Source organism: Temnothorax nylanderi, unplaced genomic scaffold (genome assembly GCF_030848795.1).
Source record: "Temnothorax nylanderi isolate EJ_2023f unplaced genomic scaffold, tnyl_v1.0 TNYL_tig0549_pilon, whole genome shotgun sequence".
Classification (NCBI taxonomy): domain Eukaryota; kingdom Metazoa; phylum Arthropoda; class Insecta; order Hymenoptera; family Formicidae; genus Temnothorax; species Temnothorax nylanderi.
This window is the reverse complement of record NW_027249611.1, coordinates 47,833-117,243: the sequence shown is the minus strand read 5'-3', so window position 1 is coordinate 117,243 and position 69,411 is coordinate 47,833. Positions and strand designations below refer to the sequence as shown.

At 44.2% G+C, this 69,411-nt stretch overlaps 5 protein-coding genes and 1 long non-coding RNA gene across 6 annotated transcripts; 4 read left to right on the top strand and 2 right to left on the bottom strand.

Moving 5' to 3' along the window:
* Nucleotides 1-8,939: 8,939 nt before the first annotated feature.
* Nucleotides 8,940-11,798, bottom strand: LOC139783846 (uncharacterized). The gene is made up of 2 exons (XR_011721390.1): nucleotides 9,829-11,798; nucleotides 8,940-9,183 (listed from the first exon to the last, which is right to left on the bottom strand). It is a non-coding gene; the product is annotated as an uncharacterized lncRNA (long non-coding RNA).
* Nucleotides 11,799-14,587: 2,789 nt separating this feature from the next.
* On the bottom strand, nucleotides 14,588-18,994 carry LOC139783845 (E3 SUMO-protein ligase ZBED1-like). The gene is made up of 5 exons (XM_071723001.1): nucleotides 18,963-18,994; nucleotides 18,770-18,879; nucleotides 18,181-18,649; nucleotides 17,225-18,138; nucleotides 14,588-14,628 (listed from the first exon to the last, which is right to left on the bottom strand). The coding sequence occupies exons 1-5, from the start codon at nucleotides 18,992-18,994 to the stop codon at nucleotides 14,588-14,590; spliced, it is 1,566 nt and encodes a 521-aa protein (XP_071579102.1).
* A 10,258-nt stretch (nucleotides 18,995-29,252) lies between these two features.
* Nucleotides 29,253-31,442, top strand: LOC139783844 (uncharacterized). The gene has a single exon (XM_071723000.1). It carries the CDS (start codon nucleotides 29,253-29,255, stop codon nucleotides 31,440-31,442), a length of 2,190 nt encoding a protein of 729 aa, XP_071579101.1.
* Nucleotides 31,443-38,543: 7,101 nt separating this feature from the next.
* On the top strand, nucleotides 38,544-39,149 carry LOC139783843 (uncharacterized). The gene has a single exon (XM_071722999.1). The coding sequence runs from the start codon at nucleotides 38,544-38,546 to the stop codon at nucleotides 39,147-39,149; it is 606 nt and encodes a 201-aa protein (XP_071579100.1).
* A 2,621-nt stretch (nucleotides 39,150-41,770) lies between these two features.
* On the top strand, nucleotides 41,771-43,438 carry LOC139783842 (neutrophil collagenase-like). The gene is made up of 2 exons (XM_071722998.1): nucleotides 41,771-42,563; nucleotides 42,864-43,438. The coding sequence occupies exons 1-2, from the start codon at nucleotides 41,771-41,773 to the stop codon at nucleotides 43,436-43,438; spliced, it is 1,368 nt and encodes a 455-aa protein (XP_071579099.1).
* A 7,895-nt stretch (nucleotides 43,439-51,333) lies between these two features.
* On the top strand, nucleotides 51,334-52,304 carry LOC139783841 (uncharacterized). Its single transcript, XM_071722997.1, has 2 exons — nucleotides 51,334-51,339; nucleotides 51,501-52,304. The coding sequence occupies exons 1-2, from the start codon at nucleotides 51,334-51,336 to the stop codon at nucleotides 52,092-52,094; spliced, it is 600 nt and encodes a 199-aa protein (XP_071579098.1). The 3' UTR covers nucleotides 52,095-52,304.
* The last annotated feature ends 17,107 nt before the right edge of the window (nucleotides 52,305-69,411 follow it).

Below are 69,411 nucleotides of genomic sequence, written 5' to 3'. Positions count from 1 at the left end.
AGACTCCACCAATCGAATCTTGTCAAAGATTAATTTACTTTACCGCCTCCTTAAGGCTTCCTGGTCCCTGAGCCGAGAAATCCTCGTTGACGGTGGAGACGCCGACGTACCGTCGCGGTAGAAATAGAACTCTCTCCAATGGAGAATTCTGTCCTCTGTGACATGTTGACAACCTATTTTGTCGTGCGTGGAATTTCCTTATTATTCGCTCTATACTTGTGCTATAACGGTGTACGTATTCGTGAAACTCGTAAAATTGACCGAGGAGTAAGATTTGCAAGGAATACATATGCGGGAGGAACATTTTCCATTTCTTTCGATAGTCGTCAACTTGTTTCCCCCGTATGTTTAGGATTCGTTTTATGGTTGTTTGTTTATTGTCGAGGGAAAAGAATAGTCCCCCGGTCAATTTTAGAAGTGTTTGAAACGATCTATAGTGATTTTTTATTGAAATGTCTTTTGTATTTGAGAATGCCACGCACGACAAAAATAGAGGTCATTCTCGTCTCGATAGCAAAAAATTCAATATGGCCGCGGTGACTACTCAGAAGTCTTATTTTATATAAAAAGCGACTTTGCGCATTTGGAGTCACTTCCGATCCAGCACAAAGCAGTTTTATTTCAAATCCGTTGTCATCGCACCGACCAGTTTTACTTATACATCAAGGGCATTTTCTGTTTGCGTCGTGAACCGAACAAACGCGAGTCGACTCTGTGCGCACTAAGCGCCACAACCAACCACCATCACCAACGACTCGCCGGAACTTACGACCAGTGCCAAGAATATACATATACAGGGCGTAAACTAGGGGGGGCTAGAGGGGGGCTCAGCCCCCCCTTGGGCTACATCGAGCCCCCCCCCCCTGGGCCACGAGCGACTTTTACGCGCGACAGAGTACTCTCTCTCTATCTCACGCGGCGTCTGTCTCTCGCCGCGCGCGAGCGAGAGAGAGAGAGAGAGAGAGGAGAGAGAGAGAGAGAGAGAGAGGAGTACTCTGTCGCGCGACAAAAATCGCTCGTACCTTTTCGCGATCCAGTATCAAATGTCGATAAGTCCGCGCTAGTCGATCGCTGCCGGCTGATGGCGCCTTTTCTTATCTTAGAAAAAAAATCATTAACGACCAGTATATATGCCGGTATTAAGGTGACGTGAGCGAAATAAGGTTATAGGCAGCCTATCATAATATTCATAATATGCAATTATCAATTATGCATTATGCAGGACATAAGGAGTTTCTTTAATAAGAATAATAAAAAGAGCAATACAGTACAGAGACAGAGCAGTACTGAAATATCTCAGTCACCAAAGCAAGCGTTAAAAGAAATACCATCCGATATCTCTAAGTAAGTTACTATCGAATTTAATGAATTAATGATTTTATGTTGTATACAATGTGCACGTAGTACCTGGTAGTACTAATATATTAATTATCGCTAATAAGTAGGTTTAAAATACTGAAATATAATAATTAATTTCTTCGTCCTTATAGCACTAATGTTAATGTACGTACCTACAGTAAGCTGTTGAGATTTCGCGCAAACTCACTTTTTGTTAGGATTGTCAGTTTTAATGCGAAAATGTAAGTTAGTAAATCTAAAGGATTACTGACTTCGTAAATCATAAATCGTATAAGTCAGTAATTTTAAATTTTCAGTACATCAATGTCAGTCATGTGTATTGCCCATTGAAATGTATTTCCCTATTTCCTATATTAACTAGCCATCACCTATTTGTCCTGTTTTATATTAGATGCCCTGGCGATCCTCTTTCTCAGCCTCGATTAACAGAATATCCCAAGTCTTCATCGAGATCATTTCAACAGTCATGCTACAGTAAATACGACTGGATCGAATATTCTAAGGAAAATGATGCAGCCTACTGTTACCCATGCAGACATTTTCCATCTGGCAACACGAAAACGGAGAACATATCGCTAACGAAAAATGGATTTAGGAACTGGAAAAAAATGATTGAAAAATGTGATGCTCATCAAGACAGCTTCAACCATCAGAAGTCAATTGAAGCTGGGTTAGTTTTATGATTGCTGAAAAAAGAGGGTCTGTTGTAGAACAAGTTGTTTCCCATAAAGTGACGATAACTGCTGAACATCGAGAATACGTAAAATATCTTGCAAAAATAGCACTGTTCTGTGCAAGGCAAAATGTAGGACTGCGAGGCCATGATGAAAGTGATGACTCGCCGAACCGAGGTAACTTTTTGGAATTACTTGATTTGATTGCAACATTGTCGTCAGAATTTGCAAGACTGAGAGAAAAAACATCAAACTCAGCACAGTATACTTCTCCTCCATACCAAAACGCATTACTGGAAGCAGCAGCAAAGGTAGCAAGAGAGACTTTAGTCAAGGAAGTTAAAAGATCTGGCAACTTCTCTATTATATCAGATGGAACGACAGATATAAGATTAAAAGAACAAATGACTCTTTGTTTGAGGTTTGTCGACACTGCAGGTGTGATTCAAGAACGCTATCTTGATATTATCGATATACACAAATATGATGCTAGATCCATCACTACTGGCATTCTGTCAATGCTTCAACGACATGGCTTGGATAAAACCAAATGTGTAGCACAGTGCTACGACACCACAAATGTTATGAGCGGAGAATATGGGGGTGTACAGAACTTTATGAGAGAAGAATGTGGAAATTCCTGTCCATATGTCCACTGCTACGCCCACCGGTTACAACTGGTGCTGTCTCCAACAATTAAAGATGTGCCAATTGCTTCTGATTTCTTAGACTTAGTTTCAAGTACTGTCAAACACATCGATCGTCTAAGATTAGACATGATCTGTATGTGGATATTCAAAAGGAAAACCCTGACATGAAGGTTTTAGAGCTTCCAAGAGTTTGTGTTCACAAGTGGGAATACAACCACACGGCAATATCTATTACTTCTACCAACGGTTAGGGTGTGTTCTACACGTTTTGCAGCATTCTTCACGGCAAAATAATACTATTGAAGAAAGAGCTGTTGCTTCCGGGTTGCTGAAATTATGGCAGAAATTTTCTTCTATCCTGTGCCTGGTAATTTTGACGAACTCTTTTTAATGACATCTGTCCTGTCTAAACTGTTGCAGAGCAAAAGAATTGATTTATGCGAGGCAATCACTTAACCGAATCCTTGATCAAGAAATTGGATGAGCGTCGCACTCATGATTCGTATTTCACAGCTGTATATCAGAGAGCATTGACAATCGCTACGGAGCACAATATTGAAGAAGACGCACCACGACAACAAAAAAGAAAGAGAACTGACAGTGTGCTACTAAAAGACTCTTACGTATGCAGTACTATAGGTAGACGTGCTTTGTCCGATCAGAACGACGATGGCGACGATGCTTCCGACTTTCAGAAATACCTTCGCATTAATGTTTTTAACGTTGTTTATGACAGATTTATCACAGAGTTGTCATCTAGGCTTTTAGTAAACAGTGAACTATTTGCTGCGATTGCTGCTTGCAACCCCAAATCTCCCAGTTTTTGAATGCAGAAAGACTGTTTGTTTTGGGGGAGAAATTTGGTATTGATTGCTCAACTCTCACAGCAGAAATTGTTGTTGCAGAAGGTTATTTGAAAGAAAAGTCTCAAATGAATACCCTCACCGATGTCTTAAAAGAACTGAAGAAACTTGAAGATGGATTTATTTGCCTTTGCAGACTATTACACTAGCAGCAACTATTCCCATAACCAATGCCTCTTGTGAAAGATCCTTCTCAGTCCTGAAAATGGTTAAACGTACACCCGTTCCACAATGTCCGAAGAGAGGTTGGGTCATCTAATGTTTTTAAGTATCGATAGAAAGCACGTTGATTTAGACGCTGTTGTGGATGAGTTTGCAAGTATGCACATTAAAATAAACCCGACAAAAACGAGTACAACGAGAAGGTTGTCTTGACAAGAGATATCCCGTGAATACAGCTGCACACGTATATAAGTTGCACATACATTGTTGACTAGCTGAGCTTTTTATGTTAAAATTATATATATATATACACATATATATATATGCATATTTTAAATTACGGTACAAATAATAATAATATGTGCAATAATAATATATAATACGAAAAAAATTGTATGCTTTAATTTGGTTATACCAAAAACGCTAGCGCATTTTTTTTTGCTTGCTTGGCCGTTGATGCCAGCCCCCCTCTCTTAAAAATCAGCCCCCCTTGTGAGAAGAGTGAGGTTACGCCCCTGTACATATATATATATATATATATATATATTTTGTTCCAGCAACGTGTCTTACTTTTACTAGTTGGAACCTTAACTAGTCTTGCCTTCACTGCCTGAACTTTCATATTGCTTTGCCTTTGCTTATTGGACTGAAAACTTGTCTTGCTATTTATTATGCTTGGGAACATTGTGTTGGATACGCCTTTGTTTCAATTTGAATATCTTATGTCACATTTCTATTCAATCACCTTAAAACCCCCGTGTAAAAATTTTCATGTGAATTCGATATAATTTAAAAAATCGTCCACCATATTGGATCCGCCATTTTGAATTTGAAAATCTAATGTCAGATTCGTGTTCAGCGACACCAAAAACCCCCGAGTAACGAGTTTCAAGCGAATTAAGCAATTTTATGTACATTGTCCGCCATATTGGATCAGCCATCTTGAATTTTTTATTTTGCCACTTTGCATTTAAAAGTAGATATAATTACCTAAATTTTAAGCCATATTAGAACTCTTTACGTCAAAACCAACTTTGGGGGCGGGCCTCTCTCGTTGAGAAAGAATGCCCCATATATATATATATATATATATATAATATATATATATATATATATATATATTAGGAAAGTCTCCTATATTATGAGACAGGATCCTAATATGAGATATTTTAGCTAAAAGGCCCTATATAGGCTCCATCTGTTAATCCACCATGAATAAACCCCCTATCTCACAATAAAAGACTTTCTTTTATATATGCTGTCTCTTTTCAAAAAAGATATTGGTAAACCTTCGGAAAACCCACCTATATGAAATAATGAATAAAAATACCCAATTCTTACGTATTTTTGTTCTCTGAACATGAATATGAAACTTAAAAATGGCGCTCGAGACAAAAAACATCGAAAATCGCAACAACAAAAAAACAGAAAAACGCGGGTTAGTCTTCGGAAAACCCATCTATATGAAATAATGGGTAAAATACCCAATTCCTATGTATTTTTTGCCCTCTGAACATGAATATGAACTTAAAAATGGCAATCGAACTCGCAAGTTGAAGAGAAACTATAAAGGAGTATATTGTGAAGGAGAACACACTTCTCACTGATTTCGTTGAACTTAGGCTTAATCAACACGTTTTTGCACAAAACGACCGAATCTGGCAGAAAAAAGTGTTGTTCTGCCCCGCGAAGCAAGATATTAACAGTTAAAGTTGACGATTATCCCGTTATAAAAACCTGTCATACGATGGGATGTAGCAACTGGTAGCGACCACGAATATGCCTCGCATGCTCCATGGCCGCAGGCGCATACAAAAGTGCGCGAATTTGAATAAAATTTGTCTTACTAAATAGATGAGTCTACAATATACTAAAAATAATCGATACAGAAAAGATTAGCAAGACCCCTACGCAAGACAGGATGTTCCATTCACTTGACGTGTAGGATCTATATGTTGCAGCCACATGCGGTAATGTAGCACTTTATAAAGTGTTTTAGACATTGGACACATGCTGTAATTTAATCTTCAAATTAAAAATTACCACACGCGCACACACACACACGCGCGCGCGCATGTGTGTGTGTTGTGTGTGTGTGTGTGTGTGTGCGTGTGCGTGTGGTAATTTTTAATTTGAAGATTAAATTACAGCATGTGTACATTTACTGCCTCCACGCATACATATTTTCCACGCGAAACGAGGTGCCACATGGGTTTACAACTTTCCACGCGTGGAAAGCCCATGTACTTTCCCACATAGACATTAATATTTAATAGATATCTATTAAATATCCCCAATGTATATCCATGATATCCACGAGATATTTAATAGATATCCATTAAATATCCAGATGTCCGCCACACGAGATCTAATAAATATCCATTAAATAAATGGATATTTATATAAATAATTTTATATAAAATACTGCACGTCTCGTGGATATTGATTAGATATTTGCGTGGATATTTATTTAATGTTTTTTATTTTTATATATGTCCATTATATACAAATAGAACCCCATAAAGCACATAAACGTTGAATCAACATCTCAAAAATATTATTTCTCTAGATTAAAAGAGGAGCCGGGTCCGAAGACCCGCGGATGTCGCGATTTTGCTTCGCCAGGGACCTGCTTATATTCGCTTCCAACAGAAATTTACTTACGAATTGGTCTTACCATTATGCGCCGCTTAGCGGCGTCGTTACGAACTAGTAAATATCTGTGGTAGACATGTGGTAGATACTTGGTGATATGGATATGTGGATGGCACGTGGATATTTAATGGATATCCCTGGTGGCTATTTGAGAGATATGGGTATGTGGATAACGTGTGGATATTATATTATACTATAATATAAAACCCGACTGTTTGTCTGCCTGTTTGTTGTATGTCTGTCCGCAAACTACTTATTCGTTAATGAACCGAATTTCAAAGAATTGTATATGACATTCGTTAATGGACCGAATTTCAGAGCATTGTATATGAAGTAGGGGTAGAATTTTCCGGGGATTGCCATGATATGTATAATTTTTCGTTACCGATCTTTTTGGAAACCGGTTCAGAAATTTTTCCAATTTTTCGGGAAATAATTGACCGAATCTTAAAGAATTATATATAAAATAGGGGTAGAAAAAGAACTAAAGAATGTAATAGAATTAGAAAAATGGCTAATAATAAAGGGGTTTCCGATTTCTGTTTAAAAAAATGTACGTAATTGCTCCAATTTCCGCAAATTTTGAGATATTAAGCTAAATTTTTTTTATGGATAATTTTTATGGATAATTTTTCGTTGCCGATTTTTTGGAAACCGGTTTCAAAATTTTTCAAATTTTTCGAGAAATAATAAGTATTAATGGACCGATTTTCTTGAAACCAGTGCCAAAATTTTTTTAATTTTTGGAGGATAAGTTTAATTTTTCATTAATGGATAATTTTTTAGATGGTGAAAGCGCGCGAAGCGCGAGCAAAAAAAAAGAATAAATGAATTGATATTAGAACAGAAAGGCAGTAAATGTATAACTAAACCCGGTAGAATTTTTAAACAAAATAGAAAAAAGGAGGAACAGAAAAAAAATAAAATGAAAGAGAGTCAATAATGGCGGGTCAGCGGAAGGTGAAAACGCGCGAGGCGCGAGCAAAAATAAAATTTAAAGGCTTTAATATAGGGGATTACATTTTTGAAATATTTGACAAATATTATCTATTATTTATTATTTATTAAAAAAGAATTCGAAGATGTAGGTTACAGCTATATACCCAGATAGCACGCATGTCTAAAAAATGTCTAAAAGATGTCGTAAAAATGTCTTTTAGACACGTGTGTCTAAAAGATGTCTAAAAGATGTCTTTACGACGTCTTTTAGACATACGTGCTGGGTACGTATTAGTCCAAGTCTACAATAGGTGTTTTAAGCCCTAAGCCCTAAGAAATTGTTCAAGTCACAGTTATAATTTGAGGAGAATAATTGACTGTGATTGGTCAATTTCTTAGGCTTAGGGCTTAAAACACCTATTGTAGACTGGAACTTATACGTAGTATGTACGTACGTAATACAATATAGTGTAAAATATCGAATAGTAATTAAAATTGAAATAACTATATATTAGCAAATTTCTAATTAATATCAAGTAATTAGATAGGACTCTCGATAATTAACAATAAAAAGTAAATCTGGCCAAATAACGCGCGTTATTTGTGCGTGATAAATCAAAATTCGTCCGGACGAAGATGTAAGAAGAATTAATAAATAAATTTTGATTTTTTACGCACAAATAACCGCGTTGACTCTCGGCCAGATTTAATTTGTATTGTTCTAATTAATAATTCATTTATAATAAAATATCTCCGCGATAATTCAACAGAATGGATATGTGGATAACACGTGGATATCTAATGGATATCCCTGGTGGCTATTTGAGAGATATGGATATGTGGATGACACGTGGATATTTAATGGATATCCCTGGTGGCTATTTGAGATACAGCTCTCGAATACACGTGTATCAGACTACACGTGTAATCCGTGTATTTAAATTTTCCGTGTTTTAAAACCGTGTACATCAATTTAAGAAAACTTTTATTCACGTGTATCCGTGTACGTGTACACGCGTACACGTGTATCTGTGTATGTGATACGTGTACACGTGTATGTGATACGTGTATACGTGTATCCGTGTATGTGATACGTGTACACGTGTATGTTTCGTATACGCAGAGAGAAGAATGAGAGACGACACGGCCCGGTTTTAGGTGATCCGCGAACGCGATACGCCCTCTGGGAACGACGTAAAACGTGCACATGAACTACGTAGCCAATATCGACGTTTAGGCCGCGGGGTAACCCATACGTGCACGATTTAGGTTGCGTTCCGTGCTAATGTCGGTAACGCAAAGTTATAGATTTTTCGTTACGTGAGCGAGCGAGAAGGTATAAGAGTGAGCGAGATAACAATAAGAGCGAGCGAGACAGTAATTGGAGTGAGCGAGATGAGAATAACACATGCAGAAGGCTCGGGGGTGGGGATCTGATCGAGGATCGAGCATCGAGTCTTCTCCTTGCGCGCCGTTGTTCTTATCTCGCTCACTCCTGTTACTGTCCTACTCGCTCTTATTGACGACTCGCTTGCTCTTATACCTTCTCGCTCGCTCACGTATACTAAAGGGAATTTTATATATAGATTAGGATTAGGATTATGTCTGAAAGGTTTAGAATGACAAATATGTATATGTTTGTATTACATCATATAAAATATATTATAATAAAAAAATATACATAAAAATTTATGAATAAAAAAAATAATTAATATTTCTTCCTCGTCCTCTTCCTCTTCCATCTTGTCCTCTTCCTCTTCCACTTTGTCCTCTTCCTCTCTCACCTCGTCCTCGTCCTCGTCCTCGTCCTCGTCCTCGCCCTCTCCTACCTCTTTGAGAGGCAGCTATTGCCTTGGCAATTATCGTCCCTAATTGTTCGCTCTGAAACATTAACAATAAAAAAAATAATGAAACAGCATGTTCATGATATTCATGATATGAGTATAACAAATATAACTTTATAATTATAACTGCACTGAGTTATACACAAAAAAAATAATTTAACTCAACAAAATGTATAATAAATTTAACATTTGTTGAGCCAAATAATTTCTTTTTTCAGTGCACAGATATAAGTATTTATCTAAGTAATGCTCGATTTCTTCACCTCTAGATGAGTTCTCGATAACTTTATCCAACAGATATCTTTCAGAATTGGTTTTCTTATTGATCGATTCTGGGATATAGGTGTGTTGGATAAAGTCATCGAGAGGTGAAGAAATTGGATATAAATAAAGGACTTAATTTTTTAAATTACAGGTGCTTTCCAGCAACGACACTGTGTAACACAGAGTATTATATTTCATTTTTTAACAACAAACAACAAAGATGAAACGATTCAGGCTACGTTCAGAAACATTACCCGGGTACACTAGGATATACTTTCCTCTCTTTCTGACTCACTGAGATAGAAAGGGAGGCAAGTATATCCGAGTGTACCCGGGTGACGTTTCTGAACGCACCCTCACTGTGTTTCACAGTGTCGTTTCTGTAAAGCACCTATGTAATTAAAAATTTAACACTTACATTTAATTGAAAAACGTCTGTTGCTGCTGGCGTTGCTGCTGTCATCAACGCCGTAGACGCGGTCGTCGTCGTTGCCGTCGGCGCCGTGGTCGTCGTCGTTGCCGTCGACGCCGCGGTCGTCGTCGTTGCCGTCGGCGCCGTGGTCGTCGTCGTTGCCGTCGACGCCGCGGTCGTCGTCGTTGCCGTCGGCGCCGTGGTCGTCGTCGTTGCCGTCGACGCCGCGGTCGTCGTCGTTGCCGTCGGCGCCGTGGTCGTCGTCCTTGCCGTCGACGCCGCGGTCGTCGTCGTCGTCGGCGCCGTGGTCGTCGTCCTTGCCGTCGACGCCGCGGTCGTCGTCGTCGACGCCGCGCTTGGCGTCGACGCCGCCGTCGTTGTCGACATCGTCGTCTTCTTCGGCGTCTTGGAAATATAACTGAAAAAGAAAAATTATTGAAAATTAATACATATTAATTAGAGCTTATTACAGTAATGATGTAATACATAATTATTTACTTACGGCTTCATAAAATGCGGACCTGCGGAGACGATATTGGCACATAGGACGTGGCGAACAATATGACGAACTGCGACTCACTTGTTGATGTCGCGGTCACGACGCTGCCGCGGCGCCACTCCTCCCTCTTACCCCCTTCTGAGGGAGCTATGCGATTCGCTTAAAAACGCTTTCTTTATTGTTTTGAAAAGATTCTCTCTCTTTTTAACGAAGCGATAGACAACAGTGAAGTCTTTCCATTCGAAGCATTTGCTAGAGCTGGTACTATTTGCTGCGATCAGTATATTTTATTCGTACACTAGTCGAAATATTAAATTGATTTTTCATTATCTAAGACGCTGTCTCGAGTGAATTCAGTTGACATTAATTGTTCACACAACAATTAATAGATTATCGGCTAGGTTACGTTAATTTTGTGCATATTTTGTGCGCAATAAATTAAGTTTATTTTTATTTTTTAATATTTTATTCTTTGAAGCGTACGTATTAATATTTTGTTTCCCTTTTTCGCTTCATTTTACTTTTTATTTTTTTATTTTTTTATTTTTCTACATCTTAAAACGTGTAGTAATTTTAATACAGAAAAGTACAGAATAAGTTATTTCTTATTAAGGACTCTTTTACGAGTACGAGCATAAATTAATTAATTGCAAAATGAGTGATCAGTATATAGAAAGTGTATATGAAAAATGTGCGTTTAAAAATTGTCGCAATGGTGTTTTTTCCACGGGGTCGCATTTATTTCGATTTCCATCAAGTACAGATGCAAGACACAAATTATGGATACGTAATAGTGGTAAGTTTTTTACATATATATATTTTTACATTTTCTTGTATTAGACGTACATGCATACATAAATATACGTAATACATACATACGTACGTACATACATATACATATACATACACACACATATATATATATAGATATTGACAAAATTATAGACATCCTAATTTTCATCGAAATTTTACTCAATTCTAAATTAGCGTAACTCCGCGAAAAATGGTCATATTGAAAAAAATTTTCTATTTTAAAAGGTAAAGTCTGTATTTGAAGGAACATATGACAGAAATTGAATTTATCCTTTCCTCATTCCAGTATCTTTTCTAAAGCAAGAACGTATTTAATCTCCCAAAAAATGCAATTTTTGATGCTCTCTACGGGGTGAAATAAATTTTTTGCGCAATTGCCATCATAACTATCGTCAACTTTGAACTTTTCCCTGTAAATAAAAAAAAATAAAGTCCGTACGATTTATTTTCGCGGCGTTACGCTTATTTGAAATTGTGTAACATTTCGATAAAAATTAGAATGCCTAATAATTTTTTCAATGACTGTATATGTACATATGTTTATATATTTTTTATTGATATATTTGGAAAAATAAATCAACATATCCAATGTGTGACAATGGCTGTATTACTGCTTTTGAGAAAAGGTTTCTTATTTAATTATGTAATTATTTAATGCAGTTACTACTGGCAGAGAGAAGAATTCTCTCTGCTACTGGTCACAACCATCTTATATGTCTGACGTATCTTTATGGCGCATCACTGCAAGTAGTATAGTTCAGTTACTGTGCGTCATGCCGCAATGGCATTAATAACTTACTTTTAATTTTATTTACTGTCGTGTTTATAATTAACTTAATATGTTTCGGTATTTTCAAAAAACGAATATAATACATTGCATTTGCAAGTAAAAATAAGAAATGTTTGCGTTGAAAAAATGTTATAAATGTAGAAACGCACATAAAGTTGCGGTAGTGAAAAATCTTTAAAATGCTAATACTAATTGCTAGTTTACATGGTTTCCAATACCGCGGAACTTTGTGCGTATTTGTATATCTCTTATAGTAGGTTCTCTCCTCTGAAGAATTAAATATTCCGAAAGATTTCTTAAGAGAAAATTTACTAGTAATATTTTGCATTTATTCTATTTCAGGAAATACTCGTTTGGAAAAGTGGTCTGCCAGTTCTATCCGTCGTGCCGGTTTGTGCGCAGATCACTTCAGTGAAAATTCTTTTAAGGGAGAAGGTAAGAAAAAATTAAAACGCGGCGCAGTTCCTCTTTCTTTCAGGAATATAACTTTACCTGAAGAAAGCAATGATGGAGACAATGATATGACAATGATGGACACAAACATGATGGAGAGCATGCCTATACCAGTAAATGAAACAGAAACAAGAGAAAATAATGAAAACGCTACAAGGCCAACAACATCAGCGAATGTTGAAAAAGATAAGGAACTTACAGAAAAGGAAAAAAAAGATAAGGACAGTAATGCACAAATAATAATTAAATCTTTAACAAATGAAAATATGCGTCTACGCCAGACAGTAAAAACGTTAAAATTACGTTTACAAAGATGCAATCGACGAATGCCTGTAAAACGTACAAATAAGAAAAGCCAAAATAAAATCATACAAGAAGTGATGGCAAAGAAAAAATTGCATCCCGTTGCAAAAACAATGATAAATTTGCAATTACATACGCCAAACGCGCCATATACAGAAGAAGAAAAAAATATTTCAAAGCAACTGTATTATTATTCAGCTTCTGCACTGCGTGGTTTACGAAAGGCAGGCTGCAATTTTCCTGCGGAAAGAACTATTCAAAGATGGAACGAAGAATATAATATGATACCAGGATTTTGCGATTTATATTTCGTAAATTGGAGGAGAAAATTTCCAAGATACCTGTAGAAGAAAGAGTATGTGCTTTGAAGTGGGATGAAATGTCCATAAAATCGTTTCAAGAATATTCACCCTATTTAGATCAAATAGAAGGACTTAAAGACCTAGGGCCTTTAGGAAGAACACATGAGGATGCAAAACACGTATTTGTATTTTGTTTGGACAGCATAAACGCACGTCATCCATGGCGTCAACCATTAGCATATTTTCTTCCTGGTACAGGTATGAAAGCCGAAGAAATAATATCATTATTAAAAGAATGTTTAGATAAACTGATTAAAACGGGTGCTGATGTGCAACTCGTTACATGCGATCAAGGTTCAAGTAATCAGAGTGCTTATGTAAAACTTGGCGTAAACTCGGATAAACCATTTTTTATTCATAATGGAAAAAAATATTACGCACTGTTTGATTTTCCACATTTAGTAAAAAGATTGGCGAGCTATCTGAGGAAACACAAGTATTTGTATCGCGATGGAAAAGTAATCGCATCATTCGATGATTTCGAAATTACATGGACCATTGATAATGCCAATAAGGGAGGTTCCAATTTATTGTCTCATATCACAAAAGCACATATTCGCCCCAATTCTTTTGAAACAATGAATGTGAAAAGAGCCTTTCAATTATTCAGTCATACGTTTGCATCCGCAATAAAAACTGCTGGTAATGCTAAATTATTACGGACAAATACGTGGGATGCAACGGCTGATTTTACAGAAAATCTGAATAAAGTAATAGATGCTTGCAATTCTTACAGTCTAAAAGTTACACATGGCGGAAAACGACCATTGTCTCCCAAAAATCCTGACGTTGAATTGTTATTAACAGACTTTCTGAAATGTTGCTCAACATGGTCTACATCGCTGGACAAAGTATCAAAAATTCCTTGTTTAAAAGGCTTTATTTTAACTGTACAAGGTATACTTGAAGTATATAAAGAACTCACAAGGCGATATGAAAAATTTGAACTTGCAACAGGATTATGTAACCAAGACTCGGTTGAACATTTATTCTCTAAATTAAGACAACGCGGAGGATTTAATCCCAACCCCACAGCAAGAATGATCCGACTTTCTCTGAGACATATAATATCTACGGGATATATTCCAACAACTGATAAAGGTAATGTTCAATGCCTTGAAGCTGAGTCTCTTATTAACTCACCGAGTCATCTTGTTAAAACGTTAGAAAATTCATTGAATGCAAATCATACTGTCATACAATGTGACGGTAGTTCTGAAGATGAAACATTTATGGAAGATTTGCAACTTCTTGCAGAATACGATAATGTGGAAAATGCAGAAAATGTTGAGGCACTAAATATATATGATCAAAATGCTGTTGCTTTTTTTGCTGGATATATAGCGCGACGAAGCGTAGGAAAAACGAAGTGCGATAATTGTCGGCATTGCATGATGAAAACGCCAATGGAAAACGCAACTGAAAATGAGATGTACATAGAATTTCAAGAATATCCAAATGCAGACGAAGATGCTCCTGCAGTAACGAAATTGGTACGACCGACAGATCTTTTTACAGAAGTGGTCCAAACGCAATTAATGACATTCAATCGTGTATGGCTGCATTATTGGCCATCAAAGCAAATTCTAGAAAAGATAACGAATGAATGTATAAATGCAACAAATGAAAAACACTGTGAATGGCTAGACAAAAATAATGCGTGCTACAATCATCGACTGCAAGCGTTGCGATTTATGACGAAGGTAAAATTGTACTCTCGCACGAGATATAACAATCGTGCTATAAAAAAAGGCAATACCCGCAGAAAAATGAGTAATTTGTTAAACAAATAAGAAATAATTACAAGATTGTAGCAAGATAGAATAAAAAAAAACTGCAATACATAAGCGTAAAAAAATAAGCAATAAAATAACATAGAACGCAGAATCATTTTAAAATATAATGTAAATAATGCTTTTTACATATTAATTTTGTACACAATATGAAATACAATACTTTTTTAAATCTATTATTGTTTTATTGCATCTTATCGTTCCGTCATTATGGACAGAAATACTTTCTACATTGTATCATGACATTGCATCCATTATGTCTCAATAGAGGCATATATGTTTGCAAGTTATGTTACTTTGCAACGAGTATGAATTTCCAGTAATGAGAAAAATAAGCATAAATTTTTCAATTTCATATAGAAGACCGCAATCACAATTGAAATAATTGCATAAATCGTAGACTAGCAGGTCTTGTCACGGAATATATAAAAAGTTGTAATATGTGATCATGCTACGAAATTGTAAAATCATGCATTTTCTTGTTATCAATGATGCGTAATAAGATGCAAATTATAATAAAGATTTAAAAAAGTACATTTAGATTTATTATATGCTGCTATTAACATAAGCATATTAAGTATTGCGCACGTTATTCTACAACTATAATAACTAAACTATTAAAAGTATTACTATACTAAAAGTACTACTAAAACTAAAAAGTAACGTACACACGTACTATACGCATATCAATGATTTTCATAAATCATTCGCAATAACAAACGTCGTAAAATATAAATATGAGAAAAAAAGACGTCAAAAATACAACTGATATTTTTATTAAAGGAAACCTACATTTATGTATATTTCCCCGTGATAAAACCTGTTAGTCGAAGATTTATGCAATTATTTCAACTGTGACTGTGGTCTTTACGTCATGCTCATTAACAGCAACACAAAGTATTGAAATAAAACTTCTAAGTTTAAATCTTTTTTCTGCGTTTTCTGATAAATTTTTTTAAAAATGCGTTCTATGTTTAAATTGCACATCAGCTAAATATAAATAGTTTATATAGCATAGCCTTAAAAAATTAGTTATTTCCAAATAATATACATATATATATTTTTTTTTCAAAGATATTAATGTATTGACTATTTATATTGTTAGAAATCTTAATATTGTAGAATGAAGAGGAGGGGTTTTTAGTGGGTGCAAGCCCCACACTACCCCGCCGGACGGCCGACGCGGGTGTGCGTCAGGCATTTTCCCCTCCCTAATAAAAAAAAAAAAAAAAAAAAAACGCGTGTACATACATCGTCGCGTTAGATGCAACATATATATTGAAACAGTATAATATATAAGTGTCACAGTAGTACTATAAGTAATAATAAGTAACAGTTATAGCGAGTTGCATTGAATAAAATTATTCTCGATTCGTTGTCGTAAATCGTTTATTATAATATATTTTATATGATGTAATACAAACATATACATATTTGTCATTCTAAACCTTTCAGACATAATCCTAATCCTAATCTATATATAAAATTCCCTTTAGTATACGTGAGCGAGCGAGAAGGTATAAGAGCAAGCGAGTCGTCAATAAGAGCGAGTAGGACAGTAACAGGAGTGAGCGAGATAAGAACAACGGCGCGCAAGGAGAAGACTCGATGCTCGATCCTCGATCAGATCCCCACCCCCGAGCCTTCTGCATGTGTTATTCTCATCTCGCTCACTCCAATTACTGTCTCGCTCGCTCTTATTGTTATCTCGCTCACTCTTATACCTTCTCGCTCGCTCACGTAACGAAAAATCTATAACTTTGCGTTACCGACATTAGCACGGAACGCAACCTAAATCGTGCACGTATGGGTTACCCCGCAGCCCAAACGTCGATATTGGCTACGTAGTTCATGTGCACGTTTTACGTCGTTCCCAGAGGGCGTATCGCGTTCGCGGATCACCTAAAACCGGGCCGTGTCGTCTCTCATTCTTCTCTCTGGTGATACGTGTACACGTGTATGTGATACGTGTATACGTGTACCCGTGTATGTGATACGTATACACGTGTATGTTCACATAAATGAAGATGAAATATGTGTATGTAGTATGTACACGGGTTAAAACACAATAAAGCTAAATACATAGCAATTGTTATTGTTATTTATTTACTGGCGAAACAAAAACACTTTATTGTCTAAATACATAGGTTACACGCAACATCTATTGTCAATGTATAAGTGTGTGTGAATAAATACATTTATTATAATAAGCGACATATATATTACGGAAAAATAATGTTTATTAATATTTGTTTTTCTTAACTTATCATAAATTTCGAAAATGTAGAAAATTGTATCTATGAAAGTAGACTTCTATTTGGGTATAAAAAAACTAACATATTTACATTTTCTAGCAGTAAAGAACTTCTTTTTGAAGTAATTATATTACCAGCCGTTGAGAAACATCGCTCTGAGCTTGCAGAAGATGCCGGTATACTCAAATATCTTCTGGCAAGATATGAAATAGCAGGAAGTTTATCCTTCCGAATATTCCACCACTCAAATGGATCCAAATCAAATCTTAGTTGCGGTTCAGACAGATAACGTTGCCATTGCGTATCAATGTCATTATTATTGATTTCTTGCTGATAAAGGAACTCCAAAGCACTATTTTTTGTGGTAACTTTGGAGCACGTGTCTTCGACAGGAGATACTTCCTGTAGCATGTATTTCACGTGACCTCTAATCTCTAATCTCGCCTCAAAAGGTTCATGATCCAAGTCTTTAAATCTTGGATCCATCATTGAAGCAATCTGTCTCGCTGTAATGTTGTTGGAGGTCCATGTTAAGGCGAAACGTTGTGTGATTTTATTTGCGATTATTTCCTTGGCGTTCTTTATCATTACATCATCCTCATCGCGAATTTGCATGTGGTTCTGAAGTGTCTTTTGTAGGACAGGACGAACCATGGATACAGGAGAACTGTTGTCGCCACATAAAACCGTAGTTGCCAATTGCAGAGGTTTTAACAATGTCAAAAGCGCCTCTATGAGTGTCCATTCTCTCTCGCTTATTTCTAAGCTTTCGGCTACCGAAGCTGTGGTACTACGACGATCTGTCAATACATTCATGACAGGGATTCGGTTCTGAAGAAGTCGCTCGAGCATAAAGTATGACGAGTTCCATCTTGTCTTGCAACTCTGTAAAAGACTCATCGTAGGTAGACCGAGCTGCTCTTGTTTATCTTGAAGCGCGTATTTTGCCACATTTGAGTGTTTAAAGTGTGAAACAATTTTGCTGGATTTCACAAGCAGTTTTTCAATATCACCTCCAACGAGCGCTTTGTTAACCGCTAGCTGGAGACTATGAGCAGCACAAGTGAGACCAAACTTTTCTTAAATTTGCTGGAGTAAGTGAGTAGCGTTTATAATATTTGTGGCATTATCGGTGACTACTGCCATGACTTTCTCATTAATGTTCCATTTAACGAATAATTCCTCCATTCGACTGGCCAAATTTGCTGCTGTGTGACGCTCCTCCATTTCGTATACTCCAAGAGTGAAGCATTTAGGAGTCCAATTCTCATCCAACATGTGAGCGATTAGAGTGACATAAGAATGCTGTGTTAAAGAAGACCAGCAATCAGTAGTGCATGAAACAGCAACAGCATCTTTCAGCGCGACTTTAATTTTCTCTTCAACATTATCCTTTAATAGATTCAACCTTTTTTTTAGGGCTTCATCTTTACATGGAGAATAGCCTGGGTCCACTGCGGTCATAAATTGCCGGAACCCCTCGCTGGAGCAAAAAGAGATCGGCATTTGGTTGATTGCAATCATTTTAGCCAATGCTTGGTGTATGAGTTCCTTTCGCTCTGCATTGCAAACAATGTTGGTTTGTAATGTTTGTATGTTGCGCTGCTTCCGTCGGCGTTTCGGAATTGATTGAAAAGACGAACTTGATTGGCGTTTCGGAATTGATTGAGAAGACGAACTTGATGGGAAGAGATCAGCTATCTGATCTTGTTCAATGTCTGTATTGTCTCTAATATTATTTTGTTGTTCTTCAACGCTTGTGTTTTCTTCATGATCTGATGGATCGTGCCTGTAATTTATTTTAATATAAAAAGCATTTGTCATTTAGAGTAAATTTATTTATTTATCAAATCATTGGAGAAAGCCATTTACGGTCTGACTGGATCTTGGTAGCCTAATAACATTTTTGTGTGAATTATTGTATAAATTTTCCAACATAATAACTGCGCGCCGAACATTTTGTCAGTCTTAAAACACAGCTTTTGTTGGAGCAGTAATTTCACATGTTTAAATCGATAATCAATTTAACTTGTGATGCTAACAAGCATCACGCCCGTCACGGTATGAGGGAAGCAATAAATTCTTTACAGTGTTTTAATAATGATGCTTATTAGCATCGTAAGTTAAATCGATTATATCGATTTAAATATGTGAATTTACTGCTTCAACAGAAGCTGTGTTTTAAGACTGACAAAAATATTCGGCGCGCAGTTATTGTGTCGGAAAATGTATACAATAATTCACACAGAAATATTATTAGGCTACCAAGATCCAGTCAGACCGTAAATGGCTTTCTCCAATGATTTGATTGTATATCTTAACGGTTTTGTTCACTTATTAATATTATTTATTTATGTTCAATTAAATTTATTTATATTCAATTAAAGTTACTTGCATGCGCAAGTCATATTTATATAAATGTTTCTTTATTAAGTAGCAAAATAATTTTTCGTTTGCGGTATAAAATAATAATAAATATTTAAGAAGAAACTAACTGTGTGTGTATGTGTGTGTTGTTCTCTAGATGCTGTGTTGCTTTCCTTGTAAACACCATGAATTGTCATTAAATGTCTTCCCAAAGATCCGGTAGTACCGCCAGTGCAGGAGAATTCATTGTCGTCTGTGTCATCGCATAATTCACAATATGCCTTATCACCTTTACGGGTAGCGTACTGCCAAACCCAACTTTTGCGAAGCTTCATGCTGCTTGTCCAATAATTACATGAATTGTGATCTCATCCAACAGACAGAGTTTGTCTCCACGCGATTGAAGATACAAAGGAACAAATAACAGTTATTTTGAAGGTGCTGCCAGAAAATGTCGATGTTAGTTTTTTTATACCAAAATAGAAGTTGACAATAGATGTTGCGTGTAACCTATGTATTTAGCTTTATTGTGTTTCAAGGTTTCAACCCGTGTATTTATTTTCATTTATATGTATACATACACGTGTATACGTATCACATACACGGGTACACGTGTATACGTGTCACATACACGGATACACGTGTACACGTGTCACATACACGGATACACGTGTACACGTGTACACGTACACGAATATTCGTGTACATGTGTCACGTGCATAAGTACACGTGAATAAAGGTTTCTTAAATCCGTGTACACGGGTCACGTGTACACGTGAATATTGAAACACGCGGACAATCGAGAGCTCTAATTTGAGAGATATGGATATGTGGATGACACGTGGATATTTAATGGATATCCCTGGTGGCTATTTGAGAGATATGGATATTTTTACATCCCACACAGCACACTTTATCTGATGGACGTCCTACAGACATCATTTTGGAATATCTCAATAACCGCAGGACATCCCAAAATGGTCTCAGATATCCGGTGGATATCCAGCAGATGCACAAGTGTCTGGCTATTTAGTATCGTGCAGACATCTTAGATGACGTCCACAGGATATCTGAGGCAGACCGAAAAATGTCGCAAGATATTAATTATATAGCACTCGCGATATTATATGGATATTCTATATACAATGAGCCAGAAATTATGGTTTAACCAGAAAGGGGATAATTGTACAATCATGGACAGAAATATTATTCCTCTTTTTTGATAAATTTCGGAATGCATTCGTCTTGTCCAATAAAAGAATTCTCCCATTGAAAAATAAATTATAAAATTAAACAAACACATTCCAAAATTTATAACAAAAAATTAACCTTTCTATCCACGATGTACATGAAAAAATAAATATATTTATGGGGCATTCCACGCCAATTCGCGAGGGGTCAAACTTCGACCTTTTTATTTTTGATGGCGGCTCGTTTTTTAGCAGATCTTTACGAGTACAATACCCATGTAAGAGCGTTGCTATAATAAATGTAGCGTTTCCGAAATAGAGCCTGCGCAAAATGAAGACTGCAAGATTTTCATTTTGCAAGGGGACCTAAGTCGTCTACAGACGATTCCGAGTCTCGACATCGAACTCGCAAAACTCATGTTCGACCGTTAGACGCCCGCGCCGTGCCATCGTAAGCGGTGAGATCCCGACGACGGGCAGAGGCGCCGTACGGCAAACCGGGCTCGTGCGACGACCGGCCCGCGAGGACCGGCCGCCTAGTAGTGTGTCACATTGTTTTGAGCCTTTCGACTCACGAGACTCCTAGAGATATCATTACCACCTTTGATTAGAGAAGATACGGCCTTAGAGGCGTTCAGGCATAATCCCACGGATGGTAGCTTCGCACCACCGGCCGCTCGACCGAGTGCGTGAACCAAATGTCCGAACCTGCGGTTCCTCTCGTACTGAGCAGGATTACTATCGCAATGACTGGTCATCAGTAGGGTAAAATTAACCTGTCTCACGACGGTCTAAAATACGCTATTTCGATCATATTTTTTAAAAAAATTACTCGTAATTTTTATAATAATATTGTTAAACAACTAGAGTAAAAAAACACAAAAGAATATCTTAAAAACCCCATTTTCTATTTTTTTGAAATTTATAAGGAATATTCTGGGGAGTATTAAAAAAATTTTAAGACCGGTCCGAAGTTGCGCAGAAAATTTGGGAATTTTTATAAATTTTTTTGTAAGGCAGACAGAGGTACCGTGGCTTCGCACGGACTTGCGCGCGGCCTCGAGCGGACTCGAGCTTCAACACAGTACAACCAGTAAGTCAACGTGACTAATTATTTTGCTTTGCGCCGATCCGTACTGCGCATCGACATGTTGTTGGGCGCGCTATGGTCCCGGTTTTATTCACATTCTTACTAGGAAGGGCCTATAGGTATAAATACACGTACAAAATCACTTAGCGTCTCTTTACATCATTGATTTCACAGAGTTTTCCATTATTTGACCTAAAACGTACGAAAATCTACTGTGGCGTCACACCGACTTTGCACTACTACACATACAAAAATCCTCTGATTGGCGCGCCCAACAACATGTGGTCCTAGGAAGAAATCTCTCCGAAAATATCCTCCCCGGAAATGAGCTCCCGGGAAAATCTCCCCGGAAAAAATCTCCCCATCCAAAAATCTCCCCGGAAAAAATCTCCCCATCCAAAAACACAGTAATACTGTATTTTAAATTGTGTGGCATCATTTGTGGCGCTTCACTACCGTTAAACTAGACACATAGTGTGCCTTGCAAAGTACATGCATGGGCTTTCCACGCGTAGAAAGTCGTAAACCCATCTGGCACCTCGTTTTACATGGAAAGTGTATGCGTGGAGGTAGTAGGTTCCATCCCCCCTAAAAAAATAGGTTTGCAAGGCAAAGCGAGGTTTATTCCACACTAATGCGGAATACTTTAACGGTAGTGGAGCCAAGTCAGAAAAAAAATGATTAAACGTTTTATAGTAGAGATAGATGTAAAGTATTGTATGGAAAAGTACATGCCTGGTTGCAGCGAGTTCCGCCCCCCCTGCGGAAGGTTCCACAAAAAAAAACTAACCTAACCCTTAACCCCTTAACCCAACCCATTTGTTGCGTGGGTGGACCACCCACACACGTGTGTGTGTGTGTGTGTGTGTGTGTGTGTGTGTGTGTGTGTGTGTGTGTGTGTGTGTGTGTGCGTGTACGTGTGCGTGAGCGTGTGCGTGTGCGTGTGCGTGTGCGTGTGCGTGCGCGTGTGCGTGTGCGTGTGCGTGTGTATTTGCGTGTGTGTGGTTAAGTGCTATCGCGCGCGTTAAGCCCCTTGCACAATAGGCGATAGCGATAGCAATAGTGACAGCGACAAGGTTGCCGACAAAGCTGTACAGACGGCGTCATTAATGCTTTCTTAGCTGTGTTCTGGGGATTTCTATAGTGCACGTTACATGTACTATGTCTTCAGGTGAAAGGCATTAATGACGCCGTCTGTACCTTTGTCGGCAACTTTGTCGCTGTCGCTATCGCCTATTGTGCAAGGGGCTTTAGATTCTGCGTTAGAGTTATTGCGCGTGTTGTAATTTCGCGTTATTACTCGTATTATATTCAGCGTTGTGTTTAGAGTCCCGCGTCTCTCGCGAGCGTCTTATACCTTGGCGACAGAACCCTTTCGCGGTTTTGGACGTCGAGTCCTTGCGCGCCGAGCGTGGCGCAGCACTACTTTGATGATATTTCATGTTCAATATTACTTCGTATTCGATCATATTTTCTGTTTCTTGTACTATTATATGTAATCCTAGTTTACGTTCCATATTACGTCCTATTTACTTTGTTATTTCGCGCTTACTTCTACATTGTGTTTATTTAGATTCCGAAATTAATGTTCTCTCACGTTACATTATCTAATTCTGTTAATTCAGTCTCTTTAATACAATTTAATGTCTGATCTCTGCTATTTCATAATCCGACTCAGTTTAATTTCTGACTTCCGCTATTCAATAATTCTCTTTACCATTCGATCTCATAGTATTTCCAAGTTATAATAAAGACTGTTACTGACTAGTATTAAACATTTGTATGTTGCTTAACCGTCACCCAGCCGAATTTTAGAGCTGCCCGACATCCACCTCGCCCTTAGCCGTTAGGTCGAGCTGGCCGATCTCTCGCACGACCGACTAAATTAGCTATCGGTTTAGCGTATGGATTTCGCGATTTTGAGTAACTTAGTGGACGCGAGTATTACGCGTCTGGCGCCCAACTTTTTGGTTTAGAGTGTAATTGTCGGGCCGTGCGAGGGACCAGTTGGAGAGGCCTGTCATCCTTCTCTCCTCACCTCCCCTTTTGATCCATCTTGCGCCTCGTGCGCTATTCACAAATAAAAAGACGTGACAGTGCATTGTCTATATATATAATATTACTAATTATTTTATTATATAAATTTATTTGTCGACGTCAGATCGACATTGATTCGACGTTGAGTCAACTATAATTAGTCAATAAGTTCGTCGATCAACAGTGATTCGACGTCGAAAACGTCGATCAATTCGATTTAACCAGCTGTCAACCTCTTCGACGTCAAATTAACGTTAAATCGACGTCACCTTTCTGACTGGATAGGGATTGCTATTTAAAAATTTTAATTTGACTTTTATTTCAAAATGTCGGGTCATCCGATAGATGGCATCCGATAGGATTCGTTTCTCGTATTTAAAATTTGAACAATGGTATAAAAACAGTATATAAATCATATAAATGACGGAACTGCACAACTTGTATCAGTTGTATCAGTCGCGCCTATGTGTACTGTCTATACACATATACTAATAAATTACTTCCCTTAGCACTGACACAAACTTGTAAATTTTTCAAACTTTGTTTGTTCATAACTTTTAAATAAGCAATGACCGCCGATTAAGTTATAAGGAAAAGTTACTCAGGATCACGTCCTTGACAACATATGTTAAGGTCATTGAAATTGGTGAGGTCACCCTCTTTCTGTATAATTACCTAATTTTATTTAAAAATTTTGTGACTTAATTATATAGAGGAAAGTCCCCTATTATGAGATAAACTCCTAATATGCGATAGCGGGGTTTTTGCTAAACTAATAGGTTCTATTTGTTGGTTCCACCATGAACTTATTGCCCTTGGTGTAAAACCTATTTAGTAGAAAATTCATTGTTCGATCGTGCATGCACTCGTTACGAATATCGAAATTGTGAATTTGGATGTTGTCAAGTTCCATAAAGGTAAGACTTTGAACCTTGTTTATTATTATATAATAAATAAATATTTGACAATGAGTTTTGTATGCAGCGATAGAGTAAGGTCGTATTAATAGGAAAATACAGGATATGTTGAGTTGCTTAATTTAGATTTGGTGATCGCGAAACCGCAAGGCGTGGGGTCCGCAATATGAGATATTCAGGGTGACGATCGTTGCTAGAGTATGAAGGAATGTACAGTAATTATTGTACAGTAATAAAAAGTGGGAAAATACTATGTTAAAGTTAAGGGAAGGTTCATACGAATTTATAAAAGTGTGCTGATGGTGATCGCATGCTCATGCTGGGCGCACACTGGCTGCGCTGGAAATATTGAGTATAAGTGGGTTTGCGATTATTGCAAATAAGCTTCTCCATTACATTTGTATTTCAGAGACATTAAATGAAGTTTTCTAATTGCAATACCGATGTATTTTGCACATTATTAGCGATTTCTCAAGGTATCTCATATTAGGAGTACACTTTTTCGATTTTGCATGAAGTTCATTTTTTACATTTTTCTAATTTTCAGAAAAATTAATATTTAAATTAGATTTTACATTTCAGCATCTTAAAGCTTATTAAATTCCCTTTAAAATGACCTACTACTTTTTTTCATTCTGCCCATAGACTTCCGATAATCACACAAAATAGATGTGGTGTCTCCATTGTTAGGATGGGATCGGATGGATGAGTGGAGAGATGATAATATCCATGATAAAGCTTATATTTCAGCGTACACCAGTTCAGCGATGTTTACAAAGCGTAACGGACACACAACGAAAAAGCAGAGAGTGAGTGATGTAGATGTCGCGATGCCGTATTAGGGAGGACGGCGATTGGTAGTACTAATACGCGGACTTTTGAGAAATCGTACACTATAACATCCATAATAGGGGACTTTAGTAGACCAATAACAGTATCCAGGGCGGTCGGGTGCAACCGAGGGGAAGCGGGGGGGGCCGCGCGCACGCAGGGGAACGCCATAAGAGATGGGCGAGGGGGACGAGGGGGGGCATGGGGTGGAGATGGGTGAGGGGGGTGAAGGGCGGACAGGTGCAAGGGGAAACAGGGGGGGTGAGGTGGACAGGTGTGAGGGAAAATTTCCCCTGTAACCGGACAAACATTCCCCTGGAACTGGACAAAGGTGTATCGCTGTCCAATCAGATCGCGGTACGAAGACTCGAGGCTGTCCAATCAGATGCGAGTATTTTGTGGGAACACCTGTCCCTAGGCGGGTGATGGGGAATTTCGCACCGCAGTGTTGCCACCTTGCAATAACCTGAAAGACGTAAATTCCCTAGGCGGGTGATGGGGAATTTCGCGCCGCAGGGTTGCCACCGGGGGTTGGGGGGATCGTCGCTCCGAGAGGGCGATCGAATCGGCGTTATCGACCACGTTATCGGCCGCGAGCGGAAATCCGCCCCGATTCGCGCGTCATCGCGAATAATGTTATCATCGCGCGCGTTCGAACTCGTTCGAGGTCGCTCTTGTCAGTTCCTCCTTTTGTTTTTTTCGCAGGATGCGGCAAGCGGATGTCCCCTTCCCGGAAGGGTGTATCCTGTAGGTACATCCTCCGTTGAGATAATGAACGAGTATAAATTGAATTGGCGCGACAGCGTAAAGCGCATCGGAATGGGATAAGTTAATGTGGTTTTTTTCTTTTAACGTGGTATGAGCGGCGAGTACGTAGAACTTTGCAAACCGGCGTGGGTGAAAATCAGAAATGCTACATTTCCGAAACCGCTCGTGAAAATCAGCGAACCGCTCGCGAGGAATGGAGATCCGTTCGCGAGGGAGTGGGATCCGCGGCGCATCGATGTAGCGAGATATCTGATCCGTCGCGAAATCGGAATCGCCGATCTCCGATCACATCGGAAGTTTCTCGATCGCTATATATTTTGTGAAACAAATCGGTGTCCGCGAAACCGATCTCCGATCCCAGCCCCCTCGGAGCGCCCTGGGTGGTTACAGTGCACTTCCGACCCCCTCGCCGCCCACTTCATATGTAGATCGTGAAACAAATCGGCGTCCGCGAAAACCATAAATGCTACATGGGGTGAAGTCACCGTTATTTTTTGACGCGGTATGCGCCGCGAGGAAGTGAAAAAACTTGAAAAAAGTGTGTGCGCGGGAATCAGCAAACCGCTCGGGAGGAGATTGACGAAAGACTTGGATCCGTGTAGCGTCGACGTAACCGGATATGTGATCGGTCGCGAAATCGGAATCGCCGATCGCCGATCGTACCGGACGTTTCTCGAGACAAACGTGGCGTATCACCTGCGAGGACGGTGTTACAACGTAATATTGGGCGCGAATACCGTAGATCGATTTGAGGGAGCGCGTATAAGAGTTCCACCGAAGAGTGGACCTATGAGTGTCTGTTACGAGACGGAGGGTATGCGAGATTTGGCGTTTTGCGCTAGCGGTATTTATTTTCTCCTGCAACATTATTGGAGGAGTGGGGTGAAAAGAACATATCTGTGCACTCGCGAATGAACGATCGCCGTTATCCCTCGCCCGAGGAATCTGATGACGAACCTCACTGCTACGAGCCCATGCCCATGTTCTCGTCCGATTCGGACGACGAATCGGCGAGACTCGAAACGTCGTTATCGTCAAACGTATGCGCGTCGGTGGCGAAGGAGGACTCGCGATGGAATCTAGCGACTCATCATCTGCGAAGGGAGATCGGAGCGCGAACTGCGCGCGAGCGAGCGTGGATAGAGACGACAATGGCAAACTCCGTTAGGGCGAACGATTATATGCGTTACGTACCGCTCGAGTATTATCTTTACTATCAGACGGTGGACGGAGGAGAGAAGATACGTAGGATTCAGACCTACAAGTCTCGTCGTCTTTTCGATTGAGTGAAATTCAGTGTTCCCGAGGGTGAAAGGCCCTTCTGGATAGGATGCAGGAAGAGTGCGACGAGTTGCTCGCCGCGGACGTCCGCGACGCGGACGGGTACCGCGCGTGGGGACGACGATGCGACGAGTGTCTCCGGCTCTTGCGGGAGAGTTGTCGAGTCAGACAATCTGGGGGGCGAGGAAACACGGGAGCCGTGAACGCTCTGGTGGCTCGATTAGCGCGATTGGAAGGTTCGAGGGAAGACCTGCGTCGACGATTCGAACGCGTCGTAGGTGCCGGTTTGGACGGCGATAGCAGCGGCGTTAGCGGAAGATTTTCGTGGGTCGAAATCGATACGGCGTTCCAAAGTCGCGTACTCACCGGCGCTGTGACGAACTCTACGTACATCGAACCAGCGCGATTTCTCGAGGATGCGAAGGGCACCGTGCTCGAAAAAGTGCAGGATAATTTGAACAGATACGTGTGTCTGAAGGTCAATACCATATTCAATGGAGAATTCGTAGCGGACGTTAAGACCGATGTGAAGAGTATCGCTACGCGGAACGAACAGCTCCTCCAAGGGTCCGATCTGGGCGAGTGGTACGAAAAGCACGTGCGCGACGCAATTCTAGCGGCGTTGGACGAATTTCAGGAACGCGATAGCGGATGGGCGTTGTCGCGAATACTCAACCTAACGGTGAATGTGAACAAGTGTAATCCCATGCGCGTGGGATGTTGGATGAAGATACCGCTAGGTATAAGACTTAAACAGGCGGTGGTCAACGTGCTGTCGGAGAACGACACGTGTTTCGCGCGTGCGGTGGTCGCGGCTCTGTATCCCGCCAAGCACAACGCCGAACGATGCGGCTCGTATCCCGATTACGCGACGGTGCTGAATCTCGACGGGATCAAGTTTCCCATAGATCTGAAACAGATCGGAAAGTTCGAACGTCAAAACGACGTATCGATCAACGTATTTACAACTCGGGAAGGAATCGAAAAAAAAAATAAGTTTGGACGGGGCGCCGACCGCAACGCGATCGTGCCTCTGCGGTTAACCGACGATAAGAGGGATAGACACGTAAATCTCCTGTATCTGCGCGATACGCTACGCGGCGTCAACAGGGGCCATTTCGACTGGATAAAGAATCTGTCGCGATTGGTGAATTCACAATTGACCGCAAAACGGTGCGCGAAGCACGTTTGCGATCAGTAAGTAAAGCAACCTGAGGAATAAGGAAACGACGCGGTGTTATTTTATATACGCATAGTAATCGCACGCACGTTACTTCGCAGATGTCTACACTATTTCTATACGCGCGAAAAGTTGGCCGGTCACAGCGTCGACTGCGGCCGAATGAACGACTGCGCCATCGTTCTTCCGAACGAGGACGATAAGTGGCTGTCGTTCGACAATCACTACAGAAAGGAGCGACTCCCCTTCGTGGTGTACGCGGATCTGGAGTGTCTTCTCGAACCGCGGGAGAGGGAGAATGCCGAAGGAGGCGCGAGAACGAGTAGATAACCTTATCAGCGTCACGTACCGTTCAGCCTGGGCTACTATCTGTGCTGCACCTACGACGATACCGTATCCACGTACAGATATCGTCGCGGCGACGACTGCGTTTCGTGGTTCGTGAACGAGCTTCGCGTTCTCGCACGTCACGCAAAGATTAAATTCTCCACCAATATATCGATGGTAGAACTTACGGAGGACGAGAAACTCGAATTTTGGCGCGCGACGCATTGTCACGTGTGTCGGAAAGCGTTCCAACCGGAGGACAAGCGCGTGCGAGATCACTGTCATCTAAACGGACGGTACAGAGGTCCGGCGCATTCTCGTTGCAATCTGAATTACAGAAACGTGTACGTGATTCCCGTGTTCTTCCACAATCTGTCGGGTTACGACGCGCACTTTATCATCGAGAAAATCACGAACGATTTCGAGGGTGGGGTCGATCTCCTGCCGCTTACGAAGGAAAATTACATATCTTTCTCGAAGACCGTTAAGGAGACGCAAACGGACAGGATGTATAATCGATTCGTGAAGCTTCGATTCGTAGACTCGTACAAATTTTTAGCCGCGAGTCTCGAAACCCTGGCGTCCTATCTGGACAAGGACAAGCTGAGAATAACGCGATCGGAGAACGCGGATTTGAACACGGAGGATCTCGATCTGCTCACTCGCAAGGGAGTATTTCCGTACGAGTACGTCGACAGCGAGGACAAACTGCGGGAGACCGAGCTTCCGCCGCGCGAGGTCTTTTACAACTCCCTGACCGACGAGACCGCGAGCGAGAGCGATTACGAGCACGCGACGAGGGTCTGGCGACGTTTTCGCGTGCGGGATCTCGGCGAGTACAGCGATCTGTATCTCAAGACCGACGTGCTTCTTCTGGCGGATATCTTTGAAAATTTTCGGGACACGTGTTTAGCGAGTTATGGGCTGGATTCCGCGTATTATTATACATTGCCGGGGTACACGTGGGACGCCATGTTGAGGTACACCGGCGTGCGTTTCGAGCTGCTCACCGACATCGACATGGCGATGTTCGTGAAACGCGGAATACGCGGCGGCCTCAGTCAATGTTCGCTCAGGTACGCGCGAGCCAACAACAGGCACGTACCGACGTACGACTCGTCCCAGCCCACTACGTATCTCATGTATTACGACGTGAACAATCTGTACGGCTGGGCTATGGGCGAATCGCTGCCGTACGCGAATTTCCAGTGGCTCGACGACCCCGAGAATTTCGACGTGACGACCGTGCCGACGGACAGCGAGGTCGGTTACATTCTGGAGGTGGATCTCGAGTATCCGCCGGAACTGCACGACGCCCACGCGGACCTGCCGCTGTGCCCGACGCGCGATAAACCGCCCGGTAAGCGGCAGGAGAAACTGCTCGCTACTCTCTACGACAAATCGCGCTACGTGACGCACTATCGAAACCTGCAGCAATGTCTGCGACTCGGTTTGCGTCTGACGCGCGTTCGTCGAGTGCTGCGATTCGCCCAGTCACCGTGGCTTCGCGGCTACATCGAGCTGAACACGACGTTCAGGACGCGCGCGAGCAACGAGTTCGAACGGAACATGTACAAACTGATGAACAATGCCGTCTTCGGCAAAACGATGGAGAACGTGCGCGCTCACGTGGACGTGCGTCTCGTGACGCGATGGGACGGGAAATACGGCGCGGAGGCGTTGATCGGCAGGCCGAACTTTCACAGCAGAAGCGTCTTCTCGGAGAATCTGGTCGCGATCGAGCTGCGGAAGCTCGAGGTAAAATTTAACAAGCCGGTCTACGTGGGTATGTGTATTCTCGAGATATCCAAGACGCGTCTCTACGAGTTTCACTACGACTACATGGCGCCGCTCTATCGCGACCGGTGTCGAATTCTGTACACTGATACCGATAGTCTGATCTATTCGCTGGAGTGCGAAGACGCGTACGAGCGTATGAGACGCGACATAGACAGGTTCGACACGAGCGATTACGCGGAGAATAACGCGCACGGTATGCCGCGCGTCAACAAGAAGGTGTCCGGTCTAATGAAGGACGAGAACAACGGTGCGATCATGACGGAGTTCATAGGCCTCAGAGCGAAGATGTACACCTACAGGGTACTCGGACGCGACGACACCAAAAGAATAAAGGGTGTTAAAAGAAACGTAGTCGCAAAGAAGATCACGTTCGAGGATTACGTGGCGTGCTTGCGGGACGCGCGCGAGCTGAGGACGCGCCAGTCGTGCATACGCTCGACGTTGCACGAGGTTCACACCGTGTCGGAGCAAAAACTAGCTCTCAGTCCGCACGACGATAAGCGATACGTGACGTTGGACAGCGAGGAAACGCTTCCGTGGGGACATTACGGAATACAGTTGTAAAAAAAGAAACAATATCATACGCTTTCTAAAATTGTTTTATCGTAGAAAAATCAATAGCACGTAAGAAACAAACCAATGAATGTGTAAATTTTTTATTAACAATAAAGTACACGTTGCGCGTATTTACGAATGTCTAATTATTTCTGTTACAATACAGACGCCTTATCTATCCAGGAATTGTGCGAACTGTCCATCCCCAACCACTTCACGTACGCTCGATTGCCGCTCTTACGCAGGACTTTTTCCACGAGATAGACGTCGGGATTGGAGAGGCGCAGCAACTCGTGTTCGTAGAATCCTCCGGCTATCGCTTCTCCGCGAACGTCTTTCAGCAGATACGTAACAGGATTGGTCCTTTGTACTTTGGCTACGCGAAATATCTCGGTGGTCCAATTGGGAGTGTAGCCCTTTTCGAAGATCGTTTTGAATTTGCTCACGCGCACCAGATCGTCGACTCGAAATCGCGCCGGCGCGGCGGCGCGGCGATCTTCGCGCGACTGTACACCGTGCGCAGCAGTTTTTCGGCGACGGTGGGCGTCACGTCCGCCGGACGCATTCCGATCGTTCTGTGTCTGCGACGATTGTAATTCGACAAGAGGCGCGGCAGCGAGTCTATCCATCTGTACGATTCCTGGAGCGTGAAGAGCTTCCACATGTCGTTTTTCAACGTGCGATTGAATCTCTCCACCACCGACGCTTTCATCACCGAATACGTGGAGTAGTGATTCACCTTGCGCGCGTCGAAGATTTTGCGCGCGTCGGCGTTGTAGAATTCCTTTCCTTTGTCCGATTGCGGATTCCTAGGGTGTCGCGCGTCCTCGCGAAAGATCTTTCCGAGAGCCGTCGCGACCTCCTTTCCGCTCTTAGTCTTGTGAGCGGGATCGCCCAGGCGTACTTACTCAGCACATCGATGACCGTCAGAATGTAATTGTGACCCGCGTTTTCGCGCGAATAGGGACGCATCTCGACCACGTCGGCCTGCCACAGGTCGTCGTAACCGCGCACCACGAGGAAAGTTTTTTCGCGCCGGCGCGTGCAATTCCTCCACGAGTCTCCGTTTTTCCACGCTCATTGCTCAAGAAGGTTCAATATACTCAGAATTCTGGCGATCTGGATTTCGTGCTTATCCACGGTATTCTTCACAGTTACGAACTGGCTTCTAAATTCTCTTATCAGATCTTTGAAGTTTTTTCTGAGCTCCGCGATCGCTCCCTCGACGTAGCCCATGTTCGTCGCGTCGGTGCCGACCTCCGGCGCAGCCACGCGTTGTATCTTGCGCTCCGACGCGTCGTAGAAATCTTCGCGCAAGAGAAGCGCGTCGTTTCGAAACGTCGCGATTTCGTCTCTCAAACCCTGGTTCGCGTTTGTCACGATGACGCCCGTGAACTCTCGATCGACGGTGTTCTTCTTTTCGATCTCTTCGATCACGGCGCTCTTGAACCGTTCGATCGCGTCCTCCACGTAACTCCTGTTCGTCGCGTCGGTGCCGAACTCCGGCGCGGCCACGCGTCGTATCTTGCGCTCCGACGCGTCGTAGGAATCCTCGTTCAAACGGAGCGCGTCGTTCTTCAGCGTCGCGATTCCGCCTCTCAATTCTTCCGTCACGTCGTTCTTCTTGATCTCTTCGATCACGACGCTCTTGAGCCGCCCAATCGCGCCCTCTACGTAGCTCTTGTTTGTCGCGTCGGTGTCGACCTCCGGCGCGGCTACCCCTCGTATCTTGCGCTCCCTCGCGTGGTAAGAGCCCTGACTCAAGCGGAGCGCGTCGTTCCTCAGCGTCGCGTCGTTCTTCTTGATCTCTTCGATCACGACGCTCTTGAGCCGCCCGATCGCGCCCTCTACGTAGCTCTTGTTCGTCGCGTCGGTGCCGACCTCCGGCGCGGCTACCCGCCGTATCTTGCGATCCCGCGCGTCGTAAGAGTTTCGATTCGAGAGAAGCGCGTCGTTCCTCACCGCCGCTATCTCGCCTGTCAATTCTTCGGTCGCGCTTTTCTTCGATCTTCCGATCGCGTCCTCGACGTAGCTCTTGTTTGTCGCGTCGGTGTCGATCTCCGGCGCGGCTACCCGCCGTATCTTGCGCTCCCTCGCGTCGTAGAAACCCTCGCTCATAAAGAGCGCGTTGTTGCGCGTGTAGTTACGCAGGGATTCGATCGAGGAGCGTAATCGCACCGTGGACGCACCGTCGATTCCGTCACCGTTGCTCCGATTTGTCAGAGACATGCCGAATTTGTTCACGGACATCGCGCGCGGGGGGGGGGGGGCGCTGGAGAGCGCGCGATACGTACTGCCGTCGCGATCGACGCGACCGATCAATTTACGACGAAACCGGCCTCGCGAAGTTCCTCGATTATCGACAAAATTTCGTTGTCGTGAGCGTTGTTGCCAGCCCGACGAGAAGCGTCTAGCAGTCGAAGTCGATCGACCAGCTCGTTGGGATCGTCCCAGTGAACGTAATCGATCGCGTTGTCGGTCAGTCGCATGGCCGACGGTAGTCCGGCGCCCTTTGTAGTCCCAACTGTGTGAGACGGGTGTACGAGCGGCGCTATTATTTTTGTGTACTTGTGTCCCCTGTTACCCTTGAAAGGCATGCCGGCGCTGCGACCACGTTTGTGAGCGCTGGTGGCGAAAAGTATACTCCTGTACGTTCGTTTGTCCTTCTCCGTGTAGATGCGAGCGTTGGGAATTCGCATGAAGATCAACTCGTACAGACCGCGCGTGCCCTTGTACCGTACACCGTCGATGATCACGGAGTCATCCCGGGCCACGTCAAATCGCTTGTTACCCAGCATCGTGCCGTGCTCGCCGAGATACACTCCGTAGACGTGGTCGATCTCCTTTTTACTGTCGCCGCTCAGAAGAGCGCCCACGTACTCCCGCCCTAACGGTCCTAGTTGGCTATTCAGAGCGTCGCGACCTTCCGCCGTGCTCAAAGACTCCCTGACGGACGTCTCTAGCGCGGGGGGTGGAGTCGTAGTCTCCGAGACGATCTCGTGTTCTCTGGGTAAAAACCGGACCAAATCGGCGTGGATCGGCGTGGAGCTCGCGATAGTCGTCGTCGCGGGAGCCGAACTCAACCGTGCTGGACGCGACTCTCCTTTTTTTCCCGCGGTCGTCGTTGTCCTTATTGGCGTGAATACGTCGTCGACGTCGTCGTCCTCCCCGTAATCGCGCTCCAGGTCGGCGCCTGCATTGTCGTCGTCATCACCGTAGTCACTATCCTTCTTCGCTCTCTTCGTCGTTTTCATCTTTCTCGCGAGCGTAAAGCTGCCGTCGTCGTCGTCGTCAATCTTGCCCGGTCATTTACCCCTGCGGTCCACGTCATCGGCGAGCCGTTTCAGAGGTTTGACGATGGGCTCGTACCTCTTTTCCAGAGCGATCTCGCTCTCCATTTTTCCGACCCTGAGAGCGGCGTACTTCCTGCGAATCGAGGCGCGCGTTTTGGCTATCTCTCGCGCGGTCCTCTCTTCCGCGATCGCGCTCATACTCGCGTCGTTCGGCGAAGAGCACTGATCGGCTCTACAGCACGGCGAAGTCGTGGAACCCCCGTCTGTACCGTCCGCCTCGCAACGCGCTGTCCTTGTCTATCACGGCGAAACCGTAGGTGCGTCGCCAACACTCGCGACAGAAGGCGCGAAACTCGTCGTACGACATGTCGATGTTCACGTGATCGTCGTACACGTGCCGCAGATTGGTGCCGTCCTGCCTGAACAGGATCAACAGATTTGCGTTATCGCGCACGAGATGTTTCGGTATTTTGGCGTACGTCTGACAGAGATAGAAGCAATCGATATTCGAATGTCGACCCATAGAAAAGTACTCCCTCATTCTGTCCTGCTTGTCGCAGGCCACGTCGTCGAAGACGAAGACCGAGTCGGGAAGCGCCTCGTCGGGCGGAACGACGTCGCGATTGTCGGAGAACGCGCGATAGCTGATCTCCTCCATAGGCTCGAACAATCGTTCGAGATATCGATACTTCGGTTGTTGCAGAGATTTCGAGTACACGTATACGTTCTCGAAACGAAGACCGTGCGCTTGTTCCAGCAGACTCACCAGAACGTTCGTCTTACCGCAGTTAGAGGGACCGCAGATGATGCAACGTACGACGTTCGGCAAGAGAGGACCGTGTCTGCGCGATTCTCCGTTTCCTCCCTCGGTCGCGCCCGACCTTGCCTGCGTTTTGCGATCCACATTCGAGACTCCTATCGTCACCGACTGTCGCACGAATCGCATTGCGCCCTCTCTCTTTCGCTCTCTCTCTCGGTCTTTTCCGCAAGCGGCGAGCTCGCCGAACGACACGTCGCCGATCGACTGCTCGCCGAGAGGGCGCGCGAGCGCGTCACCGCGAAGGACTCGACGGTCAGTGAAAGACTCGCCGCGGCGGCCGTATGGGCGGCTATGAAAGCGAAGACGAAACTGGGCATGGGTATGGAAAGGAAAAAAGGAAGAAAGAGGAAAGGAACGGGGAGAAACGCGAAGACGAGGAGGAAGAGGCGGAGGATACTTCCGACGGCGAAACGCGGCGGCTTCTTGCCTTTTCTACCGATGTTGGGTGCGCTCGGTTCCTTGATCGGTGGCGCGGCTGGCGTGGCCAAGGCGGTGAGCGCCGGCAAAGCGGCGCGACGGGAACTCGAGGAACTGCAGCGACACAATCGCGCGATAGAGGGTCGCGGGTTGTACCTCATTAACATTGCTCGATCCACTGTGCGCCGTATAAGAAGCGCGGAGGTGGCGCGAGGAGAATCGCCGAAAAAAAAAAATTTCGCGGAAGAAGGCGACGTTAGCGGCGACGACGGAACTGCCGCCGTACGGCGTCACGACGAACGAGCAGCTCGATCGATCGGCGCGTCGCCTACGCATACCGTTCTTCCGTGGGGTGTTCATGCGCGACGCTCTGCCGACGAGGGTGCGACACGCGGAGTGCGGCATCGTGAATCTCGACGACGCGGCGGGTCCGGGCACGCATTGGGTCGCTTAGGCGAAGAAAGGGAACGCGGCGATCTACTTCGACGCGTTCGGAAATTTCCGTCCGCCGAGGGATCTCGCGCGATATCTCAGCGGTGGCGGCGAGAGCGCGATCGTGACGTACAATCGTCGCGCGTTCCAGACGTTCGAGCAGAGAATCTGCGGACAGCTGTGCCTGCGATTTCTTCGCGAGATCGATTGGGGGAGCGGTGGCGAACGATCGACGTTCTCCCGCAATGTCGCTGACGCTCACGTTAACCGGAACCAGCAGCGTTCTCACGGCGAGTCACTTTCCCGCTTTGGATCTGAGCGACGGCGAGTACGAGCTGGGTTTGGCGACTTTTGAGACGTACAATTCGATACTGAACGTTACGCCGGTGAACAATCGATTCTACTTCGGCGAGGACGACCGGAAGATCGTCGTTCCGGAAGGGTCGTACGAGCTGCGAGCCGTGAGCAGATATTTGCGAGCCGCTCTTCTTCATTGCAAACGTCGCGCCCGCGAGAGAGAGAGAGAGAGAGAGAGAGAGAGAGAGAGAGAGAGAGAGAGAGAGAGAGAGAGAGAGAGAGAGAGAGAGAGAGAGAGAGAGAGAGAGAGAGAAGAGAAGAGAGAAAAACTGCAGGCCGATAGCGCTAGACGGGTAAAAGAAAATAAACGAACGGAGAAGAACGACGACGACGATAACGACGACGCTTATCGCATATACGAGGACGAAGACGACGACGGTTATGGCATATACGGGGACAACGACGGCAAGAACGACGACGATGACGGCGGCGATAGAACGATACTCGCTCTTCGCGCCAACGAGAATACCATGAGGAGCGAGATAAAGTGCGCCTACAGAGTGAATTTTACAAAACCGAACAACATCGGTTCTCTTTTGGGTTTCTCGCGCGATCGTATCCTAAAACCGAACAAATGGTACGTTTCCGACGGACCCGTTGACGTCATGAGCGTGAACATAATTCGCATCGAATGCAGCATCACCACGGGAGCGTACAGCAACGGACGCTCGGTGCACGCGATACACGAATTCGCGCCGAAAGTTCCACCGGGATATAAACTGTCGGAGACTCCGACGCAGATCATTTACCTCCCGATCGTCGCGCGAAACGTCACCGATATCACGGTGCGAATCGTGGATCAGAACGATCGATTGATCGACTTTCGCGGCGAGGAGATAACGATTAGACTGCACGTACGTCGTCGCCGCAGTTAGTGTGTGTGTGCGCGTATCTCCGCGACCTGAAGAGAGAGAGAGAGCGAGAGGGATGCTCGTTCTGAACGAATCGAGCGCGGATTGTACGAACGAGCGAGCTAGCCCGTTCTACGACGTAATCGAAAGCGTAAGGAAGAGAAGAGGTGGTGGTGGTCGAGGAGGAAAGAAAGCCGTTCTCAGCAACGCCAACGTCAGGTTCCTACGATCGCTGGGTCTCGCCGTGAGAAACGCGTCGTTTCTACTTCGAAAGGAAAGACCATGACCGACATCCTGAGTATCGGCGGTGAGCCGATCTTCGACGAGCGCATCGTCGGAATCGAGACTCACACTTATAACCCGTACGTGAACACAAAGTTCGGGCACAACGACGAGATACGAATACCCATACAGCAACAGGATCTGTATACGCTGCCGTGCGACAGTTTTCTGTACGTCGAGGGACGACTCTATGACGACGGCGCGGGCGCGACGACGTCGGAAGCGACGGATGCTCAAAGGCAATACGCGAAATTGGTCAACAACTGCGTGGCGTTTATGTTCGACGAGATTCGATACGAACTCGACGGCGTGGAGATCGACCGGTGTAGAAACGTCGGCATAACCAGCACGATAAAGAACTACGCGTCGCTGACCGCCGAACGAGCCAGGAGACTGCAGAACGCCGGATGGAGTTATCCGACGAACGAATCGAATCTGAACGACGCGTCCCGTCAATTCAACTTTTGCGTACCTTTGAATATTCTTTTGGGTTTCTGCGAGGACTACAGACGCGTGGTGAAAACGCGCGACACGAACTTATCCTGATACGCGCTCGGAACGACGTCACTGCGTCGTAGATCCGAAAAAAACCGTGCCGAGAGATCCCGCCAAAGATCCTAAAATTACGCTACTGAAGGTGCAATGGCGTATGCCGCACATGGCGTTAAACGACGTGACTAAATTGTCGCTTTTGCGAACGTTGGAGAGCGGACGATTTCTGAGCGTGGGATTTCGCTCTTGGGACCTGTACGAATTTCCTCTGCTGCAGAGCACGACCAAGCATTCGTGGGCCGTGAAAGCCGCGCCGCAGTTGGAGAAGCCGCGATACGTCATATTCGCGCTGCAGACCGGACGGCGAAACGAATTCACGGAGGACTCCTCGAGGTTCGATCATTGCGCGCTCGCCAACGTGAAATTGTATCTCAACTCGGAATTCTATCCCTACGACGACGTGAACGCGGATTTCGAAAGCGACAAGTTCGCCGTGCTGTACGAGATGTACGCGAAATTTCGAAGAGCGTACTACGGGGACAGTCGCGACGACGCGCTCTTCTCCCCGCGCGAATTCGCGCGAGTAGCGCCGCTCGTGGTGATCGATTGTTCCCGCCAAAACGAAGCGGTGAAGAGCGCCACCGTGGACGTGCGCATCGAATTCGAATGCAAGGAAAACGTTCCGCCGAAGACCACCGCCTTTTGTCTCATCGTTCACGATCGCGTCATCGAGTACGGTCCGCTGACCAATGTGGTGCGCAAAATCATCTAGCGGAAATGGCGATTGTAGGATACCACACCCCGGAAACGGGAGATATATATAAAGACGGGGATCCTTCGATCGTTCCTCAGATCCCGTTAAGAACGAGCAGTTTGAGCGTGAATTGTTCGACGCGCACCGACCCGATGGCCGCAGCGGCAACGACGATCTTCGTCGACCTGCAGGGATTCGTGGTGAGCGACAGATTCGTCGCGAAGGAGGTGGCCGTGCTCCGAAGCGAGACGCGCGAACTCGCGCATCACGTGTTTCGCGCGCCGATGAAGTGGGACCTCCTCACGAACGCCGAAAAAGCAAGAGCCAACTGGCTGATGGCGAACCATCACGGCCTCCGTTGGAAAGACGGGGACGTGGACTATCGCCTAGCCAGGTCGATTATTCGACGCGCGGTGTGCGACGACCTGGGCGAGGGAGAAGAGACGCCCGGCGCGCGAATATACGTGAAAGGCCTCGAGAAGAAGAGGTGGTTGGAAGAGATTCTCGGCGACGTCGACGCGACGATCGAGACCATCGACGCCGAGTACGACGACATCGATCGGCTGGAGTTTCTTCGCGCCGATCGCGCGTTTCGCTGCGGACGCCATCAACGGTGCTGCGCGATGGAGAACGTGATGAAGTTGCGCGACTGGTGGAACGAGCGACGCGAGTGTCTCTCCAGCATCGACTCCACGGATCAAATATAATTGTGTATCCATCCATCTATCTATATATGTATATATTTTACTCAATAACAAAAATTCTATCTATCTATCTATATTTTAATCAATAAAAAAAACTGATGCAAAATCAACGAGGAAAGTTATTCATTATTCACATACCTACACCGTATGTATAATCGTACTCGATAACGCCGAGCGCGATAGCGCCGAGCGCGCGAGCGACGAGCGTGATACGTAAGCGAACGAGAGCGTCGAACTCCGAAGAAGAACGGTAACGATAACGCCGAGCGCGCGAAACTGTCAATGAGTGGAGTCGAGAGCGTCGAGCGGAAGCGCGATATCGCCGGCGGGAGCGTCTAATCTTGTTGTTCACGCGTATTTATCTTTATATAATAATTATTTAATATTTACTATTTAATATTTAATATTTATTTAACATTATATGTCTAGCTATAAATCACAGATTTTGTATAACATATATTTCATAATGCAAATAAAAGATGCTCCTCCTTGGTTGTTTATGGAATTATCTATTTATTTAATATTTATTTAACATTACATTTATAGTTATTCAATATTTACTTATATTGTTTATATTTATTTAATATTTAACATTACATTTATAGTTATTCAATAGTTACTTATATTACTTATATTACTTATTTATTGTATTTATTTGCGATTGGAGAGGGGGTGGGCCAGCCTTCGACGACGTCGCCTTCGACGACGTCGTCGTCGACGACGTCTATCAGGTCGGTGTCGACGTCTATCAAGTTGACGTCGACGTTTCCGCGCCCACCCTCGTCCTCGCCGTTGCCGTCTTCGCCGCCGTCTTCGCCGCCGTCGTCGTCGTCGTCGTCGTCGTCGTAACGCCATCCTGATAATTCGAACCGTTCAGCGTCCCGCTTCATGGCGCGCATCCTCGCGGTGTACAGACGGATGTACTTTTGGGCTTTTTTCACCACCGATGTAATGAGGACCCTGCGCAAAAAACAAATATCATTATTAATAAGAATATAAATGAGTATAAAAATGAGTATATAAATGAGAATAAAAAAAATGAGTATGTAAATGAGTGTAAATAAATATATATTACTGAATGTATAAATACTATTAATAATTTGTGATGTAGAATATAAATATATGCATTTTTGTAAACTTACATTCGATTGAACATTCGTGCGTCGTCGTCGACGCGGATCGTCACTTGTTAGCAGGGCGGCGCTCTCTCCGCGATGGTCGTCAGAGGATGCTGCAGCCGCAGCATCGCCTCGTTCAACTCGTCCCTAGCCATATCTAGAGACGCGATGTGCGTTTTCACCTCTTCGCACACCCTTATCAGTTTCTTTACTCCATCCATTTATGCACGTTAAAAAAATTTTGCGAGAAAAACTGCGAACAAACTACACCCGAATCTAGCCTCGAGTACTTATATATATCGAGAATGTGCAATCGAAGAAGGATGTGGAATCAAAGAAGGGATGTGCAATCATAAAGGATATTGCGTGTGTAATTAAAACTATGTAAAAAATTGACCTTTGCACACAGGAAGAAATGCATTTTTCTAATCAAACCGACTCATCCGCCGGAATCGTCGACGCATTTGTTCCACCCCAAGACCCCCGCCGCCACCTGTCCGCGCTATCGGTAGCGAGCATGCCCGTGTAAGTCGCTCGTATCGCGAGGCATCGTCATCGTCAATAAAAAAAGCAGGATATTGTGTAATGAAAACTATTTTTAGAAAATTTGCACAGAGGAAAAAATGCATTTTTTTTTATCAAACGGACTCATCTGCCGGAATCGACGCATTTTTTCCACCGCGAGACCCCGCCGCCACCTGTCCGCGCTATCGGCAACGAGCGTCACCGCGTGAACCGCGCGTCGCGATCGCGCTCATATCGCGAAACGCCGTTATCGCAGTTCCGCCGTTTCTCTCGCTCTCTCTCGCCCTCGACGATGTGGCTCGCGCGCGTAATCGCGTTAACCGCGTGTTTTATCGCCGCGAGGTGCGTCAATCCCACGGATGAGAATTACGCACATACGATCGATTACCTGCGGAAATACGGATATCTGACCGAAGATGTGGACGCATTTCCGGCTCAGAGACGAAACGACGTTCTTCGTAACGCCATCGAGGAATTTCAACGATACTACGGTCTGCCCGGCGATGGAACGCTCGACGAAGAAACGCTGCAATTGATGCGTAAACCGCGATGTGGTTTCCAAGATATCCTGAAGCACGGAACGGCGGCGAGTCTATCAAAATGGCCGAGGACTCACCTGACGTGGGATTTTTACGTAGCCGCCAAAGAGGAGCTAAATACCGCGCGGGCCGCGTTCGACCTGTGGTCGCAACATTCGGCGTTGACGTTCGAACGCTCCGAAACGAATCCTGACATTATAATATCTTGGCGAACCCGACGTCACGGTAACACGAATATCAACGTAAACAGCCCAAATTGCTCGGCCAAATTCGACGGTCCCGGTAACGTGCTGGCCCACGCGTATCTCCCGACGAACGAAGCGGGATTCGTCTCCGAGGTGCACGTCGACGGTGACGAGCCGTGGCATATTTACGTCGGTAAAAATCCCTCGAATACGTTTTCCCTGCATTTCACGCTGACGCACGAGATCGGTCACTCTCTCGGATTGCCGCACAATGAGCGCAAGACCTCGGTGATGTTTGCGTACTCGCCCGACAAGCAGTATCCGGTTAAGCTCGACAGATTCGACATTATCGACATTCAACGTTTGTACGGTGAAAAACTGACGAACGCGCCCTCACAGACGCCGGCGCCGCCGCCGCCGCCGCCGCCGCCGCCGCCGCCGCCGCCGCCGCCACCGCCACCACCGCGGTCACGGCCGCCGCAACCATCGCCGGACCTGTGCGCCCTTGGTCGCGTAAACGCGATATTGATTTTGGAAAATCGAATGTACATCTCGTACGGGCGTTACGTTTGGTCGATCGATCTGGACGGTAGGACGTACAATGGACCGTTAGCCCTGTCGAATCACATGAGCTTTCTTCACGACAATTACACGCGCATAGCTGCCGCCTATCAATCTCCGTCCGGTGATCTCATGGTGTTCGTAGATAATTTGGTATACATGGTTCAATATCCGGAATTTTCTCTCAGGCCAAATTGGCCGAAGACCTTGCGAGAACTCGGATTTCCCGCAGATGCGAAACTCAACGGAGCGGTAAACACCCATAGAGGCCGTTCCTTCGTGATGTACAACGGTAACTCGGTGGGCGAGATAGACGAATGTACGAAGAAAGTCGTCAGACGTACGCCTCTCGAGGCGACGTTTCCCGGAATACCGACCGGCGTGACGTCGATCTTCCGATACGTCGACGGCAATCTGTACTTCACCACTCGGACGCAGTTCTACAGATTCAACGAAATTACGAAAACCGTCACGGCCGCCGGTAAATTCGATCTACAGATGCTGAATATCGTCTGCCCTAAGACCGAACTGTTGCAGCAGTTGCGCGATCTTCTCGATCGAATCGTACGCGTCGGCGATTTAACGTCACCGGCGAGCGATTCGGACAACGACGACGACGACGACGGCGGCGGCGGCGTTCAGCTTTACGATCGCCGTATCCGCCGAAGGAAGTAGAGGACTGCGCAAATCCCCACACCACACCGCACATCGCGCGATATAAGTGAGAACTTTTCTACTTATACCGATGTGTTCCCGCCAAAGCATCAGTATCGCATCGTCAGCTGAATACGACGCGTCGAAACAGAAATCAGAAACGAACGATACTGCAACGCGCGTGCGAAATGTTCTCGACGTTGACAAATTTATATATATATATTTATACACACAGAAACAATGTAAACGAGTATCGACGTATGTAAATACATATTTTATTTTTCAAAATAAAAAACTACCGCTCGTACGCGAATATCTCATATATGTGTTCTCTCTCTTTTTTTCCGTACCTATCTCGATACGATCCCGCGCTCCCTAGGTCCCCCGACTCCGCTTACTCCACGATCGCCGCGATTGCGTCATCTACGATGCGTAGGGAAAAATCGAAACAACTTTCGAACCGAGACGAACAAGAACGAAGAACGGTTATCGGAACCCGCGAAAAAGAACGGCCTTGAACACGTTCGAACGTTTTTTCGCGCGCTCACCAATCCCACCGCGCGGAGACGTCGAGAAGAGCGACCTTGAACAAGTTGGAACGAGTTTGGACGCGTTCGAACGCGCGCGATGATAACATTATTCGCGATGACGCGCGAATCGGGGCGGATTTCCGCTCGCGGTCGATAACGCGGTCGATAACGCCGATCCGAGCGCCCTCTCGGAGCGTCCGGGAACGACGATCCCCCCAACCCCCGGTGGCAACCCTGCGGCGCGAAATTCCCCATCACCCGCCTAGGAAATTTACGTCTTTCAGGTTACCGCAAGGTGGCAACACTGCGGTGCGAAATTCCCCATCACCCGCCTAGGGACAGGTGTTCCCACAAAATACTCGCATCTGATTGGACAGCCTCGAGTCTTCGTACCGCGATCTGATTGGACAGCGATACACCTTTGTCCAGTTCCAGGGGAATGTTTGTCCGGTTACAGGGGAAATTTCCCCTCACACCTGTCCACCTCACCCCCCCCTGTGTCCCCTTGCACCTGTCCGCCCTTCACCCCCCCTCACCCATCCCCACCCCATGCCCCCCCTCGTCCCCCTCGCCCATCTCTTATGGCGTTCCCCCGCGTGCGCGCGGCCCCCCCCGCTTCCCCTCGGTTGCACCCGACCGCCCTGGGTACTGTTATTGGTCTACTAACTTTCATCTATGATTGTAAATAACTATATGTTTATGTATATTTATATTTGATTAAATACAATAAACAATAAACAATAATACGAGAATTATATGACCGTTATGATATACAATCAAAGATTAAACTAATATTATATTAAATCATATTGTTGCGTCCGCGTCGTAACGCCCGGTAGATTCAGGCTGAATCTAGCCGCCTTCGCATGGAAGTCGAAAAGCGGTCCCTAACGAGTTGTTGACAGATCGTCGTCTGATTTCTGAGCTGAGCCGTCACCCCGAACGGACGTGCTCGCTGCGGTTCTGTATCTGAATTGAGTTAGCGAATAAACCCATTGAGAGCTTTTCTTGAACCCTGCGTTATTATTTCTCTGCGTTTCCCGGGAGTGCGTAAGCGCGGTCGCGAGTGTGTGCAAGTGTGCAAAGGCGAGTCGCAGAGCGCAACAATATCATATCTGATTACATATGATCACAGTTGATTACATAAAATCATATCGCGTCAAATTTCGGATCTAATTATATATGGCCAATTACATATGATCTTATATGATTACATAAGTCCATTTTTTCTCGGGATCTTTTAGCAACAAACAACTTTTATCTTTAACATTTTTTTTAATATGTTGTTTTCGAAATATTCATGATTCCAGAATATTTTCAGCACCCTATATATTAAAAAATACTTGCTAATTCGCTATCAATTCTGCATAAAAGCATAAATTATATTTTATAAACAAAATATTTGTTCTTAAATAAAAGTTTTATTGTATATTTTATTTTATACGATATGGAAAAACATAACGATAAATAAAATTCCTATTGATGTATTTATAAGGATAGAAATAAATTTCTAATTAGTCAAAAAATCTCACTGTGCGTAACATGCCCGAGAAAAAATGGGTATAAAATGGTCAGATGTAAAAATATAGGGTGGTGTGGGGTGATGTGCAACACTTTTTTTCGTTGCTCGGAAAACATATCCAAAAATCAAATTCTTGAATATATCATGGCTGTATAATGTAAAGGAAGGAAAATACTAAAATTCTGCATGATTAGATTTTCAAAATTTTAAATTTTTTCTAAAAATTTTTCGAGTTTTCAAAAACGTCTGTTTTAGCATTTTCAAAAAATCTTGGGGTGATGTGCAACATAGGCAAAATTAAGGTAAAAAATGCATAAATATCGACATCAATCAACTTAAATGTTAAATTTGGGCTTCTTAAATACAAATTAATCGAAATCTGGTGAACAAAAAATTTCACTGTGTTGTAATCGACCTCTGACAAATGAAAATTTTACAAAAAAAAATCATTTTTTATTTGATTTCTTATTTATTTATCGCTTAAAAATTAATATAATGAAAGGAAAAACGCAAAAAACTTTATTTTTCATCATCTGAATCGCAGTTGTCACAAGTAAAATAGTTGACCGGAACAGCGATACCCTTATTTTTATACTTTCGTGGCATAATGACTAAACACATTGAAAAATGCATTAAAACACTTCATATACACATGTTCAATCGTAAAATAGCGATAAACTAGCGAAAAATGAGTGTTGCACATCACCCCAAAAAAAGTGTTGCACATAACCCCAAACACGCTATTTTGCGCGGACTGGCGTGACACCAACACAATGTAAGGAAATCACAAAATCGCTTTGGATTATCAAAAGCACTTGAAAAACTAACAATATAAAAATATTTACCTATAAGATGACTAAAACCAATTCACGAAATCACTATAAATGTGAAAAGCAAAAAAAACTTTCAGCTCGAGAAATTTAACTCGCTTTTCGTACAGCAAACCAGGGTGCGTGCTATCTCGCGAGTTATTTATCTAAAACAAGGTACTGTCGACACAAACACATGGCAGTATGCGGTTCTGTCAAATGTCGACATGCAGACCAGGAATCGGAAACGTTGCACATCACCCCACACCACCCTATTATTAATATATATTGTTGCGCCCGTGCCGAGACACCCGTTACTTGTGGGCTGAATTTGGCTCCGCTCCGCAGAAGCTTCAAGCCGAAGCGCGTCCCTTGACAACGGGACACATATGGAATTATTGCTTAATCACCGCCTGTCAGATTGATCTGGAGATTCGAACCGCTCGAACCTGTTCTCCAAACTCTTTCCTGTACTTCCGTTCTGAGCCTGAATAAACCTGAGTTCTTATTTGTATAATGAGTGTGGTTATTTCCGCGATCCCGGGAGTACGCGGACGCGTTTGCGAGTGCGCGCGACTCGTAGAGCGAACGGAGCGTAACAATATGAAAAGATCTAATTTTATGTAAATTTTATATGATTATATATACCTAATCTCAGATCCGAAATTTGGCGCGATATGATCATATCTTTATGTAATCATATTTGACTTGATCTTATTATATATGACAACAGATCTGGTTGAATATGATTATATATATATATATATATATATATATATATATGTTACGGGCAAAGTCCGCATGGTGTGCAGTGTCAGCATTGCCCGGGCAATGTCAGCATTGCACAACGCGACTGGGCAAAGTAGTTTATTAGCGGACATTTGCTCGGCAAACAACAGATCTGTTGTCATATATAATAAGATCAAGTCGAATATGATTACATAAAGATATGATCATATCGCGTCAAATTTTGGATTATATATAATTATATAAAATTCATATAAAATTAGATCTTTTCATATCTAATAATATATTTTTACATCTGACCATATTATACCCATGTTTTTCTCGAGTGTGCATGAATCAATAATTATTCTGCAGTGGATCATAAAAGTATTTGCACACCCAGATTTCTTACAATAACTTTATTCGAAAGAATAATACATAATTAGGAATTGTGTCCATACGTAACTTATTACATATACTGTATATAATAAATTGCTTATGGATACAATTCGTACTTATGTATTATTCCTTCGAATAAAGTTATTGTAAGAAAACTGGGTGTGCAAATACTTTTTTGATCCACTGTATGTGTTATTTGGAATTATACATTTAATAACTTACTTTTCTGCAAGAAGTACAGCAGAGATGGTACTTCTCTTTAAGTTAAATATCGCTGGTGTATTCCAATTCGTCACAGAGTACACATGGCACTGCGTGGGTGTGATGACGACTAAATGATTGAAGCCAAATTCGAGGTGTACAACACGATCAGAAATTTCCAGTACTTCACGAACTTCATTGGCGACTTCTCTAACTTCGATTACTTTTCTTCTTATCAATGTGGCTTCATAATTATCCCATTCCAATCTCCTATTATTGTACCAAAAATTTATATAAATATATATTTTTGTTAAATATAATATAATACTACTGAAAATATTTATAAAATACGAGAGTAGATCGGAAAATTTCTAGAACAAAAAATCAAAGAGGCACAGTAGCAACTGCCGCAACCAACGTAGAACTATGTCAACTGTCACTATTTCATGACACTATCTCTCTACATCTTTAAAGTAGTCAGCGAAGGACAGTTGACGTAGCCCTACGTTGTTGGTTGCGGCACAGTGTGCCTCTTTGATTTTTTCAAATATAATTTTTTTTTATAAATAAAACCAAAGAAATGTTTTACTACATTTATAAGCATCTAATACTATTTACAATTTATAGTAACTTATACTGATTTTAAATTAATGTTAGTAGAAGTAGAAGGCGTAGTATCAGCGTTTTCAGCAGTTATTGCTGTGATTGGTTTGTGATACGAGAAGTAAGAGATGTATCTATAGCAACATAGGTCAACGTGTCTCGTAAACATCATGTCAATGCAGGATCCTCCCAGTGTTGTACATCAGCAATTTTACGAAAACTATGCATTTTACCAAAAAATGATCAAAACAAAAGTTGTAGGGTTTAAAAAGATCTATTTACTGACCTTATCTGTTTGACCTTAGGTTTCCTCATAGAGGATGCTTTTTAACCGAAAAAAATGATAAAAAACAATGTGCAAGTTTCTAAAAAAAATAAATAAACTTAATTTAAATTAAAATTTTAAATTTCTTGCAAAAATCGGTAACCCCTTCACCGATCCTCGCCAAATTCAATACCAATCTTCCTTTAATAATACTCTATCCATAAAAAAATATTTTTTAATTCGCTCACAAAGTTTTTCTTCAGAGGAAGCTGGTTCTTAATTTGAAACATAATTATTTGCTTATAATTGTTTGGCTTCCTCATTTAGAAAGCTTTTTGAGACTTTTGAAACTTTCGAGAAGAAATGGGACTCTATAAGCTATCTAATGACACCTTATTTATTATTCTACGATTATTAGTTTCGAAGATGTAAACGTTCAAAGTGTGACATGTTTTCGTTGCATCTGTGCTCCAGGATTACCCCCTACCCAACGCGGAGAAAGACGTAGTTCTACGTCAAAAAAGAAATCAAAATATTTTGGGACAAAATCATATTTATTTTTCAACTATTTTTATATATCTAATCTTCTTGGAGTCAATATATTTAATGTAACGCTTTTCAAGATCTTTTCTTCAGTAAAGTAAAAGGACCCGCACATACCTTATGGAAATTGGGTTTCAGTGAAATTGGCTGAAACTTTGGAAATATATAGTTTATATGATGCTGATCGCGAATCGCGAATCGCTGATGCGGTCGACGCACGTTACGAACGGACTCTCGCGAGAACGTGGCGTTTTCGAAAACAGGGCTATCACGTAACGGAGAAATGGGAGTGCGTCTTCGACCGCGAAACGCTCGAAAATCGCGAGATGCGTAATTTTTTCGGGAATTACCCGTTGCTGACACGTCCATCTCTCGACCCTCGCGACGTTTTATGGCGGGCGCACGGGGAATATCGCCACCTTGTGCGAAATTAGGGATACAGAAAAATACGCTATGTCGACGTGTGCTCGCTGTACCCGTACGTATTGAAAACCGGTGCTTTCCCGATCGGCCACCCCGATATCTTCATCGACCGAGAATGTTCCTCGTTAATCGGCGCAGGACCGAATTACAATTTTGACTCGGTCGAGGGACTCGTTCGTTGCAGAGTGTTCGCTCCGCACGATCTCTTTCACCCGGTACTCCCGTATCGCGTACGCAGCAAATTATTGTTCGCGCTGTGTCAAAGTTGCTGCGAAACGTTCTCGCGCGGAGCGTGCACACGAGCACCCCGGCGATCGAGAATTCGAGGGTACCTGGGTATCGTGCGAATTGCGCAAAGCGCTCGAGAAAGGTTATCTCGTGACGGTCGTGAGCGAAATTTGGCAATACAGAGTTACGCGATACGATCCCGCTACACGTCAGGGCGGATTATTCGCCGAATATATAAACTCGTTTTTACAACTAAAGCAAGAAGCTAGCGAATGGCCGAGAGAGTGCGTGGATGACGAGACTAAGGAGCGTTACCTGCGGGAATACGAGGAAATCGAGGGTGTCGCTCGAAATCCCGGTTTACGCTCGGTCGCGAAACTTTGTTTAAATTAGTTTTGGGAAAAATTCGATCAACGAGCTAATCTGCCCCGAATACCGAGATCGTGAAATCCTACCAGCGTTCCGCGTCTCTGCGCACGAGCCCCGAGCACGAAATAACTGACATATTACCCGTCAACGACGAGGTGATGTAACGTTTCGTGGCGTCTGCGGGAAGAGTCGGTCGTGGCTTCCCCAACGACGAACGTCGTGATCGCCGCGTACACAACGGCGCAAGCACGGCTAAAATTGTACGAGTATCTCGAGCTGCTGGAAAGACGCGTTTTATATTACGATACCGACTCGTGTATATATCTAAGTACAAACGATCCGAACGAATACGCGTCGCGCACGGGGAATTTTCTCGGCGATATGACGGACGAACTCGAGAGTCGCGGTAGTTATATCGAGTCGTTCGTGTCGGGAGGACCAAAATTTTATTCATACGTTGTCCGCACGCCTGAAGGTCGTACACATCGAAGGTCGGGCGCATCGAGCGCGCGATGCTCCCCATTGGATAAGCTTACCCGAGTCGCCCCGCGGCACGAATCAACTGACCCGCCGCGGTGCTCTTCGCTCGCGCCAGCGCATGCGGATGTACGCTGGCTGCCGCAAGCGTGCGTCGCCGCCGCCATCGCCGTGTTAAGGACGTTCTCTTGTTATAATCCCTCTCAAAAGTTCCGCGCGCCGGGCGAGAGAGACTGCTGTACGCAGTGCCTCTCTGGAGAGGGGAACTTTTTGCTATGGTTGTACGCGCACACATAGCGACGCTCTATCTGTATACGCGCACACTAGCTTACGTCGGAGAGAGCATGCGCAGTGTTGTCGTCGCCTCTGCGCCTCTTCCACTCGCGTCATATGCGAGCGAGAAATTGCAGACTTTGGATTAAAATTACTCAGTAACGGTGAGGCTAGGCTTCCTTGATCTTTTTTAAAATATTTGTAATATTAATGTGCGCCACATACTCGTTTTTTGACGAAATCTGTAGAAAATTCTGTCTACAATCAATGAAAACGTTACTTTTGTGAAGCCTCAGTATAGGGATTACGTGTTAAATAATGAAACTTTGAAGCTCTATATCTCTAATTCGGTGAGGCTGTGACTTCTAACAATCCAACATGTTACGGATAGTGCTGTCATCAAGCTGTACACCAAATTTTAAGGAAATCTGTAGAAACGTGAAAATCAAGAGAACGTCCTTAATAAGCTTATACCATCGCGCGTGGCGTGGGAAGGGGGAGCTCCCTTTTGAAGACTCGCGCGGAAATCGCGTCGATCATTTCGCAAAATGAACGTGCGTTGGAAACATCCCTGTGGGTCTATTCTGTAGCTCTTAACGACAGTTTCGTTATCGTTATATTTGCGTTGCGCAGATATTATATATGGTAAAAAAGCTGCGCAACAACAATATAACGAAACAAGATAACGAAACTGTCGTTAAGAGTTACAGAATAGGCCCACTGGACGTCGATCGTATGCGGACCCACCGGTTGCGGGAAGACGATTTTCGTGAAGACTTTTCTCCGCCACTTATCCCGCATGTCCGACGCGCGTTTCGAGAGAATTTTGTTTTATTACGCGGAGTGGCAAGACGCTTATCGTCAATTACATTACAATGACGGGGAGAGGGGTGGCGCGGGGCGGAAAAATGAAATCGAATTTCGCGAGGGATTACCACGTCCGGAGGATTATTCGGGCGATCCGCTCTCGCCGAAATTGGTGATAATCGACGATCTTATGAGGGAATCGTCGTCGAGCAACGCGATCGTCGATTTATTTATCAAAGGTAGTCATCACAAGAATCTCAGCGCTATTCTCATTTCTAAAAATCTTTTCCATCAGAGTCGCGGACAACGCGACATATCTCTCAACGCGAATTACATTGTGGTTTTTAAAAATCCTCGCGATCGAGCCCAAACCCGTCATTTAGCGCGACAAGTCTTTCCCGATGATCCAAAATTTCTAGAAGAGGCCTACTACGACGCTACGTCGAGACCGCACAGATATTTGTTACTCGATCTGAAACAATCGACTCCGGACGAATATTGATTTCGCACCTGCATATTTCCTGGTGATACGGCGCATTACGTCTAGGGCGGAGGGCGGAGGATATCGATGACAACGACGACGACGAGAAGAAATCGGACAGAGCGACGAAGATCGCCAGACGTTCGATCGGTAAGAGAAACGCCTGTCTTCTCGAGGTGTTGTGTCATCTGAACAAGAATCAACGAACGTCCTTCCTACGATCCGCGGACGATAAATTTATACACTGTATCTGCGAATGCGTTTTCAACACGCTCAAAGGTAACGTTCCGCTCGAACGAGGTGAAAAAAAGCGGCTGAGTAAATACAAAACGACGTTGCGTCACATCGCACAGTGGGCCGAATCAGAGAAAACCCGGACATAGAGAAATTTCAAAGAGTACCAAGAAATTTCTTTTTTGAGAATGCAGAGGGACGTCCCACGAACATTTCATGTTCATTTTTACTTGCCCCTTTTTACCCTTTTTCGAGAAAAATGCATTTTTCTGTGAGCGAAACTCATAACCAGACTTCGGGACTTATGATCGGTTTCGATACGGCCGATCTTCAGCTTTGGCCATACCGATATATCATGCATGTGGTGTAGTATTCCATCCCAAGTAGTGGGGGTCCCAATCACACGATCTGCCTGCACTGTTGCCAGAATAACGCGGCTCACCGGGCTCACCCGAAAGTCGGGTGGTAGGGATACGCACACAAAGAAAAGCACGTATATGTGCGTTGCTTTGAGCATGCGTATCCCTACTACCCGACTTTCAGATGTGCCACGACCGCGACCACATCTATGTTTACCCGTACTGTGTTAAACGCTCCACGTTTGATCGCTAACAAACGCTCAGATTAGAAGGCTGACCACAAGTCCAGAAGTCTGATTATAAGTTTCGCTCGCGAAAAAATACATTTTTATCAAAAAGGAGCAGTAATAAAAATGTACAGATAGATTTTTGGACTGACTATAAAAGACGATCAATCCATGAAACCTGATCATATTTGCATCGGATTTTAATGATTATTACGATAATCCTTTTCGACGTATTTTATAAATGAACTTCAATGGGTATAGGGTGCCTAAGTAGAATTAGAAATTTATCTCACCTTATGAGAATCGCAATATAAACAAATTTTTGAAAGAAGGAATTGTTTTTTATTTAAAATATCAAAATAATTTATTCCTTAATCTTTCTTATACCTTGTGACGTTGCAGTTTCGCTGCATCGTGGCAGCGCCCCGCCGCCGTCACAAGGCGCGGGTTTCGCGCCCGAGGACGGTCCAAAGAGTCAATGCGAGATCTCCAGGGGCATAATTAAGCGCGTTTGCATGTTCTGATCCCTTTGTTTCTTTATTTTGTATAATGCGTGGCGCCTCACCGAGACGAGACACGGATTTTCGCCGAGGGAATACGAGGGACAACGAGAAATGGAACAAGCCAGGAGAATCGAGCCGAGAGATCGATCTACGAAAGCGGACCGCGGCGAGGCTCGCGGGCCGACGAGCACAAGGGAGCGCAGGAGAACACGCGCGCGGCGCGTGACACAGCGGCGGGCGGACCCGTAGAAGCAGAGCCCCGGGACGCCGGGGCAGAATGAGCTTCACCTGCCCTCCTCATCTGCAGACCGGACTCCGGGATGGATGGCCACCATTCCCGGACCGAGACGGAGGAGAACGGAGACATTAGCGTCCCGTCCGTTGGCGAGAAAGATCCCGGCGAAATCGCCGCGCGAGCGAGGAACCATTAAGCGCCCTGCGGGAGCCGTGATTGACGGCCCTGCGCAGAGATACGTCGCGAGCCTGCGAGCTCACCCCTAATTGGTCCGCGCTATAGCGTCGAAGGGCCGCGTACGCCCGGGGTGGGGCGCGATATCGATTCCGCCATCGAGCGAATTTCGGCGAGCACTCTTGGATCGTCCTCCGGCGAAGTAAGCGACTTAACCGTCTCACTCTAACGCTGCGAATTACGCCCGGCATTATCGAGCCTGACGACGACGACCGGCCCGACCTTTGGCGGCAACGTATCCTCGGGAGGAGGCAGATCATTGGTGAGGTTGCCTCGCGTAATATTCCTTATGTAAAGCCACGACACCGCCCTCCGGGCCGCGCTCTCGCTCGGGAATAATTTCGGTAATTAGCGTATTCGCCGACAAGGCGTTGCTTCGGCGATCGACAGCGAAAGCGAGGGGCCCCGGAATGGTCTCGTGGCCATGGGATCGCGACCGAACCTGCAAACCCCTGGAGATCGCGGTAGACGTGTCCGAAACGGATTTCGATCTCGTGAATTCGCCGTTTCTCGTGGCCTTCGTGTTCGCGGCCGCGGGTTTCATTGTGCGTCGTAATTCGTACGGTCGGGACTTAGATTCCACACGCGACATTAATTGCGTTAGAATATTACTCGCGTTCGGTTATTTCTTGCGTTAGAATATTATTCGCGTTGGCTCGTTCATTGCGTTAGAATGTTACTGGCGTTGACGTATTATTAGAATATTACTCGCGTTCGGTTATTTCTTGCGTTATAATATTATTCGCGTTGGCTCGTTCATTGCGTTAGAATGTTACTCGCGTTGACGTATTATTTGCGCTCGAATGGTACTTGCGTTCCTTTATTACTCGCGGTAACTCCGTATTTTCGCATTAGTTATAGTATTCCGTGTTATGCCGAGTGTTTCGGCCCATCCTTCTTCGTGTTAGAATATCACTGGCGATAGCGTGTTGCGTTCGGTCATAATTGCGTTGGGACGTTGCTTGCGCTACGATTATTACTTTCGTTAGTTAATTTGGCGACAGAATCCCTGCGCGGCTTTGGACGTTGCGTTCACGCGCTCCAAGCGTGACGCACCACCATTTCGCGATATTTCACGTTCGATCCTACTGAAGTTACTCTATTATTTCGCGTTTACTCCGATTATTTCGTATTCGGTCGTGTCTGGCCGATGTTCTATGGTATTTGTAAGTTTATTTTCCTACTATTGTTCTCTTATTTGGTAACAGCGCATTCCGCGCGTTCACTGCAAAATAGCTTAATGCCTAATCTATTCCGTTCATTCCCGACGTCCGCGTTACCATTATTGTTTGTTTGATTCCTGACGTCCGCGTTATCATTTATTTGCTTGATCTCTATGGTTTAGTAATGAGAGCCGAACCAGCACTAATTGTTTCGCCTGAGAGTTATCTCGGAATAAACGTTGTTATTCATTTTGTTAAATATGTGAGTGTGTGATTTATGCGTCACCCCGCCGAATCTTGCGCTGCCCTTCATCAACCCCGCCCATAACCGTTAGGTCGAGCTGGCCGATCTCTCGCACGCCGGATTCATTGCGTTTTGTGTGTTTCTTCGGGTTTTCGCGATCTTAGAGTACTTAGTGGACGCGAATCTACGTGTCTGGCGCCCAACAGTAAAATTTCGTGTCGAATTGCCGGACTGTGCAAGGAATCGTCGGAGAGGCCTACCATCCTTCTCTCCCTAACCCTTTTGATCCGTCGTGCGCCTCGGGCGTGAAAAAGACGTGGCAACCTATATTGTACGTCATTTATATTTCTCACATTTTGATTTTCTTTCTTTATCGTCTTCGCTCTGTGTTTGGACTTTAATTTCAGACAAATTTAAGTGTTTTTGCACACAAGTGATATAACTTTATTCGTTCATGTGCTTCCTACTTATTCTGAAGTTATTCAGAAGTTTAATGTGCTCTACATATTCACACATCTTCATTCAAAATTGAAGACAATTTTATTTCTCTTCCTTCTCCCTCATTTAAATCATTTGTAACGATGCGCCCCTTACGCCAAGGCATCGTTCCCGGCCACCACCCGCCGGATGCCGCCCGACCGACCCTCCGTCGGGCGAGGACAGGGCGCGGTGCGCCCACATTTTTTAAACACTCGAAACGCACCGTGTGCGCGGGAAAACCGCCGCACCGGTGCTTTCCCGCACGACGCCGACGAGCGCCGACGGGAGCCGAGCCCCGCCGAAGACGAACGCGCGGGATCGCGCCGCTCCCACCACCACGCGACGCGCCTGACGATCGGCCTCCCTCCTGCCGAAATCGCCGCGCCGAGCGGTATATAAGCCGGCACGCTCGGCGAGACTTTCACTTCGTCTACACCACGGCATCCCGCTGTTCCTGACGAAGCCTACCCACCAGCTCCTAGGGCGACACGCCAAACGAGGTCCAGAGTGTGGGCCTCGAATGAGAGTTCTCAAGTGTCCCCGAACTCCAGCCCACTTACGCCCGACGGCCACGGCCCAACGAGGTCGAGCGTGCTCAGCCTCGTAGCGAGGGTTCTCACTGCCGTGACCCCGGGACCCCGCACTCCTCCGCTATACACATCGCGCTCCGTATCCCCGACCGTTGTAATATACCGCGTTTCGTTATTGCCTGTAAAGCCGCGTCCCGTCTTATTCCACATCGCGCACCGAGTGCACATGCACTACCGAGCGTTGCATACCGCGTCGGTATACTGTGCGTAGTACCGAATCCCGAGCCGAACGCCGAATACACATGCGCTCCCGACCGTTGTAATATACCGCGTTTCGTTATTGCCTGTAAAGCCGCGTCCCGTCTTATTCCACCTAGCGCCGCGAATGCACATGCACTACCGAGCGTTGCAACGTACCGCGTCGGTCTACTGTGCGTAGTACCGAACACCGAGTCGAACGCCGAATGCACATGCACTCCCGACCGTTGTAATATACCGCGTTCCGTTATCACCTGTAAAGCCGCGTCCCGGCTTAGTCCACCTAGCGCACCGAGTGCACCTGCACCGCCGACCGTTGTAATATATCGCGTCGCGTTATACGTTGTATGTAATACCGACCCCGAGTCAACTGAAATAAACCACACGTGTGTCGTACCAATTGATTATTGTCTCTGGGCCTTTCATCGAACTCCCGATCCGGCGAACCAGTCCGCGTTCGATATAAAGTCAGGCCGTTACACATTTACAATGAATACATTAACAAACCGTGATTTATTCTTTATTTTCAGAGATTGTGGTATAAACTTCAGGGATTTTAACACAGTTTGGGAATTAGTCGCAACAAAAATCTTTTTAATATTTCTAATCTTGATGAAAATAAAGAAAAAGATCTGAAATCTAAATTAAAAATATTTTGCCAACTTCTGGCTAAGAGATGGGAAAAATCTAATCGTACTGTTAATCATTTTCTTAAAAAGTATAATAGTTGGTTAAATAACAAATTATGTTTTGTTTCAACATCTACTTCTTCATTAACATCTACTTCTTCATCAACATCTACTTCTTCATTAACATCTACTTCTTCATCAACATCTACTTCTTTACCAACATTTACTTCTTCATCAACATCAACATCAGATTCTTTAAAAACATTTCGCAAAGAGTGGACTAAACTTTCTAATAGACATAAAAGAAGAAGAACAGAAGCTTTTAAGAGAAGAAGAACTTCATGAATTATTGTATGCTGTGAAATCAAAGGCTTATGTTGAAAGAAATAATGATTTATCTAAAATTTTTGACTATTTAGAAAATGTAAAAGTAAAAATGATTGCAAAATTTTACCGAAACTAATGTCCAGAGATAAGGCTTTGTCTATGTTTATTTCCCTAAATTTATCAAAATTTAAATATATTTCATTACGAGAAGTTTCTACTGAACAGGGTATGAATATCTACCTCTCTTATTACCAAATAAAACTTGCAAAAGAAGAATGTTATCCTCCAAAATTTAGTATTATAATTACAGAGGCTTCAGCGTGTATAAAGTTACAATCTCTTTTGGATTTAACTGTTCAGAGGATACTTAACATTTATGGAAAAAGCTATGATGAACCACAAACTTTGAAATGTATATATAAGTGGGGTTTTGAGATGGTGCATTCAATCAAAGTTTATACAAACAAACTTTTGGAGATAGGTTTCAGGAAAAGCCTGATTTAAGTATTTTTATGACCAGTATTGTGCCATTGAAATTGTTTAATGACTCGATCGTCATTTGGGAAAACAAACAACCGTCATCTACTCGCTATTGTCGGCCGATTAGATTTGAATTTATAAAAGAGACAGCAGAAGTAATAAATACTGAAAAAGATAGGATGCAAAACTAAATTGATAATTTAATACTAACTAAAATTCAAAACATAACGGTTGAACATCAATTACTTTTCATCATGATTGATGGAAAAATCTTGTGACGTGACAAGTCGCGTCCGCCACCCGAACGGGCTCGGCCGAGGGGAAATTCGGGGGTGCTTCCTCGCTCGGAGCGGGGTAGGGCAATTGCGCCGCCTCGGCGGATTTATTAATTAGCGTTGTTAAGATTATTTTAAGGGGGATTGTCGGTGGTGACCGGATCACATTGTAACGGCCTTGAGTCGCCACGAGGGAGGAATCAAAGGACGCACTAAAGGAGACGGCCGAGGGACATGACCGTCGGTCGGCTCACATCCGGACCTCCCCCGCAAGCGCCGAAGACCACCGTGTGGTAAACGACTCCGAGCTCGGCCGCCAAGGAGGGAACTGAGAAGCCCCGGAGGATGCCCTGACGAAGTGGAAACCAGGGTGCGATGGCACGATCCAGGGAACGTGCACGACCCTGTGGCAGCCACCCCGAGGGTCTGCCGGTAGATGTGGCCATGGCCCGGCAAGCTTGGCCCACGTAACGCCGGTCAAATAATCGCGGCCTGGCGTGATCCCGGCGGGCCAATGCCCCGTCACTGTCGTGCCGGACCGAGCGAGGTGAACATCCTGCGACGACCGATCCTTGCGTTCTCCCTTGTCGAGAAGTGTGAATTGGAATTCACGAAGGGAAGGGATCCCGCCGAGAACAAGTCCTCCAGTAAGTAGAGATCACATATGCCCTCCCCGGGAACACCGTCACGGCCGACAGTCACGTTGCGTATTCGGTATTTCGTGCTAAATGTTACATTGTATTATGGTCGTGGTAAATGTTAGAGTCGCGATCGCGCAATTCGTGTTGCGAATACGGGCGGTCACGTGGTAATTTATGTTTGTGAGATTGCGTTTCGCGAGTGGCAATGTGTTATGTTGAATGGCACTCGGTTTCGTAATTAGGGTGTTGGAGCGAATGTAAATAGTAGAGTAATCGTAGAGTACTCGGTTTCGCGAGGAAGTCGAATATTGCGTTTTGCGTTGGGTAACGCTGTCGAGTCGTCGGGATTGGCGCGGTGCCGTGAAATCACCGGATTTCACGGAAAATCTCGGGATTAGCGTAGCTAGCCGCGGAATCGTCCGCGATTCAGGTCATTTTGCGTTTGGGGATGTCCGAGGCGAGGACGATCATCTGTCGATGATTCGGCATGGCAAGATCGCCCGCCGAAAGTTAGGTATCATTTGCGAGGACGATCGTCTGTCGGCAGGGTCGACACGGCGAGATCGCCCGCAGTTATTGCGTCTTCGTGTGTATGCGTTGTTGCGTTAGATTCGTGAGTATGCGTGAATGTTAGTCGTTATTGCGCGGTAGACTCGTTGCGTATCCTCCGGGATTTTGAGTATTTGTGATTCGTGTTCGCGTGGAAGGCGGTTCGCCGCACTTGTATTCGTCCGCACATCTCTCCTGATATCTTTTCTTATATCTGACTTTTTTTCTCATTTCAAATATATTATCCTATTTCTGATTTCAAATATACTATTCTATTTCTGTTAAGTTGTGTATGATTAATTGCGTCACGCCTCCTCTCCAAATCTCCAGGAAAAAGAAACTACACCCTGAGATATTGCGTTAAGTAATTGCGCTAAGGTATCGTACGGTGGTGCGAATCTTCGCGCCTGGCGCCCGTTATTGCGTTTGTGGAAAACGGCTTCGGCTATCTGGCGATTCGTTATCTTGACGTCTCTCAACCTAACTTTGGTAAATCCGCGACTGCCCTCCTCCGGATAGCGAGACCGTAGGAAATAGCGTCGCAATCTGTTCAACTCTTTCTGATACATCCTTTGCAGTGTGCTATATTTGTGGAGCTAAACCTTCCGAAATGTATGATTTGAAAAAGGTAGCGAATAAGATTGTTATAGAAGAGCATTTGAAATATGGTTTGTCGAGTTTCCATGCATGAATTAGTTCTTTTGAGTTTTTACTGCACGTAGCATATAATCTTGATTTCAAAAAGTGGTCAGCGCGAACACCTGACAACAAAGCAAGCAAAAAAGAGAGAAAGACAGTAATACAAGAGCGATTAAGAAGTGAATTGGGAATATTAGTAGACGTCGTTAAAGAAGGAGCGGGAAACACAAATGATGGCAATACTGCTAGGAAATTTTTTGAAAATCCGGTTAAAACAGCGGAAATTATTGGTTTAGATGTTTCCTTGATCAGGAGATTTGCCATAATTTTACAAACTATTGCGTCAGGTCAACAAATTGAACCTAAAAAAATTTGATAAGTTTGCTAAAGAAACAGCTTTATTATTTGTCAAATTATATGGTTGGTAATTTATGCCAGTATCAATTCACAAAATCCTTTTACACGGTTCGGCTATTATTGAAAATGCTCTGTTGCCTATCGGCCGATTGTCAGAAGAGGCTTCAGAGGCTTGTAATAAAGAATTTAGGAAAATTCGTGAAAATCATACAAGGAAATTAAATCGTCAAGTGACGAAGATATCTTACACTATTTGTTTTTGACTTCAGATCAATATATAACATCATTATGGCCAAAATTATCAAAGTCTAAAAAGAAAATCTTGTTCCCTGAAGTAGCTGACTTGTTGGTGTCTTCCAGAGATAGTGATATATCAATACAACATGGTGCTGAGAGTGACTTAGAAATGGATGACTAAAGATAATAAACAATACAGAATAAGTAATAAATAATACATCTAGGTAGTTATAAAATAAAAAGTATATGATAGTTATAGGAGTTATACAAAAATAAAGAATACAAAAACAAAAAAATATTAAAAAGTTAAAAACAAAAAAACTATAAAGTTAGAAAAAATAAAAAATATATAAAATATAAAAAATATAAAAATATATAAAAAACCTAAAAAAATACCTTACAGAAATTTAATACTATGATTATTTGACTAGTGATTAATACTCAAAAGTACATTTCTGTAACGGTGCAGTACTTTTAACAAATCAAATAAATAAAAAACGAAATAATTAAAACATAATAAACAAAAAAATATGTCGATTTTATAATAATATTTATAACTAAATTCAATAAAAAAAATGAATAAGAATTTACATTTTTCTTCTACATTTTTTTTGTATGTATGTAGATTTATTGTGTATCCCCGTAGGGTTTACAAGGCGTTTTTTATGAGGGACGTACCCAAACCTCTTACAAATCACTCCCCTACGCGCCCTGGCCATATGCGACCTTACATTTCATTTATTTCCCCTCCCTTCGTCCTTCATTCCTCCATCTCCTTCCGCCTTCCTTGCTTCAGCCATTTCTCCGCTTCCCTCCTTTCTGCCACTGCTCTCTCCCCCTCCTTCCCTCTCTCTCTCTCTCTCTCTCTCTCTCTCTCTCTCTCTCTCTCTCTCTCTCCTCCCGCTCGCTGCCTTCCCTCCTTCCTATTCTGTCTTCGCTCTGAAACAAAAACCCACTTCCTTTCCCCTCCCCTCCTCTTTACTCCAGCCATCTCCCTCCGTCTCCCTTGCTTCTGTCATTTCTCCGCTTCCCTCCCTTCTGCCACTGCTCTCCTCCCCTCCCTCCTTCTCTCTCCCTCCTCCCGCTCGCCGCCTTCCCTCCCCCCTGTTCCGTCCCCGCTCCTCCCGCCAACCTCTTACTCTCCTTTCTTCCTATGGCCCTCGTCCTCGTCCGTATCCATACCCTCGCCTCCACCGCTTTATCCTCGTCCATCTTCACCCTTAATCTACTCCCCTAGCTCCTTTCTCCTTGCCTCCAAAGTCCAGCTCACGCACGCTCGTCACCTCTTCTCCTTCCTCGTTCTACCCCTCCGTCGCTTTCTGTCTTTCTCTTTCCATCACCTGTCTATCTGTCCGGCCCCTTCGGTCATTTGATCCATCGATCTGTCGCGACGACTCCCTGCTCCGTTCCATACCTGCCGCGCCACCATCGACAATCCCTCTGTCTCGCGACAGATCGATCGATCGCCCGATCGATACTCCCTGCTGCCAACTCGCTCAGCTCCCTCGTCGTGTAACCTGTGCTGCTACCTCCATTCCTTCAATCCCGCCCTTCACCCTAACCTCACTTTCCACGTGCCACTTCACCAACAATTCCCGTCTCCTCCAGACCACCTTCCGCTTCGCCTCCATTTTCCCGTCTTCCTTTCGCACTCACCTATCTACCCCCTTCAATCAACACCTTCCTCACCTCTCAATCTCTCCCTTCATCTCCTTTCACTTTCCTACCATTTATCCACCTGTTCCCCCGCCGAGGGCTACGGAGGAACCCCGACATTTTCTTTGTATTTACTATGTATTTAAAAATACTTTTTCACAACACCTCCACGGAAAGTTCGACTTTCCATGCCTGTAGAGAGGGGCGAAAGCGGCCAATTTCACGTCAGGGCGGCATAGCGGGCGGAAAGTAACAACTTTCCTCCCTGTTTAGCGGGCGGAAAGTAATCACTTTCCGCCCTAGGGAGGAAGGTAAGCCCTGGCTTGAAATTGACCACTCTCGCCTCTCTCTAGGCATGGAAGTCGAATTTTCCGTAAAGGTATTGTGAAAAATATCGTGTGCACCTCGGGGCGAAAGCTTTTTCAGACGAGTGTGAAGTTTGCCGTCCGAGCCGAAGGCGAAGGCGGCAAATCACACGAGTCTGAAAAAGCTTTCGCCCCTTGGTGCACAATATACTATATATTTCATTTAATTTGTAATTTTAAATTTGAAAATTTCTGGGAAATAGTATTATTTTCAATCAATAATCAAGCAGGAAACTTCCTGAACGCGATGTTTGTCCTAATTCTTCCAAATATTTGAAATTTATTTATCTTTTATTATAAATTTAGCTTTTCGACATTTGAAATTTGAAATTGTTGGAGGACTTATATAATTTCCAACATTAGTAACCTTAAAAACTTCCATTCTTCACTTTTGAATGAAAAAAACGTAGTTTTATTGCGATTAAAGTCCTATGTCCGGGTTTTTTTATTCAGCGCACATATACGTGCTTTTCTTTGTGTGCGTATCCCTACCACTCGACTTTCGGGTGAGCCCGGTGAGCCGCGTTATTCTGGCAACAGTGCAGGCAGATCGTGGGATTGGGACCCCCACTACTTGGCATGGAATACTACACCACATGCATGATATATCGATATGGCCAAAGCTGAAGTTCGCCGAAACGAGATCGGCTATATCGAGGCCGATCATAAGTCTTGAAGTCTGGTTATGAGTTTCGCTCACAGAAAAATGCATTTTTCTCGAAAAGGGGCAAAAAGGGGCAAGTAAAAATGAACATGAAATGTTCGTGGGACGTCCCTCTGCAGTCTCAAAAAAGAAATTTCTTGGTACTCTTTGAAACTTCTCTATGTCCGGGTTTTCTCTGATTCGGCCCACTGTACATCGCGACAAAACGCGGCAATTGGAAGGATAAGAGACGGCTATTGGTGCAACAAGGCGGGTTCTTGCCCTACATTATCAGTCCCCTATTAGCAGCCTTATTATCGCGGATTATCGGTGGAAATTAAAAGCGCGCGAAGAATAATCGAGCGGCGTTATGGAAAGGGCGAAGAAAATGGTTTTAATTTCTACGGAAAATCTCGAGAGATTGCGGCGCCAAATATAACCGGCGACGTCGATTACCAGCGGCCAGCCGATAGAAAACATCGGAGAGTCGGAAAGCTAATAATTCCGTGCACACTCCCGGAACGGCTCTAACGCGGCTCGATGCGGAGATGAGTCGTATTCTTAACTCGTCCTGGCCGCGCGACGAACGGGAGAGATGGAAAATGTACAAAGAGGCGGTTTGGCGATATCTCTACTTTGCTCGTGTAGCGCGAAAGCGAAATCGGGTGTGCAACGAGGAGGAAAATGCGCACACGCGAGAGGATATCCATGACGACGACGACCGACGACGACGACGACGCACGATCTCGAATCGACTCCTATTATGGCGAGAAATGACGACGCTAAGAGCGGTGCTACGTCCGAACGTAGTTTCCAACTGTCAAAAAGTGCCAGAGAAATGGTGAATAACGTACCGAAATCTTATTGCGCAAATGCTTGTTTGCTGATGAAATATTTGTTCGAGAAAGCAGTCCCGACTAGAATTAGCTGGAACGCGCAGGGAGTTGTGACTATAGACGGCAGCGTCGTAAAAGATTCGAATATCGAGGACTTGTTAAACAAGACAATGCGCGAGAGAAAAACCGTGAAAACAACGGGGAGACTTCAGTTCGCGCGATTACTTCGCTCCTTAAACGTCCCCGCGGTACTAGTGGGGAATAAGAAATTATTAACAGAGGCCGCTAGTTCTTCGAAAGTTGCGACACTCCGACCTGGCGCGAGTTCCACTCCGATTGTATCAACGCCGGAAAACGCTGATTCTTCGCCGGTGAGAAAGAGACGTTTACTCGATTGGAAAACGCAGAAATGAGCACGGGACTTGAAAAATTCTACTACGATCCGCGATATTACGCGGGTTATTCGGCGACGGATAATCTAACGCGCGCCGCTAAACCGGATTTCTCCCGTAACAAAGTCACGCGATGGCTCGAAACGCAAGACGCTTACACTCTGCATCGCCCGTCGCGTAGGAAATTTCCACGTTTGCATTACAACGTGACGAATATTGACGACGTGTGGGAGGGATATTTGATCGAACTCCATAATCTCAAAAGTTACAACGACGGATATTTGTATCTTCTGGTGATTATCGACGTGCTCAGTAAATATGCCTGGGTAGAACCATTACGCGACAAAACGAGTAACCATGCGACGACGGCTTTCCAACGCGTGCTCTCGAGAAGCGACGGGCGTGTGCCTGTATACTTACAAACGGACAAAGGTAAAGAATTTATCGGGCGTCCGTTGCAAAAGTTTCTGGAGGAAAACGACATTCGTTTTCGAGTAGCCTGCAATCCCGATATCAAAGCCGCCGTCGTCGAGCGCTTCAACAGAACGTTGAAAGAGCGAATGTGGCGCTATTTTACACATAAAAATACGCGGCGCTACATCGATGTTTTGCAGGACATCGTAAACGCTTACAATCACACCCGTCATTCCTCCATCAGAATGCAGCCGGCGGTCGTTACGAGAGAAAACGCTCGTGTCGCGCGCGAAAATATAATTCGGGGTTGGAGAAACGAGAAGAAACGCGCGCGAAAGGCTAAATACCGCGTCGGAGATCTCGTTCGCATCAGTAGAGCGAAAGCCACCTTCGAGAAAGGATACGAAGCGAGGTGGAGCGAGAAGATATTTCGAATTCATCGCGTTCTCGAGTTGCGAAACCACGCGTGTATGAACTGAGCGATTTAGCGGACGAGGTCATAGACGGTATTTTTTACGATCAGGAATTAGCTCGAGTTGAGAAAAACTTGCGGGAAGAAGAGTTTATCGTCGATCGCGTGATAAAGAGCAGGGGACGCGGCGCTAATAAGCAGGTGCTAATTAGCTGGCGCGGTTATCCCAGCAAGTCCGACACTTGGATCCCCGCTTCGAATTTAACTTCTCTTCAAGATGAGGGACGACCAATTTCTCGTGGTTCTTCCGAGCAGTAGCAGTATGCGACATTTCCCGGAGAATAAAACATCGTCATTCACTACGGAATTACCTCAAAATGTGCACTTACACGGCAAATGGGAAGACGCGCTTTGCGAGATCCAATTTCCCAGTACTTTTTGCCACGTACGCCCTTATGAAACGGACATCTTTGTCGATACTAAAGCAGGGGAGAAAAACGAAAAATAACGTCGAGGAAAGCCGAAATATCCTTTGGCATTTACAAAAATATCGGTGAACTTATCTCGGCGATCAATTCCGCGTGCAAATGATCCGGCTCGCATTTTTATTTGGAACAGCAAAAGGAGACCGGCGGAAAAGTCTGCTTCACTATTACTTGCAACGAGAACGAATGCAAACTGATACATCATATGAACATTTCCGATGCTCTTCTACAAATATTTGGTTTAGGAGATGCTCTTTTCAATCACTCGAAAAGCACATACTATACCAGGCTCACGGCAATTCTACCTATTTCCAAAAATTCTTTTACAGCAACTTATTAAACTCGGCTTTAATAACGCGAAGAAGAACGGTGAGCGCGAATGGGGTTTCTATGCCCATGAACCGCCTAGTTTGCAGCGCGGTATTCCAGATAAAATGTTTATTTATTTCAATATTTGCGAGCCTATATAACCGGCGATGTGCAAACTCCTCTTCACCGAATAGTGCCGATCGAGACATACCGTCATAATCATGTGGACGCGTACGGTACGAATCAAGTGAAACATTTCACCCCGCTGCATTACATCCCATTACGGCAAACGAGTTTCCGAAGGATTGAAATAGATATAAAAGATCAACTGGGAAAAAGAATACCATTCGAATCCGGGACGCTGATCGTGACATTGCACTTTAGACGTTTTTAGTAATAACGCGGTGCGTCGAAAAAAATAAAAGTTAAATTCAGAGCCATGGACTACGAATATTACGATTCGCAGAGCGGTCGGGGTGGAGGAATTCCTCGAGTCTTCGTCGGGGCACCCTATCAACGCGGTCATGGAATCGATAGTTTTCTCGGAGGATTATTCAGAAAGGTGCTTCCTTACCTTAGTAGAGGCGCGCGCGCGGTCGGTAAAGAAGCTTTACGCGCGGATATCAATGTGATGGAAGATGTCGAAAATAATACACCGTTGAAGGAGGCGCTCAAAACTCGCCTCAAGGAATCGAGTAGAAATCTTAAAAGAAAAGCCCAGGAGAAGATAAGCAGCATGATGAAGGGATCGGGATATAAAGTACCCGCGAAAATTCCAGTGCTTCAGTTTCCCTTCGGCAGCCTCGACAATCGCGTTGCGGTTCGTAAACCCCCTCGTCGTCGTCATCGTCGAACAGACAAGAGAAAATCTGCGTCAAAAAGCAGGAAGAAGAGAACGATCAAAAAATCGACGAAGAAAAAGAAAATACGCGCAGTAGGTAGAACCAGGCGGACCAAAAAGTCGGACTCTACTACGGGACGTCGTCGTCGTCGAGTTAACGTCAAGAAACGTACCGTATCCAACATATTCTCCTAGTCGCGGCGAGAACTAGGAATTTTAGAAGAGAATTGATTTAATTAAGCATGTCTTTTCTTCATACGCGAACGAGTGTTTAAAGAGCGAACTTGATCTCTTCTCTTTACCGCCGACTCAAACCAGCATCGAGAGCTCGCAATGGATCTATTACAAGCCCGTAACTTCGCTCACGGACGACGCGCCTATAGAATTCGTCGTATCCGGTCACGGGGAAGACTATCTAGATCTCACGCACACCATGTTAAGTCTTCGCGTACGCGTAGAATCTTCTTCTCTAGCGGGGGGCGGTGGCAAGGCAAATACATCCGACGACAGCGTGTTCAAAGTAGGCCCTGTAAATAATTTATTACATTCCATGTTCAACCAAATCGACGTATATTTCAATCAAAAGCTCATGTCACCCCCAAACAACGCTTACGCGTACCGCGCGTACATAGAGGCATTGTTAATTTATTCTTCACCCGCAAAAACCTCGCATCTGACCTTTGTCTGTGGGACGCGGATATCCCCGGTCTCATGGATGCACTCGTGGACTCGGAAGCCCCGAATTAAGCTCTCGTAAGACGCGCACGTTACATTCACGGAGGACACGTGTTAGATCTCATAGGCCATCTTCACTGCCACGTTTTCAATCAGGATAAATTCTTAATTAACGGCGTGGAAGTTAGAATGAGACCCGTTCGCTCGAAAGATTCGTTTTGCCTCATGGAAAGTAACTCGATGTCGAAAATACGTATTCTCGACGCCAGTCTGCTCGTGAGAAGAGCAAAAATAAGCCCCGGTGTGTTACTCGCACATGCGAGAATGTTGAGCAAAACCACCAAATATCCTCTCACGAGAGTCGAGGTTAAAACATTTACGATTCACGCGGGGCTCATTGGAGAATCGACAGATAACGTAATACTTGGACAACTGCCGAAGCGCGTGATAGTCGGTTTTGTCGATAATCAAGCGTTTAAGGGGATCCTATAGTGAAGGCCGAATTTCCTCGATGTCGATAATGTCGAACATTTTTTATTCCGTTCTAATTTGTTTTCTATAATTTTCTATATTATCGGCCTATATCTGCCCTTGTCTAACGAGAGGCATCTGTCCTTGTTCGATTGCTGCGCCATCTCTCGCTACACGCAATACTGCTTATCCTATCAACCTGCATGTGCTTTTGCATATATAAAAGTTAAAACAATGACACTTTTTTTCTAGACTTCTATCGTAGTTGTAATTGCACGATATTGTTCTTCAATGTTTTCCCTAGAGGGCTAGATTCTCATTTTGTATATATAAACTGCAGTATTTTTGTATAACCAAATATTGTCGTCAGTGACAGCTCTATGTGCCCAAATTTTTATTTTTTTTTCGTTTTGGAAGTTAAAACCGATCTAGCCCTCTACATTTTTGTGCGTACTTTAATTCTACACCAAATTTTTGCAATTCCGTAAAGCCAATTAAAAGTGGTTTGCTTTTAACTAAATGTCGGTAATTACTGCCACTATAGGATCCCCTTAACGGGGATAGAAAATTAAACCCGTTTAAGGTGATGCTGGAGCCGTCTGTATTACCGGCATTTTTTGTCGGAACGTAGCGTCGTATTAATTTGACAGAATTAAAAATCCTTCTCCAGAATTGCAGTACATACATTAATGATTCAGGGGAACTCCGATTTTATATAGAAAACGAGAAAAAATTACGGAAGTACAGATTTCTTTATCTACTTTTATCCCAATATGGCGTCTCGAGTTGCGGCGAGCTGTCAGCTCGTCACAAGATGTATTTCATATAAGAGATATACCATTGGTACGAACGCGAAAACAAGTTCCCCTGAATTGTACAACAATAAAAACATCGATAAACCCCCCAAATCAAGATTTGGAAGCGTAATATAAAAGTATAATTTCGATGTGTATCGTGCGTATGTGTGCGTGCAATGTAGCGTGCTATCTTTGTCTATATCTTTGTCTATACAAGGACAGATATAGTCGGTGAGCACTTCTTTATCGACGCTGATCGAGTTTGCCTGCGGCTCCAGCATCCCCTTAATTTCAAAAACTACAATATAAATTTCTTTTCGATGTACGCCGACGGCGTGCAAATTCCCAGTAGGCCGATACAACCAAGTTTTTCGAAAGGCGAGCTCTACGTCGAAGCCTATCACACCCTTTTCTCGAGAACGGGCATTCACTTTTTGAACG

Bases quoted from the DNA above. Each gene is read 5' to 3' on its own strand.
- LOC139783845 (XM_071723001.1), bottom strand. From the start codon at position 18,994: ATGTTATTAGGCTACCAAGATCCAGTCAGACC. The intron at 18,880-18,962 runs GTAAATGGCTTT...AATAAATTACAG, and splicing joins TACCAAGATCCAGTCAGACC to GCACGATCCATCAGATCATG. The intron at 14,629-17,224 runs GTAATATAATTA...TATCTTTTCTAG, and splicing joins GCGATGTTTCTCAACGGCTG to AATTTGCTTTGATGGCCAAT.
- LOC139783844 (XM_071723000.1), top strand. From the start codon at position 29,253: ATGGTAGAACTTACGGAGGACGAGAAACTCGAATTTTGGCGCGCGACG.
- LOC139783843 (XM_071722999.1), top strand. From the start codon at position 38,544: ATGGCGTTAAACGACGTGACTAAATTGTCGCTTTTGCGAACGTTGGAG.
- LOC139783842 (XM_071722998.1), top strand. From the start codon at position 41,771: ATGTGGCTCGCGCGCGTAATCGCGTTAACCGCGTGTTTTATCGCCGCG. The intron at 42,564-42,863 runs GTTTGTACGGTG...ACACGCGCATAG, and splicing joins CGACATTATCGACATTCAAC to CTGCCGCCTATCAATCTCCG.